The sequence below is a fragment of the Eleutherodactylus coqui genome, chromosome 9, assembly GCF_035609145.1.
Source record: "Eleutherodactylus coqui strain aEleCoq1 chromosome 9, aEleCoq1.hap1, whole genome shotgun sequence".
Taxonomy (NCBI): Eukaryota; Metazoa; Chordata; class Amphibia; order Anura; family Eleutherodactylidae; genus Eleutherodactylus; species Eleutherodactylus coqui.
This window is the reverse complement of record NC_089845.1, coordinates 119,347,549-119,419,637: the sequence shown is the minus strand read 5'-3', so window position 1 is coordinate 119,419,637 and position 72,089 is coordinate 119,347,549. Positions and strand designations below refer to the sequence as shown.

Below are 72,089 nucleotides of genomic sequence, written 5' to 3'. Positions count from 1 at the left end.
TTTAAAACGCACATATCACGCACAAATATGAACCCCATTCTTTTGAATAGGGTCATACACAGGAGCGATGTTTTCCTGCATGGCACCGTGATGCAATGCTATGCGGGAAACAAATCGCAGCATGTTCTATCTTTCTGCATGATCTTGCATCGGCAGCAGCGTCACCCCATTGAAAGCAATGGGAGAAACTCTGTGATCCTCTGCCGCAGCTGTGACAGCTGTGCCAGAGGATCCCTTGATCCCCGAAGTCATGCACGACCGTTTTGCCATGAAAAGGCCTTGCATCCACTGGGATTTCACATGGTGGGGAGTGCAATAGGGGGGTGGGATTCAAGTGTGAAGTTAGCCTGAGATAGTTTTTCTTGTAGACCGTTTCCTAAGTCTGTCCCAAGAGTGCTCCCTTATCGTATACAGTATATCCACTAAGCTGCGGTCAAAGAAATATTCCCGCCTTGGGGTCTGATTGGACAATATAAGTTGGCATCTCATTAGTTACTTTTTTGCCTCAATCCTGCAAACTGATTGTGTTTGTATAGTTGTAGTTTTTATTAAATAACTCCCAGATATTATCAGGTATTTGAACTATGTAAAATAATCTGAAATCTACGCAAAATTACAAAATATATATAAAACTTATACTGCATCTACTTTATTAGTTAAAAAGAAGCTAGTTAAACATAAAATCTTCTTTTTTTTGTAATTGATGCAGGACTCTTGAACAGAATTGTATATGTATAATGTATCGGCTTCCATATCAATCATCTTATTTGATTTCTTGTATTCTGTTCCTAAAACCTTGCCTTCTACATGGCATTCTCAGATGCTCTAATATTCATGTTGTTTCCATGCCACAGACTTACAATGTAGAGCTCTGCTAAATGTATTCAGTTCTTGAATCTATGCAGTTTGTGGAGAATGTAACCCAGACTGATTGTGAATAGGCACCTGATGTATTTGTGCTATCTTAGGCAATGCACAATGAGAGGCACATGAAAAGCAGACTAGTACACTATTGTTTCACATGAAGTCTGCCGATCTTGATAAAAAAATGAGATTTCAATTATACAAGGACAAGTTATTATCAAAAGCCAACGGAACCTTTTTTTTCTGAATAAAATGGCACAGCTGCTTCGCTGTTATGAACGCCATTTACATGTTTATGTAATTCTCATGAATTTATACAATGTAAATATCTCTTTCAGTGACTAAAAACTCTTGGTTTAAAGATGTCTGTTGGTAAATCGTGAATGGTAATGGGGTGAGATGATCTTCAGCGAATGTCAAAGACATCAGCAAAGGATCACATCATTTGCACTTTTTTAGGCTTCTTTGTGTATCCAATCAAAGAGCTCCATTATTTAAAGGTTCATTACTATTAGAGTTATCACTATGGCTAACATTACTTATAACAAACCCAGAAATGTCCCTAAAGGAACACTCCCATTTCGGGGACAAAATCTATCCAGGGACCTGAAGGGGAAGTGACATTGCCTAGTGCTATTCTTTTCTCCCTGTTTTGCCACCAATCTGCTTGTTCCTTGGGACCTTTTTGCATTCTTGCAAGATGGCTATGACACCTCTGTCACTACTCGGTGCACACTATGCATCGGTAGTCAGACACTGCATGCCGCTTCCAGATTGGCGAGTACTGCTCACAAGAGTGTGCAATGTCTTAGACTACCTATGCACCACCAGTGCTCAGTGTGCATTGGGTAGTCTAAACAATTGCAGTGGCCTCTTAGAAGAAAGAAGGACCCTAGGAACAAGTGGTTACATGGCAGAACAGGGAAAAAGGAGGGCACTAGGCTATCTTACTTCCCCCTTTCCCCCCGATCCCTGGATTTATTTCATCCCAACACCAGAAGGTCGCGATTGTAAAGGGTCTATGGAGCCAAGTCCGCTCCATACCCAGCAGCTATCGGCTGCTTTTGACAGCTGGCAGCTGACTGAAACCACCATGATCAGAGTTAGCTCTGATCATTGCAGTTAACTGTTTAGATGCTGCAGTCAAAGCCAACAGCGCTTATAAACACTCAGCAGGAGGGGAAACCACTTCCTGTATCCCACTGCCCCACCCTCCACCCCCACCCGCAACAAGATCAGGGAGTTCTGATGGGAGTGCTGGCATGGCAGCCCTGTGACCCTCCTGAAGGCTCACAGGGCTGCCATGCATAGATGCCTATGAAGCCCTGCCATTTGAGCCAATCCATGTAAGCCAATGATTTGCTCAAATCCATGGTGTGTTGGACCAATCTGTTCATTAAAATTTACTGTAAGCATGACCAGATCATGGCAAGGAACCTCACTGGTTGTAACTGATCATAAAAAACATCTTTATCCATATCATCAGTGTCATCTAGAGAAGAGGCTTGAATGATTGCGGCCTTCACATGACAAGACTCGAATCGTGCCATGATCACTCTATCCAAAACTATCTTCCTGCTGATTAGAGCGGTTGCAGCTTGGGCCGAGAATATGAGCCCCACACCATGCATATGGTTGGTATCATGTCCTTCATATAAGACAGTCCTCTTGTCACTAATGATCTTTTCCTGTCCATCTCATTTCACAAATGCAATAGTGGAGATGTATAATGCTACCTTATACTGTAACTATAAGGAGGTCCTGTCACAGAGAGGAACCTAAAACGTCATCTTTAATAATAAATATTTAAAGATAGAACACATAACTGAAAAAAAGGAAGGGAAATTATGATGCTGAAACTAGTCCCACAGACCTCTTACAAATGTTCTTGAAGTATCTGGGACATAGTAAGTCGTACATCAATGGCCACCTGTATTATATCATGGGTTAAATGAATTTTTGGAAATCACCCAAATATGGACAATACAGACAGGTCCAGTTTACCAAACAAAAGACTATAATAAGTTCACCAGGCGCATATAGTAAATCAGCCAATACATACCGCAGGTGGTCTGAGCTCTGCAATCAGCTGCTTTGTACTTACACAGGGCTGTCAGCTGAATACAATGTAATCAGCACTCCTGTGCAGAACACAGCATGCGGTCTGTGTTATCTACTCTCTAGATGAACAATGGATTTTAAGTTCACCTAAAATCATCATTCAGCCGAAGAGTGAACAATGGTAGCATTTACACACAACGATTATCATTCATATGCAATTGTTTGAACGAATTTTGAGTGATAATCGTTGCGTGTAAATGGGGCTTAACAGCAGCCTGCTTAATTGTTAGAAATAGATCAAAGTTTTTGATAAACAACTTGTATCTTGAATGCTAGGTGTTGACTGCAAATTACCCTAAAGCATGGGTAAGGAGAGTGGACCCTGCTCACAAGCACGCAATCTACATGACAAGGGTTTCATAAATAGGAACAAGGGTTTTTGCTACACTACATATCCATAAATGCAGTTTAGCAGATTAGCCACCCAGTGAGGTTCTCAGGGATAGGGAGTAATCAGAAGTGCTACCGGTGGACATACCTCTTATGTGTACACTGTATAGAAGCAGAGGGACCCTATATATCATTATTTTCTATTTCTTATATTGCAACAGTATATTCTGCAGCTCTGTACATATATTGGCCCCGTTCAAATCAGTCTCTGTTTCCATTGGACCTCCCAATCTAAATTCCCTCTCTCATACACATATACTCGGGCGAATGAATCAATCAGTATGCTTTTGCGGTATGGATTGAAAACGGAGAACCTGGAGAAAACCCAAAGAAATGTGGGAGAATATATACATTACATTCAGTTGTTACCTTTGGTTAGATTCAAAACCAGGACCCCCAGTGCTACACAAGGCAATACTGCTAAATACTAAGTGCATCCCTATAGGGTTGGGACCCCACTACCAAAAGAACAGACATCATTCTACTGTTGTAGTGTCCCAGAGTTGGACACTACATAAGTAATGTGGTCACTTTTATTTAATGAGGGTATATATGTCTTTCAAAGTGTTTAATTTAAGTCTTTAACTAACTGCATAATCTGCCTAGCAATAGTGCCCCTGGTGATTGGCTGTCTCCAGCTAAATTTGTAGTTGGTCAGCCTCTCCTTATGGTGGAATTTATGTGACTGGGGGAAACTGTCCATGTGACTCAGACTGAAAACTGTAAGAGCTCTGGTGATTGGATGATCTGCTCTCCGCACTGAATGGCTAGCTAATTCCAGTTAGAGACGGTCAATTGGGAGTTGGATTGTAGCCGTTGAAGAGAGCAGAAGCAAGAACAAGATCAGATCAGGAGAGAGAAAGACAGTGCAGTGAGAAGGCAGAAGTGTGAGTACAAAAAGGACAATTGTATTGAAGAAAGAAAGAGAAAGCAGTAAAGATATTGTATGTGGAAGGAAAGATAGAGAAGAGAAGAATTGGCAGTCAGAAGAAGAAAATAGATTCAAGGAAAGCAAAGGAGAGCTATACCTATAAAAGCAGACAGAGAGAAACAAAGAAAAATCAATGTGTACAGATGGATTTTTTGTACTCTCCTTAATATGATGTAAAGAAAAGTGTACAGAAATGGTCTCTGTACTTCCCAGTAATCATCTATCTCAGAAAGTGAGTAGAAACAGAGGTGCTGCCTGTATGCATGATGTCCAATACCTGAAATTATTTATTGAAGATCTCTCTACCCAAATAAATCGTTCATATGTTTTACCATTCATCCTGACTCCTGGAGTCTCTTCTCACCAACATCACCATCCGGACTGAAGTATCACACCACCTTCCAAGGTAAAGGACTATAACCTCCATTTTATTTTAATTTTTTTTTTTTTAATTATTATTTTGTCTGGAAAGGGTTTCGACCCGTATACAGACTGGCGTCACAAACATGACAACTTTCCCACCATACCCTGCCTGACCTCTCGGGTAGCATTTGAGAAAATTAACACTAAACCAGAGAACCATTTATACTGCAGCATTTTACAGCAGACTCCGTCTGTGACAGGGGGAGGAGCGGAGCCACTGCCCTTGCTGTCACCAAATCCCTCCGTGGCCTTTCAGGTGCTTTAGTTTCTACTAAATTATTTATAAAGGACTGTGCAAATGATTCCATCTGTGTTATGTCTCAGCTTGATGCCACCATCGGACATAATAGTTGTCCAAAAAGGATGGATATACTCACAATTTGTAAACATGGACAACAAAACTATTCATAGCAACACTAAAACATGGGGTAAGTGAAACCTCACCGTATCATACTAACACGATGAAACCTTACCTAAAAGCGGGGCAATTGCCCTGACAAGGGCAGCCCCACACCTGGGACCTGGGGGGCAACCTAGACTGTCCCTAAGTGAAGATAAGGGTGTTGATAATTGACAGCTGTAAATTACAATTGACACAGCAATACAGTGATACCTTGGGTTAAGGGTGCCTCAGCTTACAAGCTTTTTGACTTGAGAGCAGGCTCTCTCCCGAATTTTTGCTCTGATTTAAGAGCAAAAACTTGGGTTACAAGCTTTGTTCTCAATGGGGCCGCCGCTGCTGCCAGTTTCCCGATTGAAAGCAAGGGCCTGCCAACAACTCCTGCAGTGATTTTTGGGGAATGGCCTTAAATATAAGCCCTTCCCTGAGAATCATCCCCAGCTGTAGTAAAAAAGGTATACTCACCTGTCCGCCACTGCTGGGACTCAGGAGTGTCGAGCCGCTGCTTATTCTCCCTGCATTTTTAATCCCCAGTTGCTGAAAAACGTCAGAGCAGTGCAGGGAGAACAAACAGTGGCTAGACGCGTCTGAGCGACGGCAGACAAGTGAGTATATATTTTTTTTTTATTTTTTTACAACAGCTAGGGATGATTTTCAGGGAAGGGCTTATATTTAAAGCTCTTCCCCAAAAATCTTTGCTGGGGTGCCGGTGACCTATTGCTTTCAATTGTGCAACGCCATCCCCATTAAAATCAGTGGGAGAGCTTTGCAATCCAGAACAGATTAATGGCTTTTCCATTCATTTCAATGGAGAAAAGTGTTTTGACTTACGAGTGTTTTGGGTTAAGAGCTGCCTAGTCAAACTACATACCAGCAGATGAAGTGTTCATGTTGGTGCAGAATGCTAGGGCGCAAGTGTCAACGCTGCAGTCACATTGCCAGGACTGATGTAGCAACGTTACCCTGGACCCACTTTCAGGGTTGTAGCCAGTATGCTCACAATTATTGGATTGAAACATACCAGACAAATGCAGACTTTGATGCCAGGATTTAAGTTACAAGAGAGGAGATCAATGATTGTCTTTCTCTTGAAAAATTAACTCTCGGGCAGAAAGGGACACATATTTTATCTTCTTCTTTGGGCCCTTACACACAGAATGGGAGTATGCTGCAGGATGCAGCCAAATCCGCAGCTCTGGAATTCCACACTAAAATCAGCAGGTCTAGCCTTAGTGCAACATTTTTGCGCTATGAATGAGGTTTTTTGAGTGCATGTTAGTGCATCGCACTGTACTTTTTCTGCCCGCAGGGCATATTTATTTGTGCGTGGCAAATAAACGCACCGATTGAAAGGGCTAATTAGTTCCAGTTGTGTTATTTTTCCATTTACGCAGTGTTTCGCGAATATCCTTGTGTATTGCACACTTATTTGCGTACTCCCCATTGACTTCTATGTGGATCTTTGGTACAACAATAAGCAGAAAAAATGAGAATGTTCTATCTTTTTTTGCGTGGCTGAAATGTATATGCAATATACGCGCATGGAACATTGTAATCAATGGGTTCTATTCACCGCATATTACATGCGCATATACGACCCTGTGAAGCTAGCCTAAGTGTTGCAGATTTTTGTGTGCATTTTAAAGGTTGAAATCCACTGTCAATATCCGCAGCATAAATTGTCATGCCGTGGATTTAGAATCTGCATCATATTTTAAATACTCTGTGGATTCCAAGCAAAATTTTCCATGTGGACAAGATTTTTTAAATGAAATTACATGATATTACATTTAGGAGATGTGAAGATAGTGGGGAAGAACTAAGCTTCAATGTTGTTGGTCAATATGCACCGCCAGCTATGTATGTGGACATTTGTGAGGTGTCATTTATTGGAGTCTCCACACAGGCGTGCAGCTGTCGCACAACCAGCTATAAACTGCCACACTGAGTACTGCTGTATCCATAGTAACTGAGGCCACGGGGGTGGGGGGGTTGTGGGGGATGTAGTCTGACCATAATCCGTCATTCAGTGCACAAAGATATAGGAACTGTGATGACATTACCGTCATGTGATCAGGTGGCGGAGCTAAGAGCCGGCAACTGATTATATGATGGTGACATCATAGCAGGTGCTGTCAGGCTCCGCATGTAACTCATACAGCACACACAGACTCACGGACAAGTGGTCGTTAGCACTTTGGCAAGAAAATTAAGTAGTGTTGTTTTATATACGTGTTTATATTATGCCTAAAACCAGATGGATTATTTAAATCTTGGATGAGTTTACTCCTCTGAATCCAGGTGCTTTACAGCTATGTTTATGGCTGGAAAGCAAATAATTTCCATTAAATTTATTTCATTATAAAACATTCATAATAAAGTACATTCCTACAGTCAATTTTGCTAATTGTAGATTTGAAATAAATATACACATTTTATGCATATTTTACATGTGAGCATGCTTTCTGACTACTAACTTACAGACATGATCCACGTGCTATATTATACCTCTGAATGCACATCATTTACTATTTGTAGTGTTTATGCACATTCTCTTTGTGTCTCTGTTAGTACCTTATACCATTGTCTTGGTTGATAAAACCCTTGGAGCAACAGAGAATAGGTTTACTTTGCGTGGTTTACGAGTTCAAGGCTGTCTTCAGAGTGTGTGAACAGCTCCAGCAATGATAAAATGCCAAAGCTTAGTACATGTATTTCTTTATATTGCAGTACGAGTTGAAAGTAGAGTACTAAACAAAGGGGCAGATTTACTAATATTGTCTAATAGTTAGACCAATGTTTCCCATCTCCAGTCCTCAAAGGTCATGTTGTCAGGATATCCTATAGTACAAACACCTGTGGCAATGTCTGACAATAATTACATCGCCTGTGCAATACTGAGAAAATCCTGAAAACATGACCTGCTGGGGGTCCCTGAGGACTGACGGTGGGAAACACTTAATTAGACAGTGCAAAGTTAGACTAGACAGTCATCAATCACAGCAGATTTATCACAGCGACTGTGCTGAATGATAAAATTGGCATATCTTTTGACCGTCTAGCTTAAATTTATACTACCTATTAGGGCTCATTCACGCAGCGTGATTTTGGAGGGTATTAAGCACGCGATGCATGGCCACGTGACACGCAGGGAATGGAGTCAATAAAAGTATATGGACTTTCATTGATCTATTCACATTAGCGTGTAAACACTGCGTGTTGATGTGCAAGAGAAAAATATCACAGCATGCTCTATATCTCCACATATGACGCAGCGTGAGCCCTATTCTTTTCTAGGAGCAACATATGCTATGCTGTCCATACGCAATAAATTGTGTATGTGCGAAGTTACACGCACAACTCCACCATGAGACAGAGTGAGTAACTAAAAAAATAAATGAAAGTCACCCTGCGCGTGACCATGTGCGTGAGATACACGGTCATGCGCAGTACACTCGCTCCCATATGTGGTGATAGCCAGCTCTCTGCCAGCATCACACAGACTGGTAAAACACTGCGGAACCCCCGCATTGTTGATCGCATACGGTCATGTGAATAAGGTCTTAGTTGGTCTAGTTTACAACAAAAATTAAACCAAAAATTGGTGCAATTTTTGAAGCACAGTGATGCATTTGGGACACACATCCTTTTCACAAAGCAACACCCCTTTCTTGGACGAGTCGTAAAAGTGTCGAAAAACATCTGCTAAGTGTGATGCAAACCATTTAAGGCCGCCAGCACAAGGGGGGATTTGCATTGCGGAATCCTGAGCGGACGTCCGCCTCTTGATTCCGCAGCAAATACCGCCCATAGCATGTAATGGAAAAGTGATTCTTCAAGTACACGAGCGTAGACCAATTGCGGCTTCTGCTTGTGGATGAAAAATCGCAGCATGCTCTATTTTTGCGTAGATTCCGAATTGCGCGGATTAAAGTCAATGGAAGCCGTTCCATCTGCGGCCCTTCTACAATTGACATTGCAGGAACGTTGCAGATTCCGGTGAGCTGTGCGGCCCATCCGCAGTACAGATGAAGTGTAAAGAAACAATGTACATGTGGACGCTGCTGCTGCCAGAACTGGATTCCGCATGCAGAATCTGACACGCCTGTGTGCATGCGGCCTAAGACAATTCTCTGGCACAATTTGTGCCAGGTAGCTGTCAAATTTTTAATAGTAAATCTACCCCATAAAAGCTACTATGGTGGGTAGCAATAAATAAATATGTATATACTGTTTATATACTTATAGTTTTTAACGTAATCTCCTCAAATTCTTCTTATAATTTTTATTGATTTGTAGAGGGGACACCGTATCTACAATGTATCTGTCACAATGTTATTGCGTTCAGTTATACACAATTCAGATCAGTTTGCTATTCTAATGTGTATTTATTGTTATCTAATAGAGATGAGCGAGTATACTTGGAAAAGCACTACTCGCTCGAGTAATGTGCTTTTACCGAGTATCGCTGTGCTCGGGTCTAAAGATTCGGGGCGCTCCGCTGCTGACAGGTGAGTCGCAGGGGAGAGCGGGCGGGAGAGAGGGAGAGAAAGATCTCCCCTCCGTTCCTCCCCGCTCTCCCCTGCAGCTCCCCGCTCCGTGCCGGCACCCGAATCTTCAGACCCGAGCACAGCGATACTCGGATAAAGCAAATTACTCGAGCGAGTAGTGCTTTTCCGAGTACGCTCGCTCATCTCTATTATCTAACAGTAAACATATACAAAATAAGCTCTCGTCATAGACAACCAGTTAAATGATACATTCTGTTTGCCTCCAGTTATCACTAGGAGGAACTCAAGAACTTATTCAATATAATTTAAATGGTGCGTAGGTTTTCAGCAAGTGTGTGCTTATATGAAAAGCAAAGTGATGAGTAGTAAAATAGCCACAGATTTCACTGATTACATCGAAACGGGTGAAATCTGCAGTGAAATATCTGCACCAAATAGAGTATGCTGTGGATTTTGGTGTAGATTCTTCAACCGAAATTCCACAATTATGGTAGTACACGCCACGTGAAACTAGCCTTACTTAGGCCAAATTCACATCTCAACTTCAAATGCATCCAGGAATACTATAAAAAGGGATGCAATAGTATGTTTTCTATGTGCTGTTTTTAATGAATCCATTTTTTTTACAATGGCACTGGATTAATTTTTTTGACATGAAATGTAGGCATATTCCTAGTACCGTATGTATACCGTAAATTCACTTCTGCTCCTGAATCTGTTTTAAGCTTGGTTCAATTATTGTATCTAAGTTTGGTTCTGTTCTCGTATCTATTTAGTAATCTTGGTTCTCACATATTACTACCCCGTTTCCCTGAAAATAAGCCCTAGCATGCTTTTTCAGGATTTTTGAGGATGCTTGAAATATAAGCCCTACTACAAAAATCATCCTGAATTACAGTTAATAAAAAAGTCAATTTAAATAGTGTCCAGGCAGCTATACATGTAAAATATTTAGAAGTGAAAGTGAATATAAGACCCTGTCTTACGTTTGGGGAAACAGGGTACAGTGTTTCCCTGATAATAAGCCCTACCTTGATTTTCAGGGGAGGTGAGGGGGGGGCCTTGAAATATAAGCCCTTCCTTGAAAATAAGCTCTAGCTACAATACATGAAAAAAAACACCTCACAGGCGGCGTCCCAGCCCCTCACGCTGGGCTGCGCCAGTCTTCTGTGAAGTCCTTGGCGCTGAGAAAACACTCTCTTTCTGATAACATGGGTTGAAAACTCTGCCTCAAGCAAAAGATTGCTGTGATTGGCTCAGGACCGTGGCATCAGCCAATCACAGCTGGTGCTCGATGAGCGAATCACAGCCATTCTATGATGTCATTCATTGGCTTAGGATCTTGGTGTCAGCCAATCACAGACAGCACCTGATGAACCAATCTCAGCAATTCAATTAATGACATCATTGAATGGCTTTTATTGGCTCACTGAGCGCCGGCTGTGATTGGCTGATGCCATGGTCCTCAGCCTATCACAACAATCATTGGCTGGAGGCATGGTATTCAACCCACATTACCAGGAAGAGATTGCTTTCTCACTGCCGAGGAATTCACAGAAGGCTGCCACAGCGCTGAAGGACTGGGACGCTGCCTGCAAGGTAAATATTAGGACACCCCCTGAAAATAAGACACTGCATCTTTTGGAGCAAAAGTTAATATAAGACTGTCTTATTTTCAGGGAAAAAAAGAATGTAGTATGCTAGGTTCTTATATAAATTTTATGTAGTAAGCTGAGTTCTCATACGATATCTATGTAGTAAGCTTGGTTTTGATACCGTATCTGTGTAGTAAGTTTTGTTCTCTTATTGTATTTATGTAGCCAGCTCGGTTTTCTTACTATACATAAGTAGTAAGTTTGGTTCTGTTCTCATATCAATGTAATAAGCTTGGATCTTATACCATATCTTTGTAGCATCTTCATAATAAGATGGGATATAAGAACCACCCTTTTATGTAAATACGATATCAGAACCGATCTATTTAGTAAGCTTGCTACAGTTGCATTGTTCTTCTCCTCAATGAAAACTCATGCACTATGGGCCCATTCTCCCAATACATCCTTGTTGAAATATGCACGTTTGGCATCTAATTAGTGTGCAACCTAGTATTTTACCATGTTCCGAATGGGGCGACTTTTAGATTTTCTTCCAGGGCCACTTTAAATTCCCAATCTGCCCCTGACTGCACAGATAGAGAAGCAGAGACCCTACTCCACTATACTACTCTGTAGCATCAATATGGAGGACATTATACGGTGGTACTGACCACTGCAGATGGAAATCCAGCACTGGGATGAGATAAAACACTTACAAGAGCCTTCAGCAGCATCCCTCTGTCTCACTCTGCAGCTGCGCAACTTCTCCTCCTCCCCTCTCTATAAACTTCTATGGCCAGTCTGAGACCTGCTTTCTTAGTGAGCTGAGCCATCTCCAGTCAGTTCAGAAAATGATGAAGGGAGAAGAAATGGCTGAAAAGTGGAGAAAGGCATTTTTTGCTAATAAAATATATTACGAAATGTCTTATATTTGCTTGCAATACTGAATTATGCAAAGGTTGCTGAATTGACAGTGACCATTTAAATGATACATTTCTGTTTACCTCCCATCACCACTGGAGGTAGCTTATTAGCCTAATGCATGCCATGTATACAATCATCTCAATAATAAAACAGTATTCTGTAAGCTCCCCATAGTGATGATTGAGGACAGGAAGCAGTTTATTCTTTAACTCTATGTCTATTTAGGGGATTAGGAACTCTATATAAAAAGAGAATTTGTGACCTAAAAATGGAACGGTGTTAAAATGTGGATACTTACTTTAAAGTGGTTATCCCTTTAAAACTGATTGATGGGGGTTCACTACTGATTATCCCAGCCGTATAGCTGATGGAAGGGACTGTGACGATCTTGTGAGCCCTACAGCTTCTTCAATGTTTACATTTGAGCATAATCATGCCCGTACTACAGAACGCCATATTATGGATACTCACTTCAATGAGACAAGCCTGCAGTACTTAGATCGGCCGCTATCAATAATATTATCTTTATTGTCCGTAGTCTTATCAGTCTATATTACATAGTAACATAGTATGCTAGGCTGAAAAAAGACAAATGTCCATCCAGTTCAGCATGTTTCCACTCGCCTTGTTGATCTAGAGGAAGGCAAAAAAAAACAATGAGGTAGAATCCAATTTACCCCATTTTTGGGGGGAAAAAATCCTTTCCGACTTCAAAGTGGCAGTCAGAATAATCCCTGACTCAACATTTGAAAAGTTTCAACCTGACTCCATGTCTGGCAGTCGGAAGGTCCCTGGATCAACAACCCTTCCGGTTATTTAATTCCAGAACGTCTAGTCCCCTCTTAGGATGCATTCAGACGAACGTATATCGGCTCGGTTTTCACGCCGAGCCGATATACGTTGTCCTCGTGTGCAGAGGGGGGAGGATGGAAGAGCCAGGGCCAGGAACTGAGCTCCCACCCCCTCTCTGCCTCCTTTCCGCCCCTCTGCACTATTTGCAATGGGGAGAGGCAGGACGGGGGCGGGGCTCATTCACGAACCTTAGCCCCGCCCCCGTCCTGCCTCCTCTCATTGCAAATGGTGCAGAGGGGCGGAGAGGAGGAAGAGAGGGGGCGGGAGCACAGTTCCTGGCCCTGGCTCTTCCATCCTCCCCCCTCTGCACACGAGGACAACGTATATCGGCTCGGCGTGAAAACCGAGCCGATATACGTTCGTCTGAATGCACCCTTAAACTTCTCCATTGATGTTGCCATCACCACGTCTTCAGGCAGAGAGTTCCACAATCTCACTGCTCTTACAGTAAAGAACCCCCTTCTGTGCTGGTGATGAAACCTTCATTCCTCTAGAGGTAGCGAATGTCCTCTTGTTACAGTCGCAGTCCTGGGTATAAGAAGATCATGGGAGAAATCCTTCTATTGTCCTCTAATGTATTTATACATAGTTATTTGGTCGACCCTTAACCATATTTTTTCCTGGGTGAATATTCCCAATTTTGTTAGCCTCTCTAGGGATTCCAGCCCTCCTATTCCGTTTAATAACTTAGTTGCCCTGCTTTGAACCCCCTCAAGCACTGCAACATCTTTCCTGAGCACCGGTGTCCAGAACTCCATGTGAGACCTGACAAGTGCCTTATATAGTGCAAGAATAATGTTCTCGTCCCTCGCACCTATACCTATTAGCAATGCAGTCTGATGAAACCTCATGGCATTGTCACAATGCCGGCATCATCATGCCGTCCAGGTTCTTTGTTAGATCCAATATGACGTCTGCACATGCGCCAACTTAAACCATGTGATGCACTGGACAGTACATGCGCTGTGTCATTCAGCACTGGGCACCTAGAAAGTAATATCTCCCTCTGGTTCCAATGCAGATAGGCTGCCTGGGTTGTCTTTTGACCTAGTCAGCCTATCAGATGTAGCTGTAAGATATATAAATCGGCTGCTTGATTCTAAGTTATACTGTTTGTGTACTGCCACATGCTGTGCCAGAGCTTCCTCTAGTGTAGGTCATGGTTATTCTAGGGCCCAGAAATAGTGTTTTAGTCAGCTTTATAATTTTGGTCAATTTAGTCTATAAGGTTAGTGGTTAGTGTAACAGTCGCCAGTTAGTCTTAGACTGGTTTACGGTCTCTCTCATAGTGGAGTCGCCCTTCTTTGGGGTGGGTGTTCCACTTGAGGGACCAGTCCATTTCGGACAGTTCTGGTTAACTTGTCCATGTAGTCCTCTGTACCTTATTACCTTATTAACCCTTTCCAATCCACTGGCTGATGTCTAAAGACATTATGATTTAAGGTTGTACAGCTTTGATGTTGGAAGACGTCCGTCGGGGTTCTCTTACTGTATGTTGCCAGTAGCTCTGCTGTCAGAGCCTATCCAACGTGTAATCTCATGCAGTACTGGCTTTAGCCAGCAGATAGCGCCGTTGTATAACAGCAGAAAAAGAGTAAGCCCCCTAGGAAAACCAGGATTCAAAATGGATTGGAAAGGGTTAATTATTAGTCAGTCCAAAAAGATCAGCATTACCTGCCATTGACTTAGTTCCATCTTCAGATCCAACGGGACAGACATTCAATGAAGAACTGATGCTACCTCATCTGTATTTGTCTATATTGTTTGCATTTTATCTCCACTTCCCCTTTAAAAGTCAAGCTAATTTTTTTCTAATTTTTTTTTCAGCATGAGGAAAATGTCACACACTTCAGTAAGCAGATCCAACGCATGTACGGCAAACGTCGGGCGGCTTTTGCTTTAATCAGATGCATAATTTGCATTGTAAATGAGTTTAATATCTTCATACATCTTATAATAAATTCCTCAGTGTTAAATATGTTGCACAAATAAATATTAAATACAAACAACTTTATATTTAGATAAATGGCAAAAATGAGGAATAATTTGAAATCAATTAAAACTGTAATTTAAAAAAAAAGTGTCATTTATATTCACATCATCTATTATAGACTAAAATTATGCTGTTTTCATACAAACAGTGCATCAGTTAATAATGCAAAATACTCAGGGAATTATCTACTATAAGACATGAAAGAATAATCTTATGGGAAGAAAACAATTTGTTATGAATTATACAGACATATACAATTGTTGTTTAATATAATGGACTTCAGATGATAATATTAGGGGGAGCCGTGTTTTTCATGTGCTAGCAAAGTGTTGTCTTTTGCTGCCCTCTAGTGGTTTCGATATAAAATCTAGTACTACTATATATGTGCACCTATACGAAGAGAGAATTCCGGTTTCCGTTAATAAATATCATCATTGTTGTATAATGAAAAGTTATACATTTAATCTATTTCAATTCTTCACAGGTTTCAATATCTCTGCTTGCTGACATACAATATGAACTTTCATTGCTTATTTACAGAAGATAAAATGCTGTCCTGCTTATGGTTGCAAGTCAGAGCCAGGCTTATGGGATGAGTCAGGGGGGTTGGCAGGGTTTTGGGGCATGAAACTTGACCACCCTGGATTTAAAGGGGTTTTTCAGGGCTAAACTACTGATGACCTATTCTTAGGATGGGTCATTAATAATTGATCGTTGGGGTCCGGCGCTTGGGATCCCTGCCAATCAGCTGATTGCAGAGGCCGCTTCCATGCTTAGTCTATGCCCTTTTTGAAGTAGGCACACCTGCAATATGCAGTTTTATTGCATTGGGCAGTAACTGAATGGATCAGGTTGGCGCAATTCACAGCCATTAAGTGAGAAATAGCACCACCTTTTGCAGTTTCGGGTACTTTAACTCCCTTGAATGAGGTGTTGCACAGTGGCATAGCTACACGAGGGGCAGAATTTATTGTTACACTTGTGACCTGGTGCCAGAGGAAATCTAAAAGGTCCTCTGCCACATACGTTGAAACTAGTACTATAAATGTCATGTGAAAACTAGGAGAGTTCCAGTATCCATTGGTTGAAAAAAAAAATTCTATAGACAAGGAATGGGTTAAAATAAAAAAAAGTTATACTCCCCAATCAGAGGTCCTGCCAATCTAGTGTAGGAGTTTAGAAGAAGCTGCAGTAGCCACATGCTGTGACCACTCCGCAAACTATGGAAATGATATGCCCCCTCTATGTTGAGTGGCTTGCAACCGCTGTGGTCAACGGTCCAGTTGGCAGTGAAGCCCCAGCCTTTCTCCATCCAGGATCCGTCCGAGAGGGGACAGCTATATTATATCACACGAATGGATTTCAATCGCGAAATCTGTGATCGTCACCTGCGCGGTTGATATGCGGTAATCCACGCCTTTTGAAAAGATAGAAGTAGGACTCATACCCACCCCCTCTAACACGTTACCATTGCAGAGGACTAGCCAGAGAGAAACGTTCCAAAATGAGAAAGCTGCTGCACCATTACTGGGCATCTGGCTAGGGGCTGTCAACTGCTTCTAAGATGCTGAGGGTCCTGAGCTAAAGCCTGGGGAGAGAACTCCACAGGAGTGAGACTTTTACACAAGTGTTACAGACTACAGGGACAATGCCACCCACCGTGTACAGAGAGAGAGTTCCCAACTGCTCTACCGAAACCAACAGATCAAGCTGCATCAGAAGAACATTGTGGAATTGGTCTTCATTGAGTTATGAGGTTGGCCTCATTGAAAGCCAAATGGTTTGCACACCAACAGTAACTTTTAGGGATTGGCAAGATGTATACTATATGTTACCGAATGGTTATAGAGACATTCACCAGGGTCGAGCCTGGAACTTATGGATGCTACTATTAAATTGTTGCACGCTTCCTCAGGCTCCTTGCAGGGTGCAGAGAGTATCCTGTTACCTTAAAAGCTGCAATTCACTGTTCTTCTAGATTGTGGTGAAGTTCAATTTGCCTTATCTCTAGTGTGTGTTCTGCTAGCATTGCAATCATCCAATATGTAGCACCAATTATTGCTGGTCGCATTTAAGGTGATGATCCTAATATCTATTAGTAGTCGGGACTATGTAACAGTATTCTGTCAGTTTATTTGTTTTCCCAAGCGGTTTCCTTAAAGGCATCTTCCAGCAATGCGACATGCATTTCTTTTCAGTTTTTACTCATCCACTGGATCGGAAAACCCTAAGGCCTCATGTCCACTAGGAAATTCGGGCCCGCGCGGATTCTCCATGCAGAATCCCGCAGCAGGACCCTCCTTTCCCGCGGACATGAGGCCTGAAAAAAGATTTAACTCACCTGTCCGGACGCTGCGGGTTCCCGTCCGTCGCGACCGGATCTTCTTTCCCTCTGCCCGGCAGATGCACTCGGTATGCCGCGCGCATGCGTCGTGCACTCTTTTTTTTTTTCTTTTTGAACTCCTGCTCTCCCGCGCTCTCGCGCCGGGAGCAGAAATTCAGCTGCAGGTGTACCGCGGGACCGGACGGCTTCCATAGGCTTCTATGGAAGCTTGCGGGAGCCATCTGCGTGGGAGACCCGCAGAAAATGGAGCATGCTGCGTTTTTTCTCCAGCACGTGAGAAAACGCAAATCCATTAAAATGCCATCCACTGGTGCAAATTTCAATTTAATTGACCGCGGATGGCCAATGATTCCCTATGAGCAAAATCCGCAATTCAATTTTGCTAGTGGACATGAGGCCTAAGATTTCCCTTCAGTAGATTCTTCTAGTAGACAGTAAGTGAGCATGTAATATGTTTTTGTATACTGTCATGCAGGTTAGTGGGTCCAGAAACACGTACTTCATATTTACTGCAACAGATTACAAGATTTCAATTTATATATGCCCCAAAATAGAGAACCCTGTTTGGTCACAGATACTCATTACCATAAGTGCACTATATAATTACCTTACCTTACTTTGGTGTTCTTAAGTAAATATTGTACACTTTGGTTACTCCATTTACTGCATCATAGTGCTTCACCTTCACCACAACACCTATACTATCCAATCTCCATGGGCACTACACTTTTCATGTCCCATACTCATCCATGGTCTTTGTGAAAAATTGTTCATGTGACTAGTCTAATAGCTCAAATAATGGGAGGACAATTCGTCCACTGGATGCATGCAGACAGTGAGGAAAGAGTGATGAAGGTAAGTATGATAGTCATATCCTGAGATTCATAGCTTCAGCTCCTATGAGCCCATAACGTTAGTTAAACAACCGCAGCGCTTTCAAGGCACATGGGAAACACAAACTATACGAAAATTACAAGAGTTACATATGTTATTCAATTGTTTAGAAACAAAGGGGATGGGGTGATGTGGAGGGTACAGGGACAGGGGGTGGAGCATGGGGGAACACAGCAATGCGATGATATATGATATACAGTTTTTAGGACACAAACGGGGTAGGGGTAGTACAGGAGGTGCGGGGCAGGAGGTGTACATGATAGGCAAAAGTGGAAAGCTATAGGGAGGGGCAGGGGGCATATTGTGGTAGTGGAGGACTAGATCAGGAGGTTTGGTATGCTACTTTGAAGAGGTAGCATATCTAATATATTGGCCAAAGCAGGGCTGCAGAGTTGAATGAAAATACTGGAAAATTAGAAGGTGCCACCATAGAAGCATTTAACATTCTATTCTGCATAGTACAAAAAAACTCAATGACGCTTCCAATAACAGAAGCCGAGGAGGAGTGTTACTAAAATGCAGAGCTCAACGGCAACAAGAAAAGCAATTTGTGCTTCGAGAACGACTACTTTCATTTCCATTTATTTAATCCCTAAATTCCTATGCACTTCTCAATTGCTTTATAGCATTCACCCTAATGTACCATAAGTGAGGTTTACAGCACCCATTTTCAGAGTATGTAAAAATACATCACAGATTGGTTGCCACTGGCTTCATTAAAGACTATCACAGGACCAGTTCAATGACAATTCAACCCACTTCAGCGACAAGCACGTAAAGTACGGCTCTTTTATGTGTAAAGCTATGGAGTATGGGATAATCATACTGTTTCTAAGCCTTATTTTAATAATGGAGGGCTATTCAGCAGACGTCCAAACCACTTAACGGCGCTCAGAGAAAGGAATGGTGGCAAATGTGTTATTCAACTATTTCACAGGATGAGGATTCGGAAAATGTCAATTTACTTTATTTATCTGGGCTCGTTAGAATTCATTGAAATCATTGCAATATTATAAAACACGGCTCATGTTAATAGATAAACCCTCTTTGAATGTATGTTGATGCATTAGTACTTACAATATGTGGGTGAACCATTAGAGTATAATGAGCTCTATTACACTGTTTGTAAAAATAAAATTAAACTCCTAGTAGAAGTTCTCATTTTGCTTCAAAACTCGGCATGCAGTTACATCTCAGCCAGATATTCAAATAGGGGGCCTCTTGATTCCATTGGTGGGTACTATTCTTATATGTGGCTTTGATACTGTTTGAGTATATAGCTATCTTTATTAACATTAATAAATACTCTATTCTTTGAATATACATCGTAGGCATGTGGTTAACTAATTAAGAATCTTTGGGACTTGTACCGAGTCCTGTGTATTAATACTGAGATCTGCTATGCACTTTAATTGCTTATCCATTGGCTCTATGGTTTTAATATAGTCTCTTTGTCTTGTTTGTGTCATGTATTATATGCAAGTGATTATTTAGCTTCTTCCTCCTTTTGTTTTCTTGTGTTAATACTCAGTATTGGAGTAGCCCTATACTGTAGGAGCATTGGTATATAATGATGAATGTGCTCAGCCTCTTTAATTGGGAATCTTGCATGCTTTTGTATGGGCTTAGATATGCCAATGATTAGAGTTAAAGGGGTTGTCCCGCGCCGAAACGGGTTTTTTTTTTTTTCAACCCCCCCCCCCCCCCCCCCCCGTTCGGCGCGAGACAACCCCGATGCAGGGATCTAAAAAAAAAACCGCTCAGCGCTTACCTTAATCCCCGCGCTCCGGTGACTTCTATACTTACCGGTGAAGATGGCCGCCGGGATCCTCTTCCTCCGTGGACCGCAGCTCTTCTGTGCGGTCCATTGCCGATTCCAGCCTCCTGATTGGCTGGAATCGGCACGTGACGGGGCGGAGCTACACGGAGCCGGCATTCTGCACGAGCGGCTCCATTGAAGAGAGCAGAAGACCCGGACTGCGCAAGCGCGGCTAATTTGGCCATCGGAGGGCGAAAATTAGTCGGCTCCATGGGAACGAGGACGCTAGCAACGGAGCAGGTAAGTAAAAAACTTTTTATAACTTCTGTATGGCTCATAATTAATGCACAATGTACATTACAAAGTGCATTAATATGGCCATACAGAAGTGTATAGACCCACTTGCTGCCGCGGGACAACCCCTTTAAGGAATGATGAGATGAAGTTGCCACCTGAGGCCCTAAAAGTGGTTCCGCCCTTGGCCTGTAAGAGGCTCTCAGAGGCTACTTGTGTGTGGTGACCTCTTCTTCCACTTGTGTAGAGCTTGTTGACCAATAGATGCCTCTATGATGCAAGACTTTGAGAGGGGGCACATTATTGGAATACGAGAAGCTGGATTGTTGTATCTACGAACTGCCCACCACCTCGGGTGCTCTGACAAGACTGTTAGGTGTTGGGACCAGTGGATGTGTGAGGGCACACAAGGTGACCGGGCTTAGGACATCCTCAACAGAACACTAGTAAAGAGGATCGTCTGATTGTCCGACAAGCACGAGTAGCTTCAAACTGCTTAGTCGTCTGCCATCCAGAGACAGATGGTACCATTGTTACAGGTGCTTGTGTCTATTGGAACTATTTCCAGGAACTTGGCTGAAGGACATTTGGTTTCATTACGTGTACTGCCTTTGATGCCCACCCTCCATTTGCAGTGATGTTGTGAACAACGAAACTGGACTGCAACGGAGTGGAAACAGGTTGTGTTCAGGGACAAATCCAGTTTGGGTGCTGTAAATAGATGTGTTTATGTCTGGAGACCTCGAGGCAAACTCCTTAATCCATCCTTTGCTGTGGAGCGGCATACTGCACCCTCTGCTGGTGTGATGGTCTGGAGGGCATCGCATACGACAGTTGGTCGCCCCTACCATGATCCACCAAAAATAGGTCTTACCCCGATAATAAGACCTACCCAGGTTTTCGGACAGGCTTGAAATATAAGGCCTCCCCTGAAAATAAGACCCAGCTAACCTGCATTTAAAAAAATCAATACTCACCTGGTCTGCGGCTTCCAGATGGTCTCGGGTGGCTCTGCAGCAATGACATCCCTGAATGGCTGTGATTGGCTCATTGAGTGCCGGCTGTGATTGGCTGCTGGCGCTCGATTAGCCAGTCACAGCACTCGCTTTGCTGAAGGTGGGGTATTCAAAACCCAGTCACCAGAAGAAGCTGAGATGGCAGACAGATTGGACACTGCAGTTTGCCGCAGCGCCGCCGGAGACCATCGGGACACGACGGACCAGGTGAGTATAAGGTTCCCAAAAATAAGACACTATGCCTCTTTTAGGGCTAATATTAATATAACACAGTATCTTATTTTTTAGGTAAACACAGTAGTAGTGGTACGCAGAACAATGACAGCTCGGTGATATGTTCAGGACATCCTGCAGCCACATGTGTTCTTCTCATGGCGGCTTCCAAGAGGCATTTTCCAGCAGGATAATGCTCGGCCGCACACAACAGGATTGTCACAGAAACATCCCCACAACATTATAACACTTCTGTGGCCGCCTGGTCGCCAGATTTATCACCAATAGAACATGTATGGGACCATCTGGAACACCATCTTCGACAGCCTACGAGTTTGCACGATCTAGAGGCACTGTTACAGCAAATGTGGACCGATGTGCCACAAGATACCATATGAAATCTGTATGCCTCCATTCCCATCTGTATCACATCTTGTATCCAACAGAGAAGCAGCCAAACAGAGTACTAGAGCCACCATACTCGCCTGTATTACATCTTGTATCCAAGCTAGAGGCGGTACAACAGGGAATTAGAGCCTCCATGCCCACCTGTCTCACATCTTGTATCCAAGCTAGAGGTGGTACAACAGGCTACTAGAACCTCCATGCCCACCCCTATTACACCTTGTATCCAACCTAGAGGCGGTACAACAGGGTACTAGAGCCTCCATGCCTGCCCTATTACACCTTGTATCTAAGCTAGAGGTGGTACAACAGGGTACTAGAGCCTCCAAGCTCGCCTGTATCACATCTTGTATCCAAGCTAAAGGTGGTACAACAGGGTACTAGAGCCTCCATGCCCACCCATATCACATCTTGTATCCAAGTTAGAGGTGGTACAAGAGTGTACTAAAGCCTCCATGCCTCCCATATCACATCTTGTATCTAAGCTAGGATGGTACAACAGGGTACTAGAGCCACCATGCCCGCTCGTATCACATCTTGTATCCAAGCTTGAGCCGGTACAACAGGGTACTAGAGCCTCCATGCCCTCTGTATCACATCTTGCATCCAAGCTAGAGGTGGTACAACAGGATACTAGAGTTTCCACACCTGGCCGTATCACATCTTGCATGCAAGCTAGAGGCGGTACAACAGGGTACAAGAGTCTCGATGCCTGTATCACATCTTATATCCAAGCTAGAGGCAGTACAACAGGGTACTAGAGTCTCCATGCCTGTATCACATCTTGTATCCAAGCTAGAGCCGGTACAACAGGGTACTAGAGCCTCTAAACCCCCCGTATCACATCTTGTATCTAAGCTAGAGGCGGTACAATAGGGTACTAGAGACCCCATGCCCCCCGTATCACATCTTGTACGAGGGGGTGCTGATAAGTCTTTACCCAGAAAGAAACGAGATAGGAAGATAAAACTTTACATTTATTCTACATACTCTCCACTGATGTCAACACACTTCTTACATTGGTATTCCAAGTTCTGTAAGCCTTGCAAAAAGAAGGATTTTGGTTGTGCCTCAAACCAGTCATCCGTAGCAGCCATGGCATAAGAAATCGTGTGAAAACCCTTGATGTGTTTCTTCGGGTTTGGAAACAGATGATAGTCGGAGGGAGGTAGATCTGGTGAAAAAGGTGGGTGGTCAACCAGCTGGAAGCCTAGCTCCACCAGTTTTGCCGTGGTTGCTTGTGCAGTGTGAGCGTGAGCGGAGGCGTTGTCTTGCAGGAACAAGATTCCTTTAGACAACTTGCTGCGCCTTTTGGCCTTCAGTGCTGCCTTCAATTGGTCCAAAAGTTTAATGTAATACCTTGCATTGATGGTGGAACCATTTTGTAGGTAGTCCACTAGCAGCACGCCCTCCTTATCCCAGAAAGCAGACGCCATCACCTTAGTGGCTGATTTTTGCACCCTGAACTTCTTTGGGACAAGGTGAACCAGTGTGCCTCCACTCTTTTGATTGCTCCTTGGTCTCGGGGTCATACAAATAAATCTAGGTCTCATCCATAGTGACCAGTTGATCCAGGAAGTTCTTATCAGTCTGGAAACGCTGACAAATGGACCGGGAAGTTTTCACTCGCATGCTTTTCTGATCTGTTGTCAAACATTTGGGGATCCACTTTATAGATAGCTTCTTCATGTTCCAATTTTCATGGATAATGACACAAACACGTTCACGAGAAATCCCCATGATGTCTGCTATTCCGTTAGCTGAAATTGGCCAATTCTCCAGTATGAGGTTGTGCACAGCATCGACGATCTTCAGAACAACCACCTCTCTTGGTCGACCAGGACGTTCCTCATCATTGGTGCTGAAGTGGCCCGTTTTAAATTTGGCAACCCAGTTCTTAACTGTAGAATATGAAGGGCATTGATCCCCCCAATGCCTGCGACATATCACCACGAATATCCTTCGCGGACTTTCCTTGCAGAAACAAGAATTTTATCACTCCTTTGCTCTCATTTGCTGTGAATATCGCCTTAGACTCCGCCATTTTGTTTTCCTGTGTGCCTAGATCACTGTTGCCATAAGCTACAAACACAAAATTTGGAAAACATATACTTTCGTTGCCTTCTTCTAGTTTCGCCGGTGGTCGCCGGCCCAAGTGACCTCGCTGTCCGATCACAGCCATTCATGGATCGCTCCAATCACAGCCATTCATGGCTGTGATTGGCTGAGCGAGCTGTCACTCAGCCACCTCAGCCAATCAAAGCAATCTCTTGCAGGAGGGGGGGGATTTTAATCTCCACACACTAGCAAGATGCTCCGCCGGTTTTACAAGTGCCCAGCAGCCTGTACCATGGTCCAGAGAGTGGCCCCGGGACACCAACGGCACCTGGAAGGTGAGTTGTGATTTTTTTCTCCCAGGTAGTGTAGCTAGGGTGTCAAAAACACGGTACCAAGCAGGTGAATGCAAGATTCATTCATTAGGTCTTACAGTATTTTTCTGGGGGTTCATGGAAGACAGGCTTGGGCTCTGTTCACATGTGTGTCGTGGATTCTGTTTTCCCTTCTGTATTATGAGGGCAGGAAGACAGAATTTCCTGGCCAAAAGGTTCCATCTTATAACAGAACTGTATGGCACTAAACAGACCCCATTGACTATATTGAGTCTGTTTGGTTCCTGTTATCCCATCCAGCATTTTACCAGACATAAATGTTCTGCACGCAGGATTTCATGCATGATCTGCACCGGGGGCTCTGGACAGAACCTATGGCATGGATGTCAGCAAAGCCTTATTTCCTCCCCTACATTCCCAATGTACAGATTAGAGGTGATGGGGATCCAACGATTACCAGCCATTAACCACTGTTACCCATCATCTGTACAGAGAGCAATGCCCAGAACACACAGCTTGTGTCCCCCTGACATCTCTCTCCTATCCAGCCAATACAGGGAGCCCCTCAATGCCATCAATAGCCGCACTTCTCTACCACCTAAGTCTCCATTGGCCACCTGCATTGTGCTCAGTGTATACTACTGTATATCGGGACTTACATGTTGTGCAGTATATGGACATATAATGACCAGATTCATGTTCAGTAGATAAAACCCCAACCAGCTGAGACAATAAGTACATCTAGTCCATATAAAGAAGGATAATGGGTGCAAGCCCCCCCTAAACCCTCGCATTGGTATATTGTATTACCTGGAGTTGAAGCCTTATATATATCAGTACTTCTCTGACCCTGAACTTCCAGCTTCGGCCCCATTAGACCCCCTCCCCTGACCCTCCATCCTCCACTTGTTTTCTTCTTTATTTAGAGCCTTTAGACAACTTTTTTCCTGTTGCACCTGCAAAACAGATAACAGCTAAAACATCCTGCCTCCTCTAATCCCCCTCCCTCACCCCACCCACATAATCCTCTCCCACGGAATAAACAATTCCCTTCCCCAATTGCCTCTACTCCCCCATCCCCAAATCCCAGTGTTCAACGTCTATAGCCATTCCTAGAAAGAAAGATAGATAGGGATATGAGAAAGATATGAGATAGATAGATAGGAATATGAGATAGAGAGATGGACAGACAGACAGATAGATAGATATGACCCCATAACCCTCTCCCCAATCCCCTTTCCCCCTTTCCCTCATCAGAAAATCACATTTGAGAGGCAGGGGGCAGTCATGACAGAGAAACAACATTGAAGAAATATTAATTCATTCATTGCAGTGCACGGCTCCATTCCCCAATCTTCCTCCTATTCCCCACCCCCCATAACCCTCTACCCAATAAAAACATTTTAAAAAATGGATGGACTTGTACTTGATTCTGGGAGCATAGGAGTGAACCAGACCCTTGGTCAGGGCCGGCAGTATGTCTATTTGGGCCTTTGGGCGACAAAGTCTCTGTGGGCTACCTTAGTAATTCATAGAACCCATTCTGTAACCTGTCATTAATAAAGCCGTATAGTACCCTGTAAGTCATTAATAAGGCCTCATTGTAACCCCCAAGTTATTTATAAGCCCACTCACCTCCATCACCATCCTACAGCATCCCCCATCCTCAGCCTTGGCCTCTTTTGTCCAAGATCATGTGGAATGCCATAGGCTGCATGATGTCATCTTCGTACTTTGTGTGACAGAGAAGACACCAAGAAGCAGAACAGGAAGGCCGCCTGCACACGAGCGGAAATCCCGCCGCGGGATTTCCCGCGGGATTTCCGCCGCTGAAAGTTTGCATAGGAGTGCATTAAAATACGCACTCCTATGCAGACGGCCGCGGTTTGGCCGCGCGAAATCTTGCGAGGCAAACAAACCGCGGCATGTCCTAATTTTCTGCGGGGCACGCACTCACCCGGCCGCCGGCTCCGGTCTGCGCATGCGCCGGCTGCGCGGCAGCCGGCACATGAAAGAGCTGGGTCCGCCAGGCGCGGGTGAGTACGCGCTCGTCCTTGCAGGCGCTCGGGTCGGATCGCGCGGCGAGAATTCTCGCTGCCGGATCCGACCCGCTCGTCTGCAGGCGGCCGAAGTGCTTGGTTTATTGTAGTGCTGCTTGCATAGGGAATTGTATCTGTGTCTTAAAGACCTGGCTACAATTGATTTGGAAGAATAAAGACAGGATCAATCCCACCCTTGAGTGCCCCCCCCCCGCCCTCCAGGGTCAGTGGGTCCCAGCACCTGTCCGGGCTAGCCAGGTGCTGACGCCAACCAATCCCTGGGGGTTACACCAACTTTCCCCTGAATTGGACCAGCTTTGTCCGTCGCCTCTTCAGGCTTCTCTTATGATAACCTGCTTGCTCTTTTCCCTTTAAGTCTGAAGACTTTTGTTTCTTGCACTGAGTTTGGTCTTGTCATAATTTCCCCAGAACATAACAACACTTGGTCATTGTGGTTCTCAAACAGACGACCGCAGATCTGGAGTGCATTAATACAAACGTGACAGTGAAATATGAAGTAGTATCTCAAAAGGGAGGATGGAGTACTGCAATCACACACTGGAAAATTACAAACTGCGGGACTTTTGGCTAGGGGTGAGTGAGATAAAGGTCTTACAAAAAATCCTTAATTCAGTGACTATTTTAGGAAGTTGTTTAGCTTAAATATACACATCTCATAGCGAAAAGTTTTTTCTGTCCAGAATACCCCTTTTTAGGGTGACTACTGGAGATGAGCAAGCGTACTCGGAAAAGCACTACTCGCTTGAGTAATTTGCTTTATCCGAGTATCGCTGTGCTCGTCCCTGAAGATTCGGATGCCGCTGCGGCTGACAGGTGAGTCGCAGGGGAGAGCGGGCGGGAGAGAGGGAGAGAAAGATCTCCCCTCTGTTCCTCCCCGCTCTCCCCTGCAGCTCCCCGCTCCGTGCCGGCACCCGAATCTTCAGGGACGAGCACAGCGATACTCGGATAAAGCAAATTACTTGAGCGAGTAGTGCTTTTCCGAGTACGCTCGCTCATCTCTAGTGACTACCCACTAGCGTTTTTTTTCCGCTGCGAATTCGCTGCTTTTTTTTTCCAATTGTCAATGGGACTTCCTAATGTTAAAAACGCAGCGCAACTTTGCGTTTTTAACATTGGAAAGTCCCACTGACAATTGGAAAAAAACGCAGCGAATTCGCAGTGGAAAAAAAACCACTAGTGGGTAGTCACCCTAAATTGGAATCTACTTAATCCAATAGTAGGAGCAGCATCCGAGGTGTAACACAGCAGTCCATATAATCAAGATAACTTCAATATCAAATGGAAATTTTCTTTTATTCCATGGTCAAGACAGCGACGTTTCGACCCACCCTCTGGGTCTTTCTCAAGCTGATTATATGGACTGCTGTGTTACACCTTGGATGTTGCTCCTACTATTGGATTAAGGAAAAATGTCAAGGAGAGCAGCAGCCGATAGAGCATATCAAACAGAAATTCTGAAGTCCTCAGCGGATAAAAAATCCAACAGCCATCTTTATTGTTTAAAACAACTCCATAAGCAGAGCACACAAAAAATGCGACGTTTCGTCCTATGCAAAGGACTTTGTCAAGCATGACAAAATATCATACGGTGCAGCGATATCGCAGCGATTTTCTCGTAGCGATGCGGTGTCGCCCGTGTGAAGGAGGCCTCATTATACATATTGGTATAGACATTCCCACAATATGGACCAACACCGATTCACATTCTGCAGGAATTCTCAATTGCAGAAACAGTCATTGGACATTACCACTTTCTGACCACTAGGTGGCGCACACACTCTATACATCATCTTTTACCTCTCTGGATTTGTTTGTTTGTTTATCCCAAAAAAATTAAACAATTGTTACTATTTTACAGCTTTCTTTATTTTCCATACTGGATACAAGTAGTAACAGCCTGATGCTGTCTGGTAGGGGACTGCACACATCACTCGGGGGGCGCCGACAGAACGGACATTAAAACATGAACGGCGTCTCTGATGTAAGTCCTTTATATATTGATGTTCTTGTCCATATTTTGTATGTGCTTCATGAGGGCTACTGCGGTTAGCCAAAACGCGTTGCACTTCAGCACCTTGTGCCTCCTGGCACTCTGTATTAGGCTGCCTGTCTACGGGCGTTATTGAATTGCGTTCCCTGTGGCGATAATCCGGCCGCGGGGAACGCAATGCACGCTTTCCGTAGCGTTGCTATGGAAAGCGCAGCCCCCTGTCCATGAGCGGGAAATCATTGCGAATTGCTGCGATTCTCCGTGGCCACCAGCTGATTTCCCTCCCCTCTGCCGGTGAGTTTACTCCGATCTCCCTGACCTCGTGTCTGAGCGCATTAGTAGATTTTACTGATTATCCTTTTTGCTCGCCCATTTCACATGCACAGAAGAAAACACAGCGTGCTCTATTTCTGTGCGCATCAAAAGTCCCCATAGTAGTCTGTGGGAGGTGCGCAGTCAAAATGTACGCAAATGCACAACATGCTGCGCAATTCTACAGGAAAAAGAACACATTTGGAACTCATTAGGCTAAATATCCTTTAAAGTCACGATGGGTGTCGGTCCTGCGCCAAAATAAACTGGCTCTGTGAGTGCAAAAAGTACAGTAATATGCGACAAAAGCGCATCATTCATGGTGCTAATGCGTCACGCTTACGCAGGTGTTTTTGCACATTTGCTCGTGTGAGGGCGCTTTCCCACAGGCAACAAAATTGTGCGATTTTTCTTTTGATGCAACAAATCGCATGTATGTGAAGCCCAGGCTTTCCAATGGGTTACTTCACATTAGTGATGGTTTGTAGGCTGCTATATTGCGAGAAAAATAATCGTGGAATGCTGAATAATGACGCGATTTGCTATGTTTTGTAGCCCATGTTTTCCTATGGAGCCTTCCTTTGTGTTGCATCAGTCACGCTCAGCCAATCACTGCAGCACTCGAAGAACCAATCACAGCCATTGCATTGAATGCTGCCGCCCCATTGAAAGCAATGGGATGAAGGGATTCTCCACAGTGATGCGAGGCTGTTTTCACATGAAAACGCCTCACAACCAGGGAATCCGCATGCATTGCGAGGCGATATCAGGCCGTTAATCACAGCCCAATATTGCTCTCACCTGTGTGCAGGAGCCCTGATGCTGGGTTACCACGGGACGATTTTACCATGGAAATCTCGCGGTATTGCCGCAGCAAAAAAACGCGAGATTTCCGCGGGATAAACACAGCTTCCAAACCAGCGGCACTTAGCTGCAGGTTTTGGAGCGGCTTAGCTGCATGCTTTTCCATTTCGGCTGGCTCTCCCATAGAGAGGAGCAAGGCCGCAATGGAAAAAAAAGAATTGACATGCTGTGACCCGAGAATCCGCGCCACAGCGCCGGCTAATGCCGACTTTGCTGCGACGGATTGTCCGCCCCGTGTACAAGATTTTTGACAAATCTCGTCCACATGGCTGGCTAAACAGGCGGATTCATCGCGATGCAGATTCAGGATACAATGCAGTACGCAGAGCTACACTGATCGCAGCCGGCACCTGAACTTCTAATGACAAGTGCCGGCTGCTATTAGCGTTTCTTTGCCTGCATTTTGAAGGGGAGAAACTCGTCTGTTTAGTTTTCATGGGAGATGGTATCGCGATGCAGATTCAGGATACAATGCAGTACGCAGAGCTACACTGATCGCAGCCGGCACCTGTTCAGTTCAGTGCCTATGACAAGTGCCGGCTGCTATTAGCGTTTCTTTGCCTGCGTTTTGAAGGGGAGAAACTCGGCTGTTTAGTTTTCATGGCAGATGGTATCGCGATGCAGATTCAGGATACAATGCAGTACGCAGAGTTACTAGAATATGCAATATTTATTGTAGAGCAGAATAATGCAAACAAGTAATATAATGATACCACGGGAGCAGATTAACTTTCACTGTAGTTTCACCTGTTGTTAATTACCGCTAGCTAAGGCCTCCTGCTCATGGGCGGATATTTGCTGCAGAATCCACGGCGGGCGTCCGCATCACGGATCTGCAGCAAATACCACCCATAGCATGCTATGGGAGATCGATTCTTCCTGCACACTTGGGGAAACCAATCGCGGTATCCGCAAGTGGAGGAAAAATTACAGTCTGCTCCATTTTTGTGCGGATTCCACACAGATGGCTTCCGGATTCCATGGCAAACACCTTCCATAGCAGGAAAAGCGGAAAAGCAATTTGTCCTCTACACCAGCGGAAATCAATCGCGATTTTCCTGTCTAGGAGGAAAAATTGCAGCATGCTTTATTTAAGTGCGGATTCCGCACGGACGGCTTCCATTGAACTCAGCCCTTCTGTAATCACATTGCGGAAAGGTCACTGGTATCCACGTCATTCGCCTAGCGACAAAGTGGGAAAAGCAGGGATAAAAAAAGAACTGTACTGCACATGTCCGACGGCTCGCTGTGTGGACCATCCACAGTACACAAAGAAGAAAGAAATGACAGGTACACGCGGATGCTAGCAGGTTGCAGCGTAATCCTCAGCGTTGACAGAGCACTCTCTTCCTGGTAACGGGGCTTTGAATACTCCGCCTCCAGCAAGTGACTGCTGTGATTGGCTGAGCCACGGTGCTCGTGATCCAATCAGAGACGGCGCTCGATCATTCACAGCCATTCAGTGAATGACATCACTGACTCGCTGTGATTGGTTCATCGAGCGCTGTCTCTGATTGGCTGAGCCACGGTGCTCGTGATCCAATCACAGCAGTCGCTTGCTGGAGGCGGGATATTCAAAGCCCCGTTACCAGGAAGAGAGTGCTCTGTCAATGCTGAGGATTGCACTGCAACCTGCAGCAGCGCCGGGGACCAGCATGAGGCACCCGGACACCGGCAGTTTAGTGAGTATAAGACACCCTCCGAAAATAATACATTGTGCCTCTTTTAGGACGATAATTAATATAACAGTGTCTTATTTTCAGGGAAACACAGTATGTCTTCATGTTATGGCTCTTCCAATGCAACAATTACAATCACTTGGCCCTTAAAGCAAAAAATATGCTTGTCACTAAGAGGTTATTACTATTGAGGTCACAACTGGGGCCACTATTACTATTGAGTCCACTAATGGGGACAGTATTACTATTTGGGTCACTACTAGGGCTACTATTACTATTTCGGTCACTGTTGGGGCCACTATTACTATTTGGGTCACTACCAGGGACAATATTACAATTTGGGTCACTACTAGGGACACTATTACTATTGGGGTCACTACTGGGGACAGAATTACTATTTGGGTCACTACTGGGGACACTATTACTATTTGGGTCACTACTAGGGACACTTTTACTATTGGGGTCACTACTGGTGACACTATTACTATTGGGTCACTACTAGGGACACTATTACTATTGAGGTCACTACTGGGGACCCTATTACTATTTTGGTCACTACTAGGAACACTATTACTATTGGGGTCACTACTGGGGACACTATTACTATTTGGGACACTAGTGAGGCCACTATTACTATTTGGGTCACTACTGGGGACACTATTACTATTGGGGTCACTACTGGGAACATTATTACTATTGGGGTCACTACTGGGGACACTATTAATATTTGGGTCACTAATAGAGACACTATTACTATTTGGGTCACTACTAGGGCCGCTATTACTATTGGGGTCACTACTAGGGCCGCTATTACTATTGGGGTCACTACTAGGGACACTATTACTATTTGGGTCACTACTAGGGCCGCTTTTACTATTTCGGTCACTACTGGGACACTATTACTATTGGGGTCACTACTAGGGACACTATTACTATTTGCGACATTACTAGGGACACTATTACTATTTGGGTCACTACTGGGGACATTATTACTATTTGCGACGCTACTGGGGACATTATTACTATTTGGGTCACTACTGGGGATACTATTACTGTTTGGGTCACTACTGGGGACATTATTACTATTGGGGTCACTACTGGGGATACTATTACTGTTTGGGTCACTACTGGGGACATTATTACTATTTGCGTCACTACTGGGGACACTATTACTATTGGGGTCACTACTAGGGATACTATTACTGTTTGGGTCACTAATGGGGACACTATTACTATTTGCGACACTACTGGGGACATTATTACTATTGGGGACACTTCTGGGGACACTATTACTATTTGGGTCACTACTAGGAACACTATTACTATTGGGTCACTACTAGGGACACTATTACTATTGAAGTCACTACTGGGGACACTATTACTATTTGGGTCACTACTGGGGACACTTTTACTATTTGGGACACTAGTGAGGCCACTATTACTATTTGGGTCACTACTGGGAACATTATTACTATTGGGGTCACTACTGGACACACTATTAATATTTGGGTCACTAATAGAGACACTTACTATTTGGGCCACTATTACTATTTCGGTCACTACTGGGACACTATTACTATTGGGGTCACTACTAGGGACACTATTACTATTTGGGTCACTACTAGAGACACTATTACTATTTCGGTCACTACTGGGACACTATTACTATTGGGGTCACTACTAGGGACACTATTACTATTTGGGTCACTACTAGAGACACTATTACTATTTGGGTCACTACTGGGGACACTATTACTATTGGGGTCACTACTAGGGATACTATTACTATTGGGGTCACTACTAGGGATACTATTACTGTTTGGGTCACTAATGGGGACACTATTACTATTTGTGACACTACTGGGGACATTATTACTATTGGGGTCACTACTGGGGACAGTATTACTATTGGGGACACTTCTGGGGACAGTATTACTATTGGGGATACTTCTGGGGACACTATTACTATTGGGGTCACTACTAGGGACACTATTACTATTGGGGTCACTACTAGAGACACTATTACTATTTGTGACACTACTGGGGGCATTATTACTATTGGGGTCACTACTGGGGACAGTATTACTATTGGGGGCACTTCTGGGGACAGTATTACTATTGGGGACACTTCTGGGGACACTATTACTATTTGGGTCACTATTAGAGACACTATTACTATTTGGGTCACTACTGGGGACACTATTACTATTGGGGACACTTCTGGGGACACTATTACTATTTGGGTCACTACTGGGGACACTAGTACTATTGGGGTCACTACTAGGGACACTATTACTATTGGGGTCACTACTAGGGTCCCTTACTGTTTGGGTCACTTCTGGGGACACTATTACTATTGGGGTCACTACTGGGGACAGTATTACTATTGGGGTCACTACTGGGGACACTTACTATTGGGGTCACTACTAGGAACACTATTACTATTGGGGTCACTACTGGGGACACTATTACTATTGGGGTCACTACTAGGGACCCTTACTGTTTGGGTCACTTCTGGAGACACTATTACTATTTGGGTCACTTGTGGGGACACTATTACTATTGAGGTCACTACTGGGGACACTATTACTATTTGGATCACTTCTGGGGACACTATTACTATTGGGGTCACTACTAGGGATACTATTACTATTGGGGTCACTACTGGGGACACTATTACTATTGAGGTCACTACTGGGGACACTATTACTATTTGGGTCACTTCTGGGGACACTATTACTATTTGGGTCACTACTAGGGACCCTTACTGTTTGGGTCACTTCTGGGGACACTATTACTATTGGGGTCACTACTAGGGACACTATTACTATTGGGGTCACTACTGGGGACACTATTACTATTGGGGTCACTACTAGGGACACTATTACTATTGGGGTCACTACTAGGGACACTATTACTATTGGGGTCACTACTAGGGACACTATTACTATTGGGGTCACTACTAGGGACCCTTACTGTTTGGGTCACTTGTGGGGACACTATTACTATTGAGGTCACTACTGGGGACACTATTACTATTTGGGTCCCTTCTGGGGACACTATTACTATTGGGGTCACTACTGGGGACACTATTACTATTGAGGTCACTACTGGGGATACTATTACTATTTGGGTCACTACTGGGGACACTATTACTATTGGGGTCACTAGTAGGGACACTATTACTATTGAGGTCACTACTGGGGACACTATTACTATTTGGGTCCCTTCTGGGGACACTATTACTATTTGGGTCACTACTAGGGACCCTTACTGTTTGGGTCACTTCTGGGGACACTATTACTATTGGGGTCACTACTGAGGACACTATTACTATTGGGGTCACTACTGAGGACACTATTACTATTGGGGTCACTACTAGGGACACTATTACTATTGGGGTCACTACTGGGGACACTATTACTATTGGGGTCACTTCTGGGGACACTATTACTATTGGGGTCACTACTGGGGACACTATTACTATTGGGGTCACTTCTGGGGACACTATTACTATTGGGGTCACTACTGAGGTTACAGTTACTAGATCCGGCACTATTATTGTTGGAACGTGATGATGTTAATGAACAACACGCGGTCAGCCACTACAAAGTATCTGGGCACACTGGCCGTTTCCATGGGATTACAGCGGATTACTTGAGGTTAAACACATCTACAGAGGCCGCACATCTGTACCGCGACCGTCACTTCCCGCCTGAAAGCCGAGGAATCAGGAATCCAGGCTCCGCCCCCTCTGTGTCACGTGCTCAGGTACAGCCGGACGCTCCCGACAGAAACCATGGCAACGGCGCCCCCTGGTAACTAGGGAGGAGCAAGAGCTGCGATGTGGGAGGACGCGCCATCATCATGAGCCAGACAGCGGAGGCCAGAGCGAGGTGAGGACTGCGATCAGGGGGACTGGGAGGAGAGGGAAGGAGCCGCGACCTCCCCCGTAACACTGCTGCCGTCTCCGAGCTGCCATGTTCCTCCAGGCCAGGTGTGTATGAGGGGCGCTGCAGACACGTGTAGTACCCGTGTATATATATATATAACAGAATCCCTCCAGGATATTCCGGTCCCCCAACTGCTAGCTCTCCAGATGTTGTGGGACTACAACTCCCAGCATGCATTGTCATCCTCCTGCTCTGTCGGGGCATGCTGGGAGTTGTAGTTTGCCTCTGGTTGCCAACGTCTTCAGGCTGTTATTGGTCTTTAGCTGAAATGATAGTTCAGCAGCTGATCATCTGCGCCGCTGTTCTTGATGGCGAAGGTTGCATCCTGTCCTTCAGGTCCCCATCAGCCGAGAAAACCATAACGAGCACCATGATAAAATGAAAGTCGGCGTATTGTGGTATTCAGTATTGCGGTATATGTTATAGGCCGCCAAATGGCCGCTAGTTCAAGTCCCCCGTGGGGACCAAAAAAAAGTACAAATGAGCGAAAGTTTTTTTTTTGTTTTGTTTTTTTTATTAAACAAAGAAAAGTGTGTGTGTGCGTCATAATTGGTTTTTTTCCCCCCACTTAATTTTTTTTTTTAAGTTTTTATTACATTCTATAGTAAATATAAATAGTACTATTGAAAAATACAGCTTGTCTTGCAAAAAACCAAGCCCTCAGACAGCTAGGCTTGTATCACCCTGGCGAGCGTGATATGGGACGAGAAACTCTGCCTGATATTGCGCTCATCAACACGCGTTTTACTCGCGGATGCGAGGCGCTATTCAGGCAGAAACCTGTCGCTCTGCTCCTGTGAAACTCGGATCCTCTTGGTGTGTTTGACGCACGATAGAGGATCGGGAGTGCTTCACGTTTTTTAAAATGGTAAACCTCGCATCGCATGATATGCGCGGTATTTAAGGTCCCATTGAAATCAATAGGCGATGTGTTCCGAGGAACATGAAAAAAATAGAGCATTCCGTCATTTAAAATTTTTTTTCTAATCTCGCAGCATCGCTGTGAGGGAAAACATCGCTCGTGTGTAGGACTCCATTCGAAAGAACGGAGTTCATGTTCCCGCTACTTTTGTGCGCCTTGCAATGTACAAAACTCGAGCGTGATTCATGTCCGTGTGAATGTAGCCTCACATGAATAGACAAATGAAATAGGGTTTGGGTTTTTTTTAAGTGTGAGGGAAAAAAACAAAAAAGGGGGGGCTGCATCCTTAAAGGGATTGGTCTTTACAAGAAGACCCCATCAACCTGCTGGGCCCGGCCTAAAATTAAAAAAAATGGGCATACTCCATCTCCTGGAGCCCCGGTATGCAGCTGAGAGCTGCCAGCGGTATCGGCGGCAACATCTGGGTAGACAGCCTGGCGGAAGTCAGGGGTCCGCTGTTGTCAGTCAGAGGCCGCAGCATCGCTGTATGTATGTATGGTGACGCTGCTGCCTCTGATTGGCCGCAATGGACACCTGACTTCCGCTGAGCCGTCTACCAGGAGCCTTCCAGGACAGGAGAGTATGCCCTCTCTTTTCCATGTTAGGCCGGCCCTGCGGGCGGACATGGTTTTCTTATAACGACAGAACCCCTTTAAGGGGATAGACATCATCTGTCTTTAAAACCTGTCACATCTTATGCGCACAATAATCTTCATTATCCGCTCGTAGGAAGCGAACATGGAGTCCTGTGGGGTGTTTTTTATTCTTGCCAGCCTTCCCGTTTCCTCGCCGTCGGCCCTGGTCCGTGCGTAGGGCTCTGCACCGTGCGCACACATACGTATAGAGAGCGGCGTGCGCTGACTGCAGAGAGGAGTGTGAAGCACAGGTACAACCCAATGTTGACCAGGTGACCTACCCGACACTTTACTGTAGTTTCTCCCTCCAGGGACAATCAGACCAGACAGATTCAAGAAACGGTCAGTAATGTGGAAAAGCACTTTGGAGAGCTGTGCCAAATCTACGCCGGCTATGTCCGTAAAACTGCCAGGCTGCGGGACAAAGCTGATCTCCTGGTCAGAGAAGTCAATGCGTATGCCGACACCGAAACCCCAAATCTCAAGCATGGACTGAAGGCTTTCGCCGATGAACTTGCCAAACTTCAGGATTATCGCCACGCGGAGGTACGGAGGGACGCGTGATATTGTATAACACTAGTGCCAAATGTCCGTGTCCTGTCCGATATGCACATTCATCGGCATTGTATGTCCTACTCTTGTCTGTGACGGGAAAAGAACACGGCCGTGAGGTTTTGTTTTTCACATAAAGATATAGTCTATGTGTATCGCCTTATAGGTGGGGGGGGGGGGGGTGCTGTCCGTGGACTTACACGAACAGCACACAGCCCTTTGCCTTACGCCACCCGCACACGATCGTAAGCGTATTTGCGTGCGCCAAACAAAGGCGCACTGATTTAATTGGTTTATGAGTTCCAGATGTGTTCTTTTTCCTGCGCAATTACACAGAATTTTGCACATCTCCTTGCGTATTGCACGTGCATTTGCGCATCCCACTTGACTTCTATGGGGACCTTTGGTGCGCAAATATGCAGAAAAAATATAGCATGTTCTAATATATAATATATATATATTTTTTTCTGCGTGACTGAAATGAGCACCTGAAATACAGAAATGTGTACGAACCCACTGAAATCCATGGATTCTACTCTCTATTCTATTGCGCACACAAATACGCCTGTGTGAAGCCGGCCGTAGGAGTTATCAAAATGAGCTTGTCCAATTTTTGTCCATGAAAAACAGACCAATCTTAATGCCTGTGCGTGTCCGCGTTTTATCCCTATGCGTTGCGTGTGTCTGTTTTTTACTCCAGGTTTTATTCTTTCTTTTTTTTTCTTGCGCAAAAAAACAAATAAAAGATGGCCCAAATTTTTTCTAGCACTACTTAGTGAAAATTAAAGCACACACAGATATCCTCCATGTCATTGTACACAGTAAATGTAGACAAAGAACAAGATGTGAACAGGCCCTAAGATGTCCTATTTCTCCAATCTGTTCAGGTTTATAGGCTGCGGTATAGTACGCTGCAGTATTCGTAAGCTGCGGTATAGTACGCTGCAGTATTCGTAGGCTGCGGTATAGTACGTTGCAGTATTCGTAGGCTGCGGTATAGTACGCTGCAGTATTCACAGGCTGCGGTATAGTACGCTGCAGTATTCACAGGCTGCGGTATAGTACGCTGCAGTATTCACAGGCTGCGGTATAGTACGCTGCGGTATTCACAGGCTGCGGTATAGTACGCTGCGGTATTCACAGGCTGCGGTATAGTACGCTGCGGTATTCACAGGCTGCGGTATAGTACGCTGCGGTATTCACACGCTGCGGTATAGTACGCTGCGGTATTCACAGGCTGCGGTATAGTACACTGCGGTATTCACAGGCTGCGGTATAGTACGCTGCGGTATTCACAGGCTGCGGTATAGTACGCTGCGGTATTCACAGGCTGCGGTATAGTACGCTGCGGTATGCATAGGCTGCGGTATAGTACGCTGCAGTATTCACAGGCTGCGGTATAGTACGCTGCGGTATTCACAGGCTGCGGTATAGTACGCTGCGGTATTCACAGGCTGCGGTATAGTACGCTGCGGTATGCATAGGCTGCGGTATAGTACGCTGCGGTATTCATAGGCTGCGGTATAGTACGCTGCGGTATTCATAGGCTGCGGTATAGTACGCTGCGGTATTCACAGGCTGCTGTATAGTACGCTGCAGTATTCACAGGCTGCGGTATAGTACGCTGCGGTATTAATAGGCTGCGGTATAGTACGCTGCGGTATTCACAGGCTGCGGTATAGTAGGCTGCGGTATAGTACGCTGCGGTATTCATAGGCTGCGGTATAGTACGCTGCGGTATTCACAGGCTGCGGTATAGTACGCTGCAGTATTCACAGGCTGCGGTATAGTACGCTGCAGTATTCGTAGGCTGCGGTATAGTACGCTGCAGTATTCGTAGGCTGCGGTATGCCGGTAGTACACTGCAGTATAGTACACGGAGCTAGCGCAGTACATGTACAACATATTGGTGAAGTTTCTCAGGATTAAAGTTTTTTTCTTTTCCTTTACTAAAGATATGTGGAATGATTGCTGGCTGTTCTGGTAATATACAGTGAAATCTTTGTTTTCTGCACTGAAGATGTGAATTACTTTTAGGTGGAAAGACTTGAAGCCAAAGTGGTTGAACCTCTGAAAAGCTACGGAGCTATAGTCAAGGTTAAAAGGGTACGTATGTATATAGTTCCTCTACTGTATATCTGTGGTTAGGGGTCTTTATACAGTTCTCCCTCAAGTTACAATGGCCTTGGGATGCTATATTTCCATTTCTGGTCTTTCCCAGGTCGTTGTAACATATGTATTACTGATTGGCATGCTCTGATTGGCTGTCTAGCAGCGCCTCTCTACATGTTCTGTGCTGCTTGTTACCTGTACCAGGATGAGCTGCTGCTTTGGAACCAGGTGAGCGCGGCTCATTGGTGCACTGTACATTACAGAACCCTGAAGAAGCTGCTGTCATCATATAAAGTGTTTTCCAGCTTCCAGCAGTTGTTTCAGACTAAAGGCCATTTTACACGGAATGACTATTGTTCACTACTAACGATAATTGTTCACTTTTTGTTTGTCCATTTTATGCAGGCATAAAAATCGTCTTTGGCTCATTGAGTCGGGTCACATTCACTTATACACTGAACGAGCCAACGGGGTATCTGCTGTATAAACAGGCTGCCTGAGCGATCTCTGACATTGCTCGTTCAAACCAGTATTTCATTCTTAAAGGACCAGACACATGCTAGCGATTATTTATTTAATGTTTTTAAATCCATCTGGTGGATTTATGGCTATATATATATATATATATATATATATATATATATATATATATATATATATATTATTTATTTTTTTCCTGACTCGTCAAATTTAATCGTGCTGCATTTTTTTCCCCTTCACCCATGAGGCTATTTTTTTATAGCTTTTTATTTATTTATTTTATTTTACTAGGGTAATGTGTACAAAATTTAAAAAAATTAAATTTATAGTTCTTTATTTTAACTTAAATATAATTATTTTTAAGATTAAGTAGAGGAATACGTTTGCCATTTGGTTTTGGACGTCTTGATATATAATTTTGTGTAATCTTGGATTGCAGGGCAGATATGGCGACTGTTTATGTTGGTGTCGGCGATGGCTATATATATATATATATATATTATAATTTTTATTTTTTTTTCTATAAATTAGTTTCCCCCAGTCGTCTCCACGACAGCACCAATTGAGATTGCCTCCTCCTGATTGGACAGGAGCACACTGAGAGGTTAAAAGCTCCTCCCCCCCCCTTCCCCACTTTCCTCAGTGTCTTCCTGTCCTGCCAGGAGGCAGGATCTCTGAGAGGGGCTGGTGGAGAAGCCAGCCAGGATTTACTTACAGGCAGATCGGAGGGCAGTGGGTCAGCCTGTCCTCCCTTCCCAGCCAGATGACTCCCGGGACGCCACATGGGGTGGTAGCCCCCGGGCCAGGTTCCTCCCGCGGCGGCCCATGGGGGGTACAAAGCGGGAGCCTCAGTCCCCCTCCTCCTCCTCGTATAGTCACGGCGCGGCGCTCCAGGAAGCCCTTTGACGGCGCGGGGCGGCGCGTCACGTGTCCAGCGTGGTGACGTCATCACGCTCGCATCAGTAGACGCACGGAGGGGGTGGGGCTTAGCGCAGGAGCGCGAAAATTCAAAATAAGGAACCTGAGAGAAGCCAGAAGGTGGACCAGGACTACAGGTCGCAGGGTCTCTGCAGCACCGGTACAGTAATGAGTGCTCCAGCCCCAGAGATAGCTGAAACCTCAGCCTCAGCGGCCGTAAGTAGCCAGTGCGGCAAAAAATACAAAATGCAAAATCCAATGTATTGTATATGGAAAAATTGCATATTTACCCGCAAAAAATACTTTCCCTTTTTTTGTCAGGGGGATAAAAACGACATCCCCCCCCAGAACAAAACCCAAAAAATGCGTGGAGTGCGGGACGAGACTGCCAGCTACGTACCAGAGGCCTCTATGCAAGGCATGGGTAGCTAGGCTAGACAAAGAGGAATCGGGGAGATTCATGGATGACGTTAGGAAGCTGGTGAAGGAGGAGGTTCGATCAGCCCTAACATCACAGCTGGCGCCGCCAGAGAAACGCCAGAAAAAGGCGTATGTTCCCGACGAGCCTTCCAACTCCGAGAGTTCTATCGGATCGGAGCAAGAGGAACAGGCGGCCGAGGAGTCCTCAGACGATGAGGACTACAAAAGATACCTTTTCCATCAGGACGACTTAACGGAATTGATTAAGTCAGTCAGGGCTACATTAAAAATGGAAGAGCCCAGAGAACCACGCACCCTGCAAGATGAGATATTTGGGGGACTAGGGGAGAGGCGTAAACATACCTTCCCTGTCCACAAAAATATCATTAAAATTATCCAAAAGGAGTGGAAGAAACCAGACGCAGGTTCCTTCTCCGCTAGAGGGGTAAAAAGAAGGTACCCATTCAAGGAGGAAGTTTCCGCAAGCTGGGAAGAGATACCCAAGGTAGACGTCCCAGTGGCCAAAGTAGCTAGGAGGACGAGCCTGCCCTTTGAGGATGCCGCACAATTAAAAGATCCCATGGATCGCAAAGCCGAAGGCCTTCTAAAAAAATCATGGGAGGCAGCGGCAAACATACTTAGGCCAGGGATCGCAGCCACCTGCGTGGCGGCACTCTGGGGGTATGGCTCGAACAGCTGGAGCTACACTTAATAATAAAACGCCAAGGGAACAGATCCTAAATTCCCTACCTATCCTGCGTATGGCAACAAACTTCCTAGCGGATGCCGCGGCCGAAACGGTTAAACTCTCGGCAAAAGCTACAGCCCGGTCTAACTCAGCCAGAAGAGTACTATGGCTGAAATCATGGTCAGGTGACTTAGCCTCAAAAAATAAACTATGCGCCCTCCCGTTCTACGGCCAGTTTTTGTTCGGACCAGACCTAGACAAAATCCTGGAGAAGGCGGCCGACAAAAAGAAGGGATTCCCGGAAGAAAAGCCGCAGAGAGGGAAGACCTTCTTCTGAACCCCAGGGCAACAGCCCGAGGTCTACCGAGGCAAGGGCAAGACAGGCCGCTGGAGTTACCCCAAGGGGGGCAGAGGGAGAAATATCCTCTTTAATCCCCACCATGGGGAGCCCAAGCAGACCCTGACGCCAGCTCCGTAGGGGCAAGGCTGGGGAACTTTGTGGACCAATGGGCCGCAATTTGCGAAGGCCCATGGATCCCAAAGATCCTACAGCAGGGATACCGGATAGAACTGGTGTCCCTCCCCAGAAGGAAATTCATTATCACAGGAGGCTCAGGGCAACAGTTACACTTACTAAGACAGAGCGTTTGGGACCTGCAACATCTAAACGCAACATCCCCCGTACCGCAAAACAAGGAAACTCAAGGCCATTATTCCAGGCTCTTCCCAGTAAGAAAACCCTGCGGGAAACAGCCGATGATAGTGAATCTGAAGCCCTTGAACACCTGTGTCAAGTACAGAAAAATCAAAATGGAGTCCATCTCTTCAACGATAAAGTTGATTCCCAAAGGGGCCTACATGGCATCCATCGATCTGAAGGACGCTTATTTCCACGTACCGATCCACGAGGGGTCCCAAAGATACCTAAGGTTCGCAGTGGATATGAGCAAAGGAATAGAGCACCACCAATTCAGATGCCTGCCTTTCGGGATCTCCTCAGCACCCAGAATTTTTACCAAAATTATGGCAGAGGTAGCTGCCTACCTGAGGAAAAAGTCGATCCTAATAATACCCTACCTGGACGATATTTTAATAATACAGAGTCCAGGGAACTACTAACGAAGCACCTAGAGATAGTACTAGAACTCCTCCAGTCTCTAGGATGGATCATAAACTGGGAAAAATCCAGCTTAGATCCCGACAGGAAGAAGACGTTTTTGGGCATAACGCTCAACTCAGAATTACAATGCTCCTGCCTGCCCGAGGAAAAAATACAAAAAATCCAAAGGCTGGTCAGATCCTTCCTACAGAAACGATCATGCACAATTCGGGAAGCCATGTCTCTCCTGGGAAGCCTAACGTCATGCATTCCCGGAGTAGCATGGGCCCAGGCTCACACCAGAGCTCTACAGGCCTCCATCCTATCCACATGGGACAAAAAGCAGTCCTCACTAGGGACAAAAATGTATATCCCAAACACAGTGAAAACATCCCTGCGTTGGTAGACATCCCCAGCGAACCTGCAGGAAGGGGTTCATTGGCTACAAAACCCAGCCACGCACATCACAACGTACGCAAGCGCCTGGGGATGGGGAGCGCATGTGGGGAACCAGTTCTTTCAGGGCCCGTGGTCCCAAAGGATAAAAGAACAATCCTCCAATTACAGAGAGCTACAGGCCGTATGGCGGGTCACACAGCAGTTAGGAAACTTGCTACGGAACCAGCATATAAAGATACTGTCGGACAATACCACCACGGTCGCCCATATTCGGCACCAGGGGGGCACAAGGTCTCCTGCCCTGCAAAACATTTCGCAGAAAATCTTCCACTGGGCAGAGGGCCGGATCCTTTCGATCACGGCAACACATTTAAAAGGGACGCTAAACCAAAAAGCGGACTTCCTCAGCAGGAGGCAGATAGACCCAGGAGAATGGTCTCTCTCCCTGGAGGCATTCAGAATCCTGACCAACGGTGGGGGTCCCCACAATTGGACCTATTTGCAACCAGGGAGAACGCCAAAGCAGGCAATTTCTTCTCCCTCCGGCCAGGAGATCGTCCTACAGCAATAGACGCCCTAGGCCAGGACTGGGGAAAGGGGGCTAGTGTACGCGTTTCCTCCGATACCGCTGATCCCCAGGGTCTTACAGCATTTCAGAACCCAGGTATGCACGCTAATCCTGGTGACCCCCTTCTGGCCCAAAAGAAGTTGGTTCGATCTTCTGACAACATTGAGTGTCCAGGACCCAGTCACCTTTCCGACCTGGACAGATCTGCTATCAGAGGGACCACTGAACCACCCGGGCTTAGACAGACTCCACTTAACAGCATGGCTCTTGAGGAATCCTCACTAAGGGGGAAGGGATTCTCACAAAGAGTGGTAGAAACGTTAATGTCCAGCAGAAAAAAGACGACCCACCTTATCTACCAGAAGGTTTGGAGAAGGTTCTCCTCATGGAGCCAGGGAAGGGATTCCGGGGATTCTATCCCGAGCATCCCTTTGATCTTAGAATTCTTGCAGGAGGGCCTACAGATGGGCCTCTCTCCAAGTACCCTGAAGGTCCAGGTCGCAGCCCTTAGCGCCATATGCGACACAAAGTTCGTGGACAATAGATGGGTCAACAGGTTCTTGACAGCAGCAGCTAGATTACGACCTAGACCCATAAAACTTGTTCCAGACTGGAACCTTAATTGGGTTCTAAGGGCCATGTCAGCGGAACCATTCGAGCCGATCGAAGCACTACCGATAAAAATGCTTACAATCAAGACCGTTTTTCTAGTAGCCATCACGTCTGCAAGGAGGGTTAGCGAGCTGCAGGCTTTGTCCATTCGCCACCCATTTCTAAAAATCTCGGACTCCAAATTAATATTTAAAACGGACCCTGCCTTCATGCCAAAGGTGGTATCACATTTTCATAGGTCCCAGGACGTAATAATTCCCTCATTTTTTAGCAAACCTAAAAACGAGGAAGAAAAATTCCTAAGCTGCCTGGACGTCAGGAGAGAAGTCCTAGGCTACATAGATGCGACAAGCCACTGGAGACGGGACGACAACCTGTTCATCCAGTTCGGTGGGCCAAATAAAGGGAACAAAGCGGCAAAAAACTCCATAGCCAGGTGGATCCGCCTGGCCATCATAGAGTCCTATAGGGCACTCGGGAAGGAAATTCCTTTAGCTCTTAAAGCCCATTCTACAAGGGCAGTAGCATCCTCATGGGCCGAACATAGCTCAGCTTTGGTCGTGCAGATATGCAAAGCCGCAGTCTGGAAAAAACCCCACACGTTCATCAAACATTATAGGGTAAAATTGCAGCAGGACGAGGACATGGCCTTCGGCCGTAAAGTCCTCTCGGCAGCAATCCCACCCTAATAAACTTTAGTTGGTACATCTCAATTGGTGCTGTCGTGGAGACGACTGGGGGAAAAAATGGATTATACCCACCTGATAATCCGGTTTCCAGGAGTCTCCACGACAGCACCCGTACCTTCCCCCCCCTAAATGGATAAAAAAGAAACTATAGAATATAATATAAAAAATAAATAAATATATAATATAATATAATATAATTTCATAATCAACAAAAAAAACCCGGTTAAGGGAAGAAATTTAAGTTGAGCTCCTACCCCGGCAATTCGTTAGAATCCACTGAGGAAAGTGGGGAAGGGGGGGGAGCTTTTAACCTCTCAGTGTGTTCCTGTCCTATCAGGAGGAGGCAATCTCAATTGGTGCTGTCATGGAGACTCCTGGAAACCTGATTATCAGGTAGGTATAATCCATTTTTTTCCGTATTTTGTAACTTGTTTTTTGGAACATCTATGCCCCCCATGACATCATAGAAGACCTCTGGGGATATTCACTCTGTATTTTTATTTTCTTTATTTCACACTTTTTCACTGTAACTGCAGCCACCATAGGAACCCCAGTTACAGGGGAAAACATCCCCCTAGTGTGACAGTAGACACTGGCAAAGCTGGTCAGGAGTCTGTTAAGACCCTGCAGCTCTGATATGCTGGGGGTCGCTGGCGATCAAGTGATCGCCCCTGGTCCTATGCAGGAAACTCCACCGTCGATTCCTGCATTCTCTAGACGGCACTGGCTGAGCGCTGTGTAGCTTGTCAAGGAGAAAGCAGAAGTAGTTAGAAACCACTTCTGCCTTCTCTGTAGGCTGTCTGACTTCCGAGAATCAAACCTGCCCAGGACTAAGCACCATATATTTACGGCTCCTGGTCCTCACTAGGTTAAAAGGGTTGTCCAGTATTAAAAAACATGGCTGCCTTCTTCCAAATACAGAGGCAAAGAAGTTGTCAGCAGCACAATATGAGTACCATATGGTTTGAACAGGTATCCTGCACGCCCACTGGGTTTGGGATCCAAGCCAAGCCGCTCTTTAGTACAAATGTTGATGAAGTAGTGGAAACAGCCGATCAAGGTGCAAAGCAATGAAGTTTCTTTATTTCTTTCCTCCCAGACAGAAAAACACGACGTTTCGACTACAAGAGTCGTTGTCAAGTATGGCATACTTGACAAAGACTCTTGTAGTCGAAATGTTGTGTTTTTCTGTCTGGGAGGAAAGAAATAAAGAAACTTCGTTGCTTTGCACCTTGATCTGCTGTTTCCACTACTTCATCAACATTTCTTCCAAATACAGTACAATACCATCTATGGGTTGTGTGTGGTATTGCAGCTCCAGTCGAGTAAAGGGAATGGGGCTGAGCTGCGATACCACATACAATCAATGGACAGGTGTTGATCCAGAGGAAAGAAAATTACTATGAGGTAAAAGACAATTTTCCTCGTTCTAGAAAAAAAAGTCTTCTCGACTCCAAATCTGGCAGTCAGAATAACCCCTGGATCAGTGACCCATCTTCTATAATCTAGTGACTATAACATGTAATATAGGTACATGTTCTTGTACTGTGGATGATACTTTGGGGGCTTCAGAACCAATTAGCAGTTTTCCATAGAATTTTATGGTTTCAACATAGAGTGGTCATCCTGAACCAATTAATATTGTATGTTGAGGGACCACTGTTCTATGTTAGAATATGGACATCATTGAGGACAGGTCCTCCAGAATGAAGTTGTTGCTAAAAGAATCTCATGTTTTGGAGAACTTGGTGCTACCGCGTAGCGTGTGGCCATTCATTCACTTTGAACTGTTAATATATCAGCAGCTTTCCCAGTACCATCCACTGAGAAAACCCCCATCGTTTATCTAAAGGAGTCCAATGGTATGGCACAAGTCTGGTGCAACGCTTGGGGACGAAAGTAGCGTTTGACATAAAGGATTTGGCCTACCCAAGTGGAGAGAGACACTATAGTAGGGTTGTGTCAAGTGAGCATTTTTTAAAACTTATCTTATTTTTACAGGAGGATCTAAAAGTGACCTTAAATGCGAGGAACAGAGAATCGAAGCAGATGACACAGTTAGAAAAAACACGTCAGAGAAACCCATCCGACCGGCAAATAATTGTATCCTTTCCATCCACTTAACTAGACACTAACCTTTCACGCAGCATATGGTCCTCTAACAGCCTGTGTGTGCATCATCAATCTTGTCATATACCTGTCTTCAATTTTTTTTGTTTTACCACTGAAAATCAAGTCTGAAGTGGCGGCCACTAGCGGTTTCCCCTCTAGCCCCTCTGCTATCCATTGCCTGTCATTAGGCATTTGGCTTCTCTAGTAACAGGGACATGATGACATTGCTAGTTACTACATGCAACAGAGGGGCAGATGCTGCCCTGCAGCTGCTTGGAACAGGGCTATGCAAGGCAGCATGGTAAGTATGGAAGAGGAAGTCCCGGCCAGTACAGTACTTGGAAGAATGACTGGAGGACCCCTGAGATCACAGCAGAAACCCCTCTTATTGCACTGCTGATACAGATGTATTGTTTAACCCGTTTAGGACTAGCCGCTGTATATATACGGCGGCTGGTCCTGGGCTTAGAGGACCGCCAATAGTAAAAATACAGCGGTGCTCTAAGTCTCCTGCTTCTGCAATCAGTCAGAGGGAGGAAGGGGTTATCAGCTGATAGTGACAGCTGATAACCCAGAGCAGAAGGCAGGAGGGATTTTTAACCCTTCCTGCCTTCTGCTTCCCCGATATACAGTGCTCAATGAGCACTGTCTGGGCAAAGTGAAAGTAAGAAGTACTTTCACTACGGGAGCCTCGGGGGGTCATGTAACCTCCCGGGATTCCCTGCTACTGCAGAGCTGGAGGGTCAGACTTAACCCTGGCAGCTCTGCAGGTGACTAATGTCACCACAGAGGTTGCTTTCCCCTGTAATTAGGGCTCCTATGGACGCCCCAACTATAGTGGGAAAGTGTCAAATAAAGTTTTTTTTAAAAAGTGAATGTCCCCCAGAGGCCTTGTATGACATCATGGGGGACATAGATAGTAAAAAACACAATTACATAAATAAGTAAAACAATACATACAAAAGAAAGAGAATAACACAAAGCAGACGGCAACAAAAAACATCGCCGTATGCGCCCTGTAAACCAAAACCATACATACGATATATCAAAACGTCCGAAATAAATAGAGGAACCCATTTCCATACTTTATTTTAGTGTAAATGTAAAAATAATTTTAAAAAAAAACTATAAATGTTAAAAAAAAACATTTTTTTAGCATTTTACCCCCAATAAAACTAAAAAATGGGGAAAAAAGTCAGTGAAAAAGATATAAAAAAAATAGTCCTATATGTCACGGGAAAAAAAACGCAGCAAAAATAATTTTGGTAGCTAAAGGAAAAAAATGGAGCAGTAAAACCGCCACATGGGTAAAATCCCTAAAAAGTGTCTGGTCCTTAAGGTACAAAACTACCTGGTCCTTAAGGGGTTAAAACGTGATGGGAAGGCATGGAAAAATTGGGGGGGGGAGGGTTGTTTCTTTCTTTTCCAAAGCATTTTTTTCCCTGGAAAAACTGAAAAAAAGTGTGTGGAATACATATCTCTGACATGGTATTTAAATTATAGAACATAAAACATGGCTTTGGAAAAAAACAGAAATAAACCTGTTTTTGTTTTTTTTTCTCAAAATTTTCCGGGTTTTTCCAGGCCTTCCCATCTCTAGTTCTTCCTTAGGCTTAAATGGAATAGATCCAAAGATATGTATGTATGTATGTATTGTTTTCATTAACTTTTTCCTTAACGAGTATTAAGTCTCAGGTATAAACTGCATCATTTTCATGAAATCGCTTGCACCAGATGGACTGTTCTTCTCTTTTGACACGTGGAACTTTTTGACTGGAGAACTTTATTAGTACCTGTTATACTAACCTACAGTAATACATTTTATAATGCATCGTACTTAGGACCACCAAGATGCTGAATTATCAGGAATGAAACCATTAGAAATTGAAATATGCAGCAGGTAGCTGTATATGGTAGTTTTTGATGCTGTATTTTCCCTTGTCTAGTTTCAATCTGCTATGTTACTAGGCATGGCTTATCCAGCATGGGACTTTTTTTTTACTTTCTGGGTCCTGGATTTATAGATTTTTATTTCTATTGTTACGGCCTGTGCTGAGCTGTTTGCATCCTTATTGCCTTCTTTACTTATTGCAGGAATGGGATCAGCTGGGTACACAAGCTGCAATGATAGCTAGTTGTAACAGTTTCTCCTAAAGCACTAACTCAAATCAATCAAAATACTAACAACGACCTGTCCGTGCGTGCGTGAGTTACATGCTCCGCCCCTGATCACATGACAATGACATCATCACAGGTCCTGTAAGCACACTGCTGTTGTCCACCTAGGTGTTCATTAGTATACCATCGCAACTGAGGCTGCTTGGGTTTGTAGGGGATGTAATACTAACGAACACCTACAGCAGTTGTGTGCTTACAGGACCTGTGATGAGTCCCTTGTGTGGGAGGAGTCCAGGTCACATGACCAGGGGGTGATCATTGTGTGCAGGACTCTGCTTTGCTGCTTTTGATCCCTTTTGTATGAAGAATGTATGTAGCAGAGGTGTGTGTGTGTGTGTGTGTGTGTGTGTGTGTGTGTGTGTGTGTGTGTGTGTGTGTGTGTGTGTGTGTGTGTGTGTGTGACGTGCATGTAGCAGAGCTGTGTGGGGCCACCAGAAACTCTGGTACTGTATAATTACTAGTCAATAATTAAATGTGATGGGAGAACTACAATTTGCAATAACCCATTTGAATCTACAACCTGTATATTTTAAAGGGCTTGTCCAACTTAAATTTTTCTTGTAAAATCATGTTCCCCTTGCTAAAAAACAATAAACCAGGTAATACTCATCTCTCCCATTTTCCTGCATGTTCCCCTCTGCAGATCCAGGTCTCCTATCTGATTCATTGCAAACAATACACAGTTTTCACGCTGGCTATTTCGCAGCCAAAAAACATGTGGATTAAAAATAGCCGCGATTTTAAGTCCGGAGCTTTAGCTGCGTTTTCTCATCTACTCACATGGGCGGCAGCGGCATATTAGTGAAAATATACGCTGCAGTGCGGAAATTCCTCAGTCGGCAGAATCACTTCTAATGTCTAACTAGAGGCAGCTGTAATCTTTTTCCGGCCTTGGATGCTGCTAAACTCACTCCCCTTTTTTTTTTCAGCTCCCGTAGGAGTCTATGGGAGCTTCCAGCTTATCTCGACAAAAAGGCAAAACCTATCTTTTCTGGCAGAGTATAAAATTGGTCGCTGTTTTTGTTCACCGATGGACTATTCCAATTGGAAACTAATGCTTTAGATGGTCGTGATTTTTCTTTTTTTTTATCGCGGCTAAGTCCCAATGCACACGGGCATATTTGCACTGCGGGATCCGGAGCTCCGGATCCCACAGTAAATACAGCCCAAAGGACATGCATTGAAAAATGCATTTCCATGCCCACCAGTGGAGATCAACTGCAGTATTCGGCTCGTGGGGTGGAAATCGCAGCATGTCCTATATTCTAGTGTGAGCCTCACACAGATCCACGTCATTGCCAGACCGACGGCTCTGTACTGCACAAGTGCGATTGTGCGCTAGCCTGCACATCCACAGAGCAGAGAGAAGACGCCGGACAGGTAAGCGGGGGGTCACTGCACTGGGAGGATATCATACTTGGAATCGGACCTGGCCATCTGCATTTGGCCTAAATTGGCTGCTTAAAATCTTCAGTGAATAAGCCCTAAGACTGCGGTTTAATTTCTGATTACATTTAATAGAAAACTACAATTCCTCAGCCCAGATGTTGTCGTGTTAAGGTAGAATTTACTATAAGACAAAAAAGTGAAATACTTAGTTACTAAAATAGTAAGTTCCAATTTTCCAAAACTAAAACTGAACAGTTTTCTTCTTTCTGCAAAAAAAAAAATTCAATAAAAACTAACAAAAAATAACAGTTCCTACTCTTCTAGTACTGGTGCGCATTTATTATGTGTTCTGGAGAAAATAATGTCTTATCAGAATGCAAAAAATAACCCCCGTTCTCAATTTATGCACATTCTGCCTTTTTTTCTATCTGCTTTTAAAGAAAATAATAAATATTTGCCCCCAACTACTTTACCACCGCATACAGATGCCAGGTAAGGGAGACAGGCTTAAAGCTCTAATGGGATGGCTGCAACGATTATGGCTATTGCGCTTTCACACATTTGTTCAGCGGATGGAGGCGGAGTGCTACAGAGATATCTTCCAGTTGCCACCCTTCATTTACTGGCAGTATATACTGAGCGAGAAGTCACTTATTAGTCGTTCCATTTCAGTGAAATGTCACTTCTCCCTCAGTACTCAGTCGGATACCGTGTTTAGACTGTCCAACGGTTGCTCTTAATAGCTGGTCTGATCAATTATTTGGGCATCGGCCCGTGTAAAAGTACCAGTTTCATTTTCTGGGCAGACAAGATGGACCGCACCATCTTTAGACTAACTGATCACCTAAAGTACATTGCTAGTGTTAGGGCTAGCAATGTTTTGTTTCTGCTCTGTGATTGACTAGCGCTGCTCATGTGATGAACACTAGCCAGTCACAGAGCAACGCATAGCGTAGTTAGAAAATGGGCATGCGGCCATCTTGGCTGCGCATAAACAGAAGCCAGAGCTGGCATAGGGATGGCCAAGAAGATCAAGTATAAGTAATATACCTCCTCCTTCCCCCAGTCCCGGGACAAAATTTTGTCCAGAAAGTGAAGAGTTACTTGAATATCCCGCAAAGAAAATGTTGGTAGACTATGAAGTTAAGAAAAATATTGAACTTTACAATGTATTAGTCCAGAATGATTTCAGTGTAAATCCCCATCCCCAAGCAGTAACATAACAAATAGGCTTATAGTCCCTACTCCCAGCTACTGCCACTCCGGGCATCCCCTCTGTCATCACTTTTACAGGTTGCCCCAGCCTGTTTATGGGACGTCACCGGCGCTGCAGCCAAAAGTAGAGCCCAGTGATTGAACGCTGAGCTCTGTTATTGGCTGCAACGCCTGTGATGTCCCGTAAACCAGCCAGGACTGCTGGCTGTAAACAAACAGAGTGGAGGACCGAGCAGTGGTGTGGGACACGGGGAACGGGTAGAGATGAGTATAAGCATATTTGTTATGTTGTTGCTTGGGGATGGGATTTTTACATAGAACGTGGAACTCGGATAACCCCTTTAAGTTTTACTTTGCCATGGATGTTTATATAATCTTTTACGTACAGAGTTGTAAAATTCTCCCTTTAAATCAACGCTTCCAGGTCTCTATTGTCTTACAGATTCCTGAAAGCTCCTTTAGTAACCCACTTAAAAATCTCCAGTCCTATTGCAAAACTAAGATGTTTATGACCCTCTTGAAATGTCTGTGTTTAAGGCTGAAACAGAACTACAGAGAGCTACAATGGATGCGGCCAGAATAAGTCGGCAGCTGGAGGAAACAATTGACAATTTTGAAAAACAGAAGATTAAAGATATAAAAGTAAGTCAGATGTTTCAGCTGCATTGTATAGCCTTGTATTTAAAGGGCCACGTCGGTGATTTCCCCCCCCCCCCCCCCCCCCAACCATTTATTATGTAACTAGACCCCAGTATATCTGTCCCTACTAATACCTTGGTTAGTTACTTCTTTCTGTTTGGAAATTCCTGGACTCCTTCTCATTAGGTCGGTCATGTAATCTCATTGTAACCAGCTGGGAATTACTTGGCTTTCTGCTTTCCCAAGAAGTCACTTTTTAGTCAATGTAATTCCTGTGTGATAATGTTACATGGACTGTACCACACAGGCTCTTTTTATGGGGGCAGAAACTCCTATCACGGTTACTGTTTATCATTGGAGGCACCTGTGACAGTCATAATGAAGGAGATAACCATGCCTCCTCCCTGGCTGTATACTTATGCGCTTTAGGTGACTACAGAGGTTAAAGTAGTAGTGCGGGATAAAATATTTTTTACAAACAGGTTCCCCATGGCAAAACCTAAGGGGAGTGTTCCCCATCAGTGACTCATGCTTGAGAAAGGCCGATATAACGGCCGAAACGCGTCGCAATAAAAAGGAATTATTATATATACCTTCTGAATTCTGCCTGCTACCTTGGATTCAGGGGTGCTTAACCACTAGCACCCCTGCGAAGTAAGTAACATCCACATCATATACACCTCGTTTGCACTACCTTGCATCATCTGCCATTTTCCAAAGCACCGGAGCGCTGGTTAATTTTCTGTTTTTCACATTGATCCATCAGTGACTCTGGATCTCCTCGCTGACATCATGATTGCAGGCTGCAGTCTGTAAACGGGCTGCTGCAGCCAATGACAGAGCCCAACAATGTCATTGGCTGCAGCAGCAGGTTTACGGCACATCATAGGCTGACTGCAGCCAGTAAACTAAGCAGCACAGTGGAGAACTGGAGCTGCTGGCGGGGCTACTGAGTGGTGTCCACAAGCAGAGATGACTCTGACTGGTCATGATGCTGTGCTGATGCATCATGGGATTGCTAGCAGAGCACAAAGGAAGAGAAAGCATGGAGAAAGATGGTGACTGATAAGTATCAGATAGGAGGTAGCACTTCTGGGAAATGATTGCAAAATACATAGGAGACATCCAGAATGTGACAGACAATTGAGTGAGGGGGCAGCAATGGAAAAGTGTGTATTTGATTTAGGGGCCCTTTAAAGCATTGATGTCATGAGAGTTGAGCAAGTTAATGGCAAGAGATCCTACTGTAGAACTCACAGAACCAGAACTCATTGGAAATGTATTTTTCCAGTTCATTAACTCCAGCCACCGTGCATGAACAGCGCTGTGATGACAGTCACTGAGCCCTTGGCAGTGGGTGTATGATGTATATCATAGCTAATACTGCAGCAAAAAGTCTGATTCCATCTGTTTAACACCTTTGATATCCAACCGTGGCACCTAAGTGGTTAGACAGGGAGTGGGCTCCCTCAATCATCCCAATGCACATCCCCATAACACAACTGCAGTGTGCCAGTGGGTTGTGTAATAGGTATTTGTGCCGGACAGAATAGTGAATATAACTGCATTATTCTCTCTGACATGGATACCAGAAATGGTGCTCTTACTGGTCTCCACTTGATTAATGACAGCCTGTGGCTCTGGTTCCATCTGAATCCTGTTTTCAATGTAACCTGCAGATATGGTCTGAAATCTGGTCTCTGTGGAAGTCTGTTATGAATGAGAACCTGTATGTGTAGTATTTCTACTACCAAATGAATCCAGTGAATGTAAAGAACACCTCCACATAGCCCCCCTATAGCTGTACTATAAATTGTAAGCCCAGTTATAAAGTACATGTTCTAGGACTACCCCTCTCCCATCCCATACCACGTTAACCATGATTTTTACCCCCTTTTTTCTCTGTTTAGAAGATTTTTAGTGACTTTGTAACAATTGAGATGGTGTTCCACGGGAAGGCCCTAGAGGTATTAACATCTGCCTTTCAGCATATTGAGGACATTGATGAAGAGGAAGATCTGGAGGTAAGGAGCCGGGGTCAGGCGTGCCACATAGTGTTGGTTTTCTTAAAGGGGTTTTGTCATTAGAAAATAAAAATTCTAGACTTGCCTATTCCTCCCCTGGCAGTCTTTTTTTTACCGCATCTTCTCTTAAGAGATCTTCTTCTGGCTCCTCCAGTCCCCAGGTCACCTCACCTCCAGAGGGCCACATCCTCTTTTTCCTGTTATGTAGTGTCCATTCGCTACAGTTCACTTCCTGCAGGGAATGCCGGAATATCGGCAGCCTACTTTAGTGCGCAGATGCCGGCTATTGCCGTGACTGCACGTGTGTGGTGTCTCGCGGTTAGTGTTTATATAGTATATGAATACTCTCGGTGAGACACTGTGCATGCATTAAAGCAGGCTGCTGAGGATTCGGCATTTCCTGCTAGGTAGTGAACACTACATCATAGTGTCCCAGTACACTGCCCTGCAGGAAGGAGAATGCCGGCAATATACGCTACATCACAGGAAATAGAAGAATCGGACGGCTGGAGGTGAGGTGACCCTGGGGACTGGAGGAGAGAGGAGAAGATTGGTGAGGTGAAGATTTGGCAAGAAGACTGACAGGGGAGGAATAGGTTAATATTGAATTTTTTTTTTTTTTCTAATGACAAAACCTCTTTAAATCCCAGTAAGGAGGAGGAGTGCCTTTGTTGATAACGCAGCTTCCTATTAAATATTAAGAGATTCCGGTAAAGCAAAGTTGTTGTCAAATGAATGCTAATGGAAAGTTATAAAAGTTTGTAACGTGGTTCGGCTTTGGATTTTGTGCCATCCTGCCACTTCAGAAGTGTTTACCCACTGGTTGCCCTGGATACGCCCTGCAGGCATTTCAGCACTACATGTTGGGCTTGCGCAGTAGGAACGACCACGGACAGCTTTTTTGCTATTCAGCTCTCAGGACTGGATTGCTGACCAATATTAGGCCAGTGCTTGGTGGAGACATGCACAGGAAGGAAGCACAGAGCAGGGAATTGTGGTAAATGTAGTTTTCAAGCTGCATGTCGGCAGGGATGTGATGGTCATCTTGGAAAATAGCGATGTGGGGAAATATCAGAAACTGAGGACAGATTAAGAGCGCGATGACTGTGTGATTTATAACCATAAACAGCTGTACGTAAACATGACGCAAACGCCTTTCATATTTGGAATTTTTGAAAGTTCGCTTTACAGCCAGAATACTTTAATAATTTGACGATCCAAATATGTTATTGCTAAATAAACCTATGTGTAGCCGCTTTCTTTGAAGGGGGTTGAATTTTACCTTATTTTATGCTTTTATCCATTTCTGAGTGAACAACCTCCTTTTTGAAATGGAAGCATTCAACCACATTTGGGCTGATGTTTCCCGTAATACATGGACAAGGCCGGGTCTGCCAGAGCTGGAGCTGCTCTTCATTGGCACATAGATTGGGGTTCCCGAGTTCGTATCCATAGTTAGTCTTTCACGATAACTCTGCTAGCCATGTCATATAGAAAAATGTACACTGCTTTGGCTTTCATGTAGCACAGGCAGGTTTTACACTGCGTTTAGTATCTACTCATGACTGTATTTATCTTTCATTTGTAGGTCTTCAGAAGTTCCCTTCATCCGCCGGATTTCCAATCTCGTTTAGATATAGTGCGTGCCAATTCAAGGACTGGAACATCAAAGAGGATGTCTGCTTCTTTATCAGTAAGATTTACGGTTTGTCAATTATAGTCATTGTTGTCCATTTCTATTGTGTTTTTCAACTACTGCAGTTAGGGGCAACTTATAAAAGTATTAAGCAGATTACACTTAAAGGGGTTGTCCCGTGATAGCAAGTGGTGTTAAGCACTTCTGTATGGCCATATTAATGCACTTTGTAATCTACATCGTGCATTAAATATTGGCCATACAGAAGTTATACACTTACCCCTCCGGTGCTGGCGTCCCCGTCTCCATGGCGCCAAGTAAAGCTGCCTTCTGCCGGGATTAGACGCGCTTGCGCTGTCTGCCCTCTTCTGTCTGGCTCTGGCGTGCTCGCGCTGCAGAGGAGCTGGACAGAAGAGAGCAGACAGCGCAAGCGCGTCTAATCCCGGCAGAAGGCAGCTTTAGTCGGCGCCATGGAGACGGGGACGCCAGCATCGGAGGGGTAAGTGTATAACTTCTGTATGGCCAATATTTAATGCACGATGTATATTACAAAGTGCATTAATATGGCCATACAGAAGTGCTTAATACCACTTACTATCACGGGGCAACCCCTTTAAGGCCCATTTACATGCAACTATTATCGCTCAAAATTCGTTCAAACGATGGCATATGAGCGATAATCGTTGCATGTAAACACTGCCATCGTTCACTCTTCGGCTGAATGATGATTTTAAGGTAAACTTAAAATCCATTGTCTAGCCAGAGAGACGATAACAGAGACCGCATGCTGTGTTCTGCATGGGAGTCAGAGATTACATTGTATTCTGCCGACAACCCGTGTAAGAACAATGGAGCTGTGTGCAGACCTCAGACCACATGCTGTGCTCTGCAAACAGCTCCTGGAGGCCCTTTTACACGCAAATGAAGCTGATAAAGTGTTAATCCACTCAGGTATTTTTTTTTTTCCATTCACTATGTAGCTAGCCCCCACAGCGCATACATAAATGAACCAGTGTTACATTGGTTAGTTATTCCTTTCTATCCAAAACCCCTTGCCTCTTTCTTCTTAGATGGTCATGTGATCTCAATTTTGACCAGCTCAGATTTGCTTGGGGTTAAATAATCAGTTTCTAATCAATTTCTCAGTCTGTGTGCTGCTATTTCATGGGCCCTACCACAGAAACTACCTAGCGGGGATACAGACACACCTATCACAGTTACTGATTGTGATTGCACATCTCCTGTCACACAGTTATGGAGGACATCACAGCTCATATTCCTGCCTGTATACTAATCGTTTGTAGCTTATTTGGAAGAATGTAGAAGGTAATGATAATTAAACTGTCGCCCCAGCAGACAGAAACAGCATAACCTCTAATGTTGTGATGATGCGTTATGGGATTGATTTAAAAATGAATGTAAAAAAAATCTCCCCATCAAGATGGTGCCTGATAAGCATCCGACAGGGGTTGCACTACATGGAAGGGGCTGTAATACACAGAGGAGACTTCCAGAGTGAAGAGGGCAGGGATGGAAAAAAGTGCTTTCACCAGAGTGGTCCCTTAAGATTATGTAGAAATTAAATCATTGAACTCCGTGCTACAGCAGACAAAAACCGCTGAAGAGCTTGAAGAATGCATGAGGCACAAGGAGTTCGGGCACCAGGCTGGTCCTTGGGAGTCAGGTATTGAAACAATTTATAGAACAAAGGTGATCCAGCATCCAAAAGTACTTTTAAATACAAAATTTGAGACTTTGTGTTGAAACCATCTGGGTGCGCAACTAGAGAAATAGCGAAATAAAAGACTGCGCAGATGTTTTTCTATTTCAATGACTTGATTGATTTTTCCAGTAACTATTACAGATCCAGTACCGTGTTTCACTGTCCTGAACATAACGTATTTAGGCCGATGTAGAAACAATACATACAGTCAAATAAACAAAATCAATAAATTCAAGAGCAGATCTCCTGTAAAACAGAAGGGGGAAGAGTAAGGCCTAATGCCAACGGCCGTGACGGGCTCCGCAAGCGAAATACCCAAGCGGAGCCCGTCACGACGCCCCCCCACAGACCCCATATTTGCCACCGGATGCGCCAGCCGACGTCCCGCATGACGCTCTGGCGCGCATGCGCAGTAGAGCGCATGATGCGCTGGCAGTGTTATGTGATGCGCCGACCCGCGTCACATGACACGCCCACAGCGTCATATGACACGGCTGGCGGTAGGCGGGATAGCGTGACGGATGGCTTCCATTGAGTGCAATGGAAGCCGTCCACCCATACGCCCGCGGCAAATAGAACATGCAGCGGGAGAGTACGGGAGAATTCACGGGGCGGAATTCCACACCGTGAGCATTGCGCTATTAGGTTCAATAGAACCTAATAGCTGCGGGGCAACTCCGCAGATTTCTGCCCGTGGGAATTAGCCCTAAAAAGTGTGAACCTGTAAGGATCAATTTCTGAAAGTGGTGATTTCAGCTCAAACAAAAATATTGGGGAATCACTCCAAGGACAGCAACACAATGAATAAACATCAAACCATGAAAAGCAAATGGCAAGAAAGAAGAAATGAAAATAGAAAGAAGAAATGAAAATAGAGTAATAGGTACAAGAAAAAAAACAAAGAGAAGAAAGGGGAGGAGGAAAAGGGGAAGGTAGGGGGAAAGGAGGGTATAAGTAGCGATAAGGATAAGAGCCCTAGGTGACCTACCATGCTTAAAGCATCATAACTATGAAGGATGCCTTATGATAGGGCAGGGCAAGCGGGAAGAGGGGGATGGGTATAGTCGATCCAGGGTTGCCAAATTTTTTTTGAACTGTTCATATTTAGTAAAGAGTTCACAGAGTTCACAATCTCTGAAAAAATTCTCAACTTTTTTCGGCTAAACTAGCAATACATGGATACTAGGTTAGCCTGCAGGTGTGTGTGCAGTGTGCATGGCCATAAACATCAGGATTAAGAAATGTTTTTTAAGTATCAGCCTTTGCTAGGTGTAAGATGGAGGATTTCCAAGCTGTGAGTATATGTTGAATGCCTCTTAATATTTGTTCATGGATTAAAGGTATAGAGTCAAAAATACTCCTTCACCCACAAGTAGTGCTAAATCAAAAGACAGCATTTTTTGTAAAAGGAATATTTATTGGGCATATCATACAGCACAAAACAAAAAGGTAAAAGGACAGCAATTTACATGTCACTGTTGACCAATCTGAAACCTTGCTGAGAACACTCCCAAGCATTAGCCCTTTCCAATCCACTGTCTGACCTCTGAAGACATTATGATTTGAGGCTGTACAGCTCCGATGTTGAAAGACGTCCGTCAGGGTTCTCTTACTGTATATTGCCAGCCTCTCTGCTGTCGGAGCCTATCCAACGTGTCACCTCATGCAGTACTGGCTTTAGCCAGCAGATAGCGCCATTGTATAATGGCAGAAAAAGAGTAAGCCCCCTAGGAAAACCAGGATACAAATTGTATTGGAAAGGGTTAATGATTGGCTGATAGACAGGGCTGTCCTTATAATGCTTTCCCCACAAGTCCTTTTCAGATGATGCCAAGCAGTGTTTATCATTCCAAACTCTGGCTCCGGATGTTGTATAGTAGGAGCTCTTAGAGCTCACTAGTTGAATGAGTTATGGCCATCTTATATCTATATATCATATACAGCATATGTCATATATGGCCAACTTGTTAAAAGTGCTTCTATGTAATAAGGGTGTCCGTATATATTTGCTGTAGATCAGCTGAACTCGCCGATTATGGCAGGACCATCCGATCATCTCTAATGTGTAGGGTGGGCTCACCATTCTCCTTCCATATCCTATTTCGAGAGGGAGAGAATAATTTGGGCTGTTGGATGTCAACTGCCTGATCCTTTTATTCTCAGGAGATAAACCTCCTACCAGAAGAGCCTAGCAGCAGCTTTCTCGCCTCACTACATGTGTATGGTGGTGTGGGCTATGGCTACTTTATCTAATAGTGATGCCTTATTGTTGACTGGTGGGGACAATCCCATTGAAGTAGTCTTTTGGCTACTCGCTTTGTTTTCAATTGATACAGTATCTTTGTATGTGCCCATTGTTTTTGGTGTACTAAGCCTGATTATTCCTATATTCTTAGCAAACTTCAGGGAGCCGGCACAAAAAAAAGCCCGAGGAGGACGAAGAAGAAAATGACCTTGAGGATGAGGATGATGAATCAACAGATGGCTACAACTAACTGCTTTGAGCAGCGCTTTCTTGGCCCATACAAGCCTTTCCATAGTATGGAATCCTCTATAGATATAAGTACAACACATCAAGCTGTACAGTCCTGTCTTGGATATAATCAGCCAGCAAGCACTGATATTTTCTGGATGTTTTACATATGGAATCTAGATTGGATTCTCTGCGGTTTCCTTAAATACTGCCTTAAGGTTAAATGTGTGGTTCTAGATTTAAGTACTGTAATGCTGTGCACGGTTCGGGCAGAGTAGGGGTATATAGATATGCCGGTAATTGATCTGGAATTTTCAGTGTTGTGCTGTGATGTCAAGTATTAATTTTATAAAATTAAAACTGTGTAGTGAAACTGTAACTTTCTAATATACTTTGTGTTCCAAACCCTGACAATTTTCAGGATCTCTACTTGCAGTCAATGTATGGAAACATTTAGGGGCAGATTTACTATTCAAAATACGACCATTTTATTGTGCAAACTGCTTTGCCCCACATGTGTTTTTTAGACCATTTCAGCCACTTTTTCTGTCATGTCCAAAAAGAGGCATGGATTTGTGAAAAGAGGCGTGGTCTAGATGGCTCTAAGAAATTGTAGCTAAAAATTGCACCAAAATTTTGGTGCCAACTATAGATGAGCGAGTATACTCGCTAAAGGCAATTGCTCGAGCGAGCATTGCCTTTAGCGAGTATCTCCCCCGCTCGAGACTGCAGGTTCGGGTGCCGGCAGTGGGCACGGAGCTGCGGGGGAGAGCGGAGTGGAACGGAGGGGAGATCTCTCGCTCCCTCCTGCTGACAGCCGCTACTCACCGCTCCCCCGTGCGGGCACCCAAACCTGCAGTCTCGAGCGGGGAGATGCTCGCTAAAGGCAATGCTCGCTCGAGCAATTGCCTTTAGCGAGTATACTCGCTCATCTCTAGTGCCAACTAACAGGTGGAATAAACAATCTAGACCGCTTTAAAATTCGACAGATTTATCATCCAGCATGGGTTGCTGTGATAAATATGGTGCATTTTAAGACTGTCTTATATTGCACTAACGTTTAGTTAGTATTCGTAAATGTGCCCCTTATTGTTCTCATCTGGAGACTGAAAACGCTCCTAACTCAGTCCTGCTTACATTGCTGGAGTTGTTACACTGTACTAGCCTGGAACCCAGGATCACCGCTCCTGATACCTTGTTACAAATCCCCCTCTGTAAGCAGCACTAGCTCAGGATAGGTTTTTCAGCCTATAACTATAAATAAGAATGTTTCCATTCACTTAGTGGCCTTTTACACAGGCTGAGAATCAATCAGGTCGATCAGCACTCCTTACTGCCGGCAGAGGATCACGGGCACGGGGAGGAACGATCATTGTCCCCATGCTCAGCAGTGCATCTCGCTCTTTGCACAGGAAGGGCAGCATGCAAGATCCAGTCAGCCGAGGAACAAGCGTTTTCTCGTTCATTGGCTGACTGCTGGCATATTCAGACTGCCCGGTGATCGAGCAAATGCACTTTCTTCCTGATTATTTGACTGTGTAAAAAGGGCCTTTAGAAACACACAAGATCTTGAAAATGGAGGCCAACTGAAGCAAAAGAAAGTTGCTAAACTTTTCATTATACAGTCAAGGCTTTTGCTGACTTATGGATATAAAGTTTAATTGATATATAAAGTGAGAGGTTAAACACATTTTTACATATTCTTTGTATGGATGCTGAAAATGTATCAGCTATTGATTTGCATAATCTACTACTTGGTGCGGCAGCAGCTTCCACTACAGAAGAGGTTGTCAACTAGAATACTTTTTGATGGAAAACCCCTTTTATTTACATAAGACAGTGAACTTTAATTCAGCAAGAGAGCTACTAGCCACAGTGTTAATTCTTCACTCACTCCTTACATATCAAACCTTTGTATGATTTCTCTGCTTAGTTAGATGTTACCCTGTGCCTTAAATATAATACCTCAAAAGTTCCGTAAACTTTGTAGCTGTGTATGCTGGAAGGGATTATGCTGTTGAGTATCTTCACTATGAACTTCTAATAACTTGTTGCCAAAATGATCCATTTACAAGATGAGATTCACACACAATAGTTAGGATGGGGGGCTTTACTGTATTTTAAAGGTCGTCTTATGTAAATGTATGTTCCAAAGTGACTTTTTTTTTATAAACACTATTTTAATGTTTTGCTGTTGAGAGTGGCTACAAAATGAAGATGTGATCAGGGAGGTGTCACCATGACGCAAGGACTACCTGTTCTGTTGAAGTTGGCTGTCCATGTAGCCTGTTATCCTATAAGTTTTACCTGAACCAACGACACTTCCGGTCACGCAGCCGTCCCCATTCACTTGCAGTAAATGTGCATGGCAGGTGGTCCAATGGCCACTGTGCAGAGGAAAAGCTGTGCAAGGGATGCAGTGTTACACCACTACTGTGTCCCCCTCATCCCCAGGGGTCGGGCCACAACGATCATAAAGTGATGGCATACCCTTTAGAAGATGGAAAATGCTTTAAAGGGGTTGTCCATAATCAAGAAGGAAATGTTATAAAATGGTAAAAGAAGCATTGCTTACCTATTAATCACTGATGTTCCCCACTGGTCTTATTTTAGTGTGCTGCAACAATGATGTAATGTTGACTTGTGTGACAGCTGCAGCCAATCACTGGCCTCAGCAGACTCTTGTGATCACGTTTGTCAACATGATGTCATTGCTTCAGTAAACAAAGACTGGCAGGGAGTATCCAAGCTTCAGGGGTTTTAATAGGTATTCTTTTATTATTTTATGTCATTACCGCTCTTTAAGATTCTTTCATTTATCAGGATCCCACACAGCCTCCTTAAAGGGGTTGTCTAGCCACTATATCGTTTTAAAGCATGCAAAGCATTTTTAAAAAACATTTAACGGTAATACCTTGCTGCTCTTGATCTTCCCAGGGTCTCCACTGGTTTCAGTATTTCCTTTGTCCTTGTTGACACAGATATGTGACTGCTGCAGGTAATCGCTGACCACCGCAGTGAACTGCTACAGCAACTGATTGGCTGCAGTAGTCACATGTCCGTGTCAACCAGAAGTAGTATAGCGCATACTTTGACTCTCTTAAGTTGCTTTTTAAGATTTTCAGTTTTCAGATATACTTGGATACAAGAGATGCGACGTTTCGGACTATGCCCTTCATCAAGAAGTCATAAATACATTCGTAGACTTGACTACGGAAGATGCACATATGGGTGTCAAGTAGGAGTGTGTCCCATTGTGCAGGGAGAACCAGAGACCTAAAGTCGCCTATTTGTGTCAACAAGCACCACGGTGGCCTGTGATTGACTGCAGCAGTCAATCTCGTTGTTAATGGAGGCCAGGAAGTACTAAAAACCAGTGAGGGACCCCCGAAAGCCTAGAAACTAGAACAGTGGAAGATCAGTAAGGTGATTATTACAGCTTTTTATTATTTTAAAATCTTTTGAGCATTTTCTTAAGTGACAGACTACCCCTTTAAGGAAAACTGAGAACAGGTACTGAGAGGGGTGATAAAGATGTCGGTGGAAAGTGGTGAGTAAACCCAGCTAAAGGGTATTCATTGCCTGTCACTTTACATTAAGAAGTGCAATTGATCACAGAGTATTGTGGATCTTATTAGTAAAGTGCAAATTGGATAATAGTATCAAATGGGTTTCATTGACATAACCCAATACATATCTTACTTACATTACTTTTCTTGTGTGTTTCAAAATAGAAAAAAATATGCAGTCATGGCTCTTCTATATATACTTTGGGGAATATACTGTAAAGAACAGCTTTTTTTATATTTACTATACATATATGCTATGCTGGTTTTATATCATGAGCACCTCTATAGGACTGTAGTGTTGATTTGTATTTCTCAGTTCTACTTCTGAGTGTTTGTGGCATATCACACAGCATGGCTGCATCCCGTTAATTGTGTTCTCAGTTTATATCTATTGCATTGTTTTTGTGAATGTGTATTGTACATTGAAATTAAAATATTTGATACACCTACCTGATGTAGTCCTGCAAAGAAGTTTATGTTTCTATATTAGTTGGTTAAAAAAAGGGGGGGTGGAGGGCTTCGCCTAACCTCAAGAGCGGCTGGACGTGAGACACTGGAGCTCTGGCAGAATTCTCCGCCATCCTGCTCTTCCCAGCACAGGGATACCTTTGGAGACTTGCACTACACTCTCCCTTTGCACCTGGGATTTCAGCCAAGGGGACACTCCAGCCTCGACGCCACTGTTATAACCTGTGGCTTCTTGTGGCCTAGCTCAGCCTATACATCCTCGGCCTTGATTACTGCGGCTGCTGACAAGACCACCTGCTGGAGTGACTTTGAGGCATAATGCATAGATTATACATAGATTGCGGCACGGAAGAGGTTAATAGTGGAGGCCGCATCTCTGATGTACCCCTGCTTTTGCAGCAGGAGCCTGGCTATCAGTGACAGATGGCTCCCGCTGCCAGATAGCACGAGATCTCTTCTGATCTGGTGTTATCCCCAGCACGTAAGTTTACCCCCTGTTGCGGGAAGGGGTTAAATCTATCGGTCCTCCGAGAGACATTGTGCTTAAACTCCATTTCCACCCTATCCAGAAACAACTACTTTCAGCCACTCGATCCTATCAAAAACGTACATTCCAGGGCCATGCACATCCTTTTTGCGTTGCACCATTGTCACTGGTACTCTGTACATGTTTTGCACACAACATGTGCTGCTGAAGGCTTGTCTTGGTCCCCCAGTTTCACTGCAAAGTAAGCTCTTTTCACAAAGACCATTATAGCTTATCGCTAGTGAGGGAATATATGTTCCCCACAAATGAAACAAAAACAATCAGGATCATGGACACATTTTCTTCATGATGTAGCCATATCTATGTCTGTAATGGAAACAAAACACATATGAACCTCAGCAAAATCCAGGATATAATGTACACGAACAGGAAAAAAATAAGTCTGCTGCAAAAATAAAGTGATAATTAAGATCAGCGATATCTCATAAACTAGAGCTCATAAAAAGAATTTTCTTTTTCTGGAATTTCTGGAATTTTCCATTTCTGGAATCGGTGGCACAAAACACCCAGAATTAGGTTGAATATTCCAGGCACTAAGATAAAAATATTTTTTTATCCCCCAGTGTAATATTCGCCAAACTGCCCATCTCGTTCACATCTGTCACGCTCGGGGTATCCCTGCTATGTTACTCTCCTTAGATGCATATAAAGCTTTCCAATACTTTTAGTTGCTCAAACCTGCTCTCAGTACTTGAACATTGGAGGTTTCCAATAGAATTTTGTTACCTGGTTGCCAGTGTTATACGCTTACCCCAAGGTAGTTCTCTGCTACAAAGGGTTCTGTTTGAATAACATTCCGCTTCTCTGAGGCTCCTTATCCCTCCGCCTCCTTTTTATCTCGGCTATGGAACCCTCGGCCATCAAAATTTGTAATAATCCAGGATGAGATTGCATCGGTTTATCATAAAACCTGTATGTTTGCAGGTGATATTCTACTGTTCGTGTCCTCCCCTCATATCACTATTCTAAATTTGCTGGCAGATCTGGTCTTGCAACTACAATTGAACTTCTCCTTTCAGTGGTCATTAGGTTTATAGGACTATCTAGGCCAGTGATTGCGAACCTTTTAGAGACCGAGTGCCCAAACTGCAACCCAAAACCCACTTATTTATCACAAATAAGGGCCGCTTCAAAATAGACAGGGTGCAGATTTTGACAGCTTTTTGGATGCAAAAATGCTGCAGAATTTGCCACAGAAATTTCCGCTGAGAACATTTTGCAGCATTTCTGCCACGTGTAAACATACCCCAGCGGTAACAGTAACCCCCACACACACACACACCGGCCCTAGTGGTAACAGTGACCCTCCTCAGCGGCCCCAGCGGTAATGGTGACTTCCCACTGTGGCCCAGCGGTAATAGTGACCCCCCCCCCCTCCATCCCCCACAGTGGTCCCAGTGATAATAGTGATCCCCCTCCCCCACAGCAGCCCCAGTGGTAATGTCGTGGATGACCTTTGGGTTATAATTATTTGTGCGCACAAGAAGATATCACACTGACACAGGTTCAGCATGTGAAAACATCCTCAATTCTGCTTTATTTGTGGGCGGCGTAGGCTCTTTTAAAGAGTTTAACATATCTGCCCTTTTTGGGCAGGCCAAAGATTGCATAGATACAAAGTATTGATTGATTATTGGATAAGCGTCTTGAGATTCTTCCTTCATCCAGTCATCTGTTATTCTTAGCGTTGCCCGTCACGTGGTGTCAGTCCGGAGGGAGCAAGATAAGATGAGCGAGTTGGGTACCACGTGTGGATGGTCCGGTATGATTGGAGGTTATAACTTGAACTATTATAAGCATAAATTTCCCGTATTATTTACATAAGTTTCCCGGAAGCTGCTTATTTTGACTAGCGCATCTGCTAAGAAGCGGTAATGTTAAAAACTGCGGTTACGTGTGTCTGACTTGCTTCTCCTAAAGTTTGCTAGGAATCGGGAAGCAGAGTGTTCTTACTAAATGTCAGCTACTGCTAATGTCTGCTATAAGATTGGGAAATAGAGAGTTTCATTGTACATATGAGGAAGTGGATATATAAGATCTAAAGAGATATATTTTGATAAGCAAACACAAGATGGAAAAATACTGTTATTAGCTATACAGAAGGTAAGAAATGCATAGTATGCGTAAAACTGTCATAGGTATATAGAAGATAAAGATAGTATACGTAAAACTGTCTATTACAGGTCCACTGTCACAGAAATATAGATTTTGCGTATATCCACTACAAAACCCTCCTTGAAACTGTCTGTTGCACTAACTATCCCTACACTAATCTCTACAATAATCCTCAACCATTGACGCTCCTCGACATCCCAGATCCAGGTAGGCCCTTTGAGCAGTCCACACTTTCCGGGTCGACCACAGGGATATTCACAGCCCTTGTGACTCAACCACAGCTAGCCTGAGTCCCCCATAGTCATCTGTCTCATTCCGAGGAGGGTGATTAGGCCCTAAATCTGGAGTGTGTTGTAGACGGGGCCTAATGCTGTCATGGGGGTGTAGGATGGTTCGGTGTCATCATAGTCTTCTAGGTTCATGATGACGGAGTCTGTATTGACAGTGGATTTCTTGGCGAACATCACAGTGGAACAGGTAGTCATCAGGGTTGGAATACACTGTACACAACAACAAACAGAAATTAGGACAACTATAATTGTGACAGATATAATTAAAAACTTCTTTATCAGAGTAAACTCAAACCATGACCCAGTTAACCAATCAAACCACCCTTGATTCGTTCCTTGTTTGATACTAGTGGCTAGATCTTTTAGTTGGTTGATTTTTTTTGATGGATCGATACAGAATTATCAGTGAAGTTAAAACAACACATACCCTTGAATTCTTCGCACCCATGGTTCAAAGTCATAAGGAGATAGTCTATTGTGGCTCTGTTCTGCAGGGTTGCTCTCCGAATGTTTTGTACATCTAGGAGTAGTAGGTCCAGTGCTTGGGAAGTGGCATTTAGACCCTTTATCATGTCACATGCTAAACCATTAATCACTCTTGCGTTATACTGGGCCACTGCGGGGGTACCCACAATACTGAAAGCCAGTGTAGAGTGTTCTAAAAAACTCAGTAGAGTAGGCGGTCCTTCACAACTATTATCTAGGCTGTGAATGTCCCTCTGATACCTAAGTGTGGGTTCATGGGGGTCAGTTTTTTTGGTACATGATGATACTTATCCGGGACAAGGCACATGGTCCTCCTGAAATATTGGCGGGGATATATGTGTAGGTCAAATTACCACAGGACAACACCCATCCTACTGGCAGTTTAACATGTCTGAAATGGCTGGGGCTTCAAACTGCCTTTTCACAGGACATGGTGGTCAATACCTTTTGACATTGTTCCTCTGTACGGGAGCAGAGTATTTGGAAATCACTAGTGACCACCTGGTCCGTCTCACATTTCCCAATGCTCTGTGGATTACATGTGAAATTGTAACATACCTCAGCCCGTGACACATTTCTGACCTGGAACTCAGTCATATTGGCCCATTCAGTGTGTTCTACGACTTTGCAGTGGGAACAATATTAATATATGTTAAGGAAAGTATTTTCTTGGATAACATTATCTTCCCCTACTTCATTGTCGTCATGTACGATTGCATAAATTGATCTCAACACTTTTACTGGAGTGGGAACGCCCAGTAGACAGGTTCGTAAAATATCTTCCCCACTCCTTAGGTTAGGCATACACATGCTAGTTACATTGAGCAAATCTTTGGCTAAATACTCCCACATATTGGAATGCCCTTCCTCCGCTTCTGTTTATTTACCAAGGTGTCCCTTTCGTACCATATCATCAAAACCCCACAAAGGAGAATCATTAAGATAACTTGACCTAAGTGTATCATAATGTTTCGTCCTTCTGGGATGAGACCCTCTTGCAGTGGCTCGCGTGAATCCAGGTAGGCTTCCCCTCTAACTTCACTGAGGTGGCAGTAGTCAACAGCACCTGGAATGGACCATCAAATCTGGGCTCAAGAGGGTGCTTCCTCAGGAACTTCTTGACGTACACCCAATCTCCGGGTTGTATGGAATGGGTGCCTATGTCTTGGTCTGGGTGTGTAATGGAAGAGAACACTCGTGCATGGACTTTAGTTATTTCTTTTGCAAGAGACATGACGTACTTTGTCAGAACATCTGAATGTAACTGTAACTGTTGGGGAAAGTAGCACCCTAGTCTGGGGACGGTCCCGAAAAGAATCTCATAAGGTGACAGTTGGTGTTTTCCCTTTGGAGTGTACCTCACACTATAGAGTGCTATGGGGAGGATTTCTGGCCAGGGCATACCAGTTTCTCATGACATTTAAGTATTTTTGTTTTCAAGGTACCATTTAGTCTCTCCACTTTACCACTACTCTGGGGGTGATAGGGGGTGTGAAACAAAAGTCTGCTGCCTAACGCCTGCCATATCTCCTTGGTAACATTGGCGGTAAACGCTGGGCCTTGATCACTTTCAATGACTTCTGGTATTCTGAAACGGCAAACCAACTCGGTCATGAGCCTCTTGGCTGTAGTCTTGGCTGAGAATACATCCACTACCACTAGAGCGTACTCGAAATGTCCTGATTTTGGCATCTGGATGTGGTCAATCTGAATGCGTTGAAACGGGTACAGTGGCTTGGCCAGGTGTTTTCCAGGTGTCTCCTCCATCTTTCCTGGATTACATTGGGCACAAATAGCACAGGATTTGCAGTACTTGTCCACCAACGTTGAGATGCCAGGCGCCAGATAGTATTTCTGGATCAATGAGTTCATAAGCATTTTGGACAAATGGGTTGGGCCATGTGCCCACTGCACCACCGCTGGGTAAAAGCTTCTAGGCAAACATGGGCGGCCTGTCACCGTGAACAGTCCCTGTTCATCCTTTTTTGCTCCCTTCTTTGTCCATTCTTCTTTTTCTTCTTTGCTTGCTCTCATTTGTGCTTCTGTAAGGTAGTCTGGTTGTATCTTTTCATCCACACTGACCATTATGGACGGATCTGGCTTCTCTGCTTGTTCTACACCAACCGGTCGCGCTTCCAACTGAATTCAAATTTTTCCAAACTCCCCCCTTGCAGCTCTTTTTGCTGCCTGGTCAGCTGTGTGATTACCAACAGCTTCTTCCATGTTTTTCTTGTCGTGAGCTTTCACCTTCAGTACGGCCACCTTCCGTGGCAGTTGGAGAGCATCCAGCAGGTGCCTGATGGCTTGATGATGCTTGACTGGGGTGCCTGCAGCTGTGAGGAATCCTCTAACTTTCCAGATCAACCCAAAGTCGTGTGCCACTCCATGAGCTTACCGCGAATCTGTGTAGATGTTGGCTGTGCAATCCTGGGCAACCGTGTGAGAGCCTGTAGTTCGGCTTCTTGTGCTGATGTGGTGGGAGGGAGTTGTTGTGCTTGGATTATCTTCATGACTGTGGTAACCGCGTAACCGGTATGGTATTTACCCATCTCATCTGCAAATCTGGAGCCGTCCACGAACTGTGTGTAGTCCACGTGGTCCAGTGGTTTGTCATAGACTGATGGTAGATGAGACATCTCCTGTTGCATCATCTTGACACAGTCATGCGAAGGACGTGGAATGTTGTAGTATGAGACAAATCCATTTGGCTTCTCCTCAGCATCTTCTTCCTCTTTTTCCTCCTCACATTCCCCCTGAAAAATTGGAATGAGGGTGGAAGGGTTGAGGACATTACAACGCTGCAGCGTGACATTGTCTGGAATCAGCAATGAGCATTGTAAACATAGATGTCTTGCTGCTGACAGATGTTTCGGCTGAGTCTGGTTCAGTACAGCAGCAATGTCATGAGGAGAGTATTAAAATTTCTTATTGAGTCTTCTGAGAGTGTAAAAGAGGCCTTGGCTTTCACGACATCTTTGGAACCTCTCTTGACATCCTCATAAAGGGGCTGCATTAACAAGGAAGCCTCTGGAATCCAGGCTCTGCAGTAAGAGATTAGTCCAAGGAAAGCCTGAAGAGCCTTCTCAGTCCGAGGAAGTGGTACTTGTTGAATGGCGGCGATTAGATCTTCTGTCAGTTGTCGAACCCCTTGGGAAATGCAGTGGCCAAGGAAGATGACGGTGGTGCAACACCACTGCAGTTTGGCTTCCGAGACCTTACACCCTTGATCTGCCAGGTAGCACAGGAGGTTTTCGGAGGAGGAGGAGGAGGAGGCGGCTAGGTCCAGATCGTCCACACAGAGTAGCAGGTCATCCATGTATTGGAGCAGGACCACTGTGTGGTGTTCCTCCATCCATGGGTCCAGAATTAGGGACATTGCCTTGGCAAACTGACTGGATGAATTCTGTGCACCTTGAGGCATAGCAGTCCATGTGAGTTGGCCCCCATTATGTGTGAAGGTGAACAGGAACTGGCATGATGGGTCAAGCGGAACGCTGAAGAAAGCGTCCGCCAAGTCCAAGACTGTGAAGTACTTGGCTGTGGGTGGAATTCCAGACAGTAAAGTGTGTGGGTTCGGGACCACTGGCGTATCCATTATGGTGGCCTGGTACACTGCCCTGAGGTCTTGAACCATACGGTATTTGCTTGGCTCGCCCTTGGGTGTCTTCTTTTTCACTGGGAACAAGGGAGTGTTGCATGGTGAGTCACATGGGACAAGGGCTCCGTTCTGGACCAACATCTTGATCTGGTCATCAATGGCTAGGGAAACAGAGTGCTTCAATGGATACTGTGGTCTTCTTGGGAATGGCATTTCAGGCTTCCTTTTCACCATCACTGGAGGAACTTGTAGACGACCAATGTCCTCAGGCCCTTTTGACCATAGAATAGCAGGGAGTCTTGCTTTGACTTCCTCCGGTATTATTCTCTGTACATCTTAGGAGACCATAAGAAAAG

At 44.5% G+C, this 72,089-nt stretch overlaps 1 protein-coding gene across 1 annotated transcript; it reads left to right on the top strand.

Moving 5' to 3' along the window:
* The first annotated feature begins 35,074 nt into the window (after positions 1-35,074).
* On the top strand, positions 35,075-64,678 carry CIBAR1 (CBY1 interacting BAR domain containing 1). Its single transcript, XM_066578417.1, has 9 exons — positions 35,075-35,221; positions 37,046-37,280; positions 39,324-39,392; positions 47,273-47,374; positions 49,073-49,078; positions 52,703-52,807; positions 54,715-54,828; positions 56,417-56,521; positions 60,584-64,678. Exons 1-9 carry the CDS (start codon positions 35,205-35,207, stop codon positions 60,680-60,682), a joined length of 852 nt encoding a protein of 283 aa, XP_066434514.1. The 5' UTR covers positions 35,075-35,204; the 3' UTR covers positions 60,683-64,678.
* Positions 64,679-72,089: the final 7,411 nt, after the last annotated feature.

Bases quoted from the DNA above. Each gene is read 5' to 3' on its own strand.
- CIBAR1 (XM_066578417.1), top strand. The intron at 52,808-54,714 runs GTAAGTCAGATG...TTCTCTGTTTAG, and splicing joins AGAAGATTAAAGATATAAAA to AAGATTTTTAGTGACTTTGT. The intron at 56,522-60,583 runs GTAAGATTTACG...CTATATTCTTAG, and splicing joins GGATGTCTGCTTCTTTATCA to CAAACTTCAGGGAGCCGGCA.